This window comes from Lolium perenne, chromosome 2 (assembly GCF_019359855.2).
Source record: "Lolium perenne isolate Kyuss_39 chromosome 2, Kyuss_2.0, whole genome shotgun sequence".
NCBI classification, from domain to species: domain Eukaryota; kingdom Viridiplantae; phylum Streptophyta; class Magnoliopsida; order Poales; family Poaceae; genus Lolium; species Lolium perenne.
The window spans coordinates 28,171,185-28,243,273 of NC_067245.2; the positions used below are offsets into that span (position 1 = coordinate 28,171,185).

The 72,089-nt window shown below is 42.6% G+C and overlaps 1 protein-coding gene and 1 pseudogene across 1 annotated transcript; both read right to left on the reverse strand.

Annotated features, from left to right (window-relative positions):
• Positions 1-6,807: 6,807 nt before the first annotated feature.
• On the reverse strand, positions 6,808-8,088 carry LOC127329844 (uncharacterized; annotated as a pseudogene).
• A 3,942-nt stretch (positions 8,089-12,030) lies between these two features.
• On the reverse strand, positions 12,031-26,009 carry LOC127331627 (probable histone-arginine methyltransferase CARM1). The gene is made up of 15 exons (XM_051357798.2): positions 25,701-26,009; positions 25,508-25,579; positions 24,769-24,877; positions 24,096-24,239; positions 23,818-23,921; positions 23,639-23,737; positions 23,477-23,546; positions 22,388-22,484; positions 20,806-20,860; positions 18,580-18,663; positions 13,677-13,754; positions 13,476-13,579; positions 13,193-13,365; positions 12,944-13,095; positions 12,031-12,492 (listed from the first exon to the last, which is right to left on the reverse strand). Exons 1-15 carry the CDS (start codon positions 25,896-25,898, stop codon positions 12,409-12,411), a joined length of 1,623 nt encoding a protein of 540 aa, XP_051213758.1. The 5' UTR covers positions 25,899-26,009; the 3' UTR covers positions 12,031-12,408.
• Between the last annotated feature and the right edge of the window lie 46,080 nt (positions 26,010-72,089).

Below are 72,089 nucleotides of genomic sequence, written 5' to 3' on the forward strand. Positions count from 1 at the left end.
CAACACAACCAAAGTACTTTGCCCCAACGAAACAGTGAGGTTGTCAATCTCACCGGCCTGCTGTAACAAAGGATTAGATGTATAGTGTGGATGATGATTGTTTGCAGAGAACAGTAGAACAAGTATTGCAGTAGATTGTATTCGATTAAAAGAATGGACCGGGGTCCACAGTTCACTAGTGGTGTCTCTCCCATAAGATAAATAGCATGTTGGGTGAACAAATTACAGTTGGGCAATTGACAAATAGAGAGGGCATGACAATGCACATACATGATATGATGAGTATTGTGAGATTTAATTGGGCATTACGACAAAGTACATAGACCGCTATCCAGCATGCATCTATGCCTAAAAAGTCCACCTTCAGGTTATCATCCGAACCCCTTCCAGTATTAAGTTGCAAACAACAGACAATTGCATTAAGTATGGTGCGTAATGTAATCAATAACTACATCCTCGGACATAGCATCAATGTTTTATCCCTAGTGGCAACAGCACATCCACAACCTTAGGGGTTTCTGTCACTCCCCCAGATTCAATAGAGGCATGAACCCACTATCGAGCATAAATACTCCCTCTTGGAGTTACAAGCATCAACTTGGCCAAAGCATCTACTAGTAACGGAGAGCATGCAAGATCTTAAACAACACAAAGATAGATTGATAATCAACATAACATAGTATTCTCTATCCATCGGATCCCAACAAACACAACATATAGCATTACAGATAGATGATCTTGATCATGTTAGGCAGCTCACAAGACCCGACAATGAAGCATAATGAGGAGAAGACAACCATCTAGCTACTGGTATGGACCCATAGTCCATGGGTGAACTACTCACTCATCACTCCGGAGGCGACCATGGCGGTGTAGAGTCCTCCGGGAGATGAATCCCCTCTCCGACAGGGTGCCGGAGGCGATCTCCTGAATCCCCCGAGATGGGATTGGCGGCGGCGGCGTCTCTGTAAGGTTTTCCGTATCGTGGCTCTCGGTACTGGGGGTTTCGCGACGAAGACTATATGTAGGCGGAAGGGCAGGTCAGGAGGCGTCACGGGGGCCCCACACGCTAGGGCCGCGCGGGCCCCCCTTGGGCCGCGCCGCCCTAGTGTGGCGGCGCCCCGTGGCCCCACTTCGTCTTCCCTTCGGTCTTCTGGAAGCTTCGTGTGAAAATAGGCCCCCGGGCGTTGATTTCGTCCAATTCCGAGAATATTTCCTTACAGGATTTCTGAAACCAAAAATAGCAGAAAACATCAACTGGCTCTTCGGCATCTCGTTAATAGGTTAGTGCCGGAAAATGCATAAATATGACATAAAGTATGCATAAAACATGTAGATATCATCAATAATGTGGCATGGAACATAAGAAATTATCGATACGTCGGAGACGTATCACTTGGCGTAGGTTATGATTGTAATCTCTTGTAGATTATGAAGTTAATTATTGCTATGATAGTATTGATGTGATCTATGCCTCCTTCATAGTGTGATGGTGACAGTGTGCATTCTATGTTAGTACTTGGTGTAGTTGTGTTGATCTATCATGCACTCTAAGGTTATTTAAACATGAATATCGAATATTGTGGAGCTTGTTAACTCCGGCATTGAGGGTTCGTGTAATCCTACACAATTAGTGGTGTTCATCATCCAACAAGAGAGTGTAGAGTATAGCATTTATCTATTTCTGTTATGTGATCAATGTTGAGAGTGTCCACTAGCGAAAGTATAATCCCTAGGCCTTGTTCCCAAATACTGCAATCATCGCTGCTTGTTTACTGTTTTACTGTATCTGTACTACCTGCAATATTACCACCATCAACCACACGCCAGTTGTAGCATCAAGCTATTTTCTGGTGCCGTTACTACTGCTCATATACATTCATACCACCTGTATTTCACTATCTCTTCGCCGAACTAGTGCACCTATACATCTGACAAGTGTATTAGGTGTGTTGGGGACACAAGAGACTTCTTGCTTTGTGGTTGCAGGGTTGCATGAGAGGGATATCTTTGACCTCTTCCTCCCTGAGTTCGATAAACCTTGGGTGATCCACTTAAGGGAAACTTGCTGCTGTTCTACAAACCTCTTCTCTTGGAGGCCCAACACTGTCTACAAGAATAGAAGCACCCGTAGACATCATCCGTCTTCTCGGACAGGGGGTTCCTACACTTAGGCAGATTCTGGATGTATAGGGGGAACTCCCTCGAAGGTGAACCGGAGAGAAACTTGGGATCATATGGGATGATCCTTGTTACCACATGTACCTATGACCTAACCAAGCTCAAATGGAGGCATATGCCCACCGGGGGACCCCCGGTGGGATGCAGTCAAAGGGGTAGACCGCGCGGTCAACATAACTAGGGTTTCGTCAGAAATTGAGCCTCAGAGGGGGTGAATGGCCCCAAAACTTGTGTGTGTCCACATGGCATGGCATGCACAAAAGTGATACAGTTAAGAACTTAAGACCCAGACACGATACAAAACACTTAAATAACTAGACCCACACACATACCAAAGCGCTTAAAGAACTAGACCCACACACGAGCCGAAACACTTAAAGAACTACACCCACACAGGAACCAAAACACTTAAAGAACTACACCCACACAGGAACCAAAACACTTAAAGAACTAGACCCACACATAAACCAAAACATTTAAAGAACTACACCCACACACGAACAAAGCACTTAACACTGGGTCGACGCATGACCCGCTAGACACACGGACTGGACACACACACATATTAATCAGAAGTCGAAATCTTCATCCTCGCTGGGGGTGTCCTCTGAAGCGGTGGTTGTGAGGTTCCACGACCACCGTTCATCATCCTCCCCCCATGTCGATGCCTCTCCTTTGGCGTACTCTGCTTCAACCTCGGCCTTCCTCTGCCGCTTTCCCGCCCTCCTATCTCTCCTGTACGTCTGCTTGTCCTTCTAGAATGTGCGCATTGCCTCGACGTCTCCGGGATGGTCTCTGCGCCACTGTGCCATGAACTGCTCGTCCGCCTCGGTGGTATCAATCCGCCGCTGGCCAGACCTGTACCGCCGCGCTTCACCCTGTGAGCGAAGTAGCGGCTCAGTAGAGAGACTCTGAGCTTCCGTCAGAGACCTGACCTCCGGGAAGTTCATTTCGTGGCGCGGCCGGCCAAACCTCCAAGCCGCAACGTCGTATGCACGGGCAGCAGCCTCCTTCGTGTAGAAGGTGCCGAGCCACACACGCGTTCCACCGGCGGTGATTTCAGCCGCGAAATGCCCCGCAGGCCGCAGGCGAACGCCGATGAAGCCCGTGTTGCTACGGCGATGAGGAGCCATCTCAGCGGTAGCTCAGCTCAGAGGATTAGGTGGTGCTGTTGGATGAGAGAAGTGATTAGGGGAGAAATGTTGCTGGTGTTGTTAGTGGAGAAGACATGGCTATATATAGGCCGACGAGGGGCTGAAACGGCGGGAAAACTTGGCGGGAGAGAATGGGCGGGAAAGGGTGGGCGGGAAAACTTGGCGGGAGAGAATGAGCGGGAAAGGGTGGGCGGGAAAACATGGCAGGAAATCATGGCGGGAAAAAAGGGCGGGAGAGAAGCAGCGGGAAAGGGTGGGCGGGAAAAAAGGGCGGGAGAGAAGTAGCAGGGCGAGAGTGAACCGAAGAGAAACTTGAGATCATATGGGATGATCCTTGTTTCCACATGTACCTATGACCTAACCAAGCTCAAATGGAGGCATATGCCCACCGGGGGACCCCCGATGGGATGCAGTCAAAGGGGTAGACCGCGCGGTCAACAGAACTAGGGTTTCGTCAGAAATCGAGCATCGGATCGAGGGAATGGCCCCAAAACTTGTGTGTGTCCACATGGAATGCAAAAAAGTGATTTGAGATGGTTTTATATCCAAGGCTACCCCCCAGGTGTGTCCGGCTTCTCGGACAGGGGGTTCCTACACTTAGGCAGATTCTGCATGTACAAGGGGAACTCCCTCGTACGTGAACCGGAGAGAAACTTGAGATCATATGGGATGATCCTTGTTTCCACATGTACCTATGACCTAACCAAGCTCAAATGGAGGCATATGCCCACCGGGGGACCCCCGATGGGATGCAGTCAAAGGGGTAGACCGCGCGGTCAACAGAACTAGGGTTTCGTCAGAAATCAAGCATCGGATCTAGGGAATGGCCCCAAAACTTGTGTGTGTCCACATGGCATGAACAAAAGTGATTTGAGATGGTTTTATACCCTAGGCTACCCCCCCAGGTGTGTCCGGCTTCTCGGACAGGGGGTTCCTACACTTAGGCAGATTCTGCATGTATAGGGGGGAACTCCCTCGTACGTGAACCGGAGAGAAACTTGAGATCATATGGGATGATCCTTGTTTCCACATGTACCTATGACCTAACCAAGCTCAAATGGAGGCATATGCCCACCGGGGGACCCCCGATGGGATGCAGTCAAAGGGGTAGACCGCGCGGTCAACAGAACTAGGGTTTCGTCAGAAATCGAGCATCGGATCTAGGGAATGCCCCCAAAACTTGTGTGTGTCCACATGGCATGCAAAAAAGTGATTTGAGATGGTTTTATATCCTAGGCTACCCCCAGGTGTGTCCGGCTTCTCGGATAGGGGGTTCCTACACTTAGGCAGATTCTGCATGTATAGGGGGAACTCCCTCGGAGGTGAACCGGAGAGAAATTTGAGATCATATGGGATGATCCTTGTTTCCACATGTACCTATGACCTAACAAAGACCAAATGGAGGCATATGCCCACCGGGGGACCCCTGATGGGATGCAGTCAAAGGGGTAGACCGCGCGGTCAACAGAACTAGGGTTTCGTCAGAAATCGAGCATCGGATCTAGGGAATGGCCCCAAAACTTGTGTGTGTCCACATGGCATGCTCAAAAGTGATTTGAGATGGTTTTATATCCTAGGCTACCCCCCAGGTGTGTCCGGCTTCTCGGACAGGGGTTCCTGCGCTTAGGCAGATTCTGCATGTATAGGGGGAAACTCCCTCGTACGTGAACCGGAGAGAAACTTGAGATCATATGGGATGATCCTTGTTTCCACATGTATCTATGACCTAACCAAGCTCAAATGGAGGCATATGCCCACCGGGGGACCCCCGATGGGATGCAGTCAAAGGGGTAGACCGCGCGGTCAACAGAACTAGGGTTTCGTCAGAAATCGAGCATCGGATCTAGGGAATGGCCCCAAAACTTGTGTGTCCACATGGCATGCACAAAAGTGATTTGAGATGTTTTTATACCCTAGGCTACCCCCCAGGTGTGTCCGGCTTCTCGGACAGGGGGTTTCTACACTTAGGCAGATTCTGCATGTATAGCCATATGATCTCAAGTTTCTCTCAGGTTCACCTCCGAGGGAGTTCCCCCTATACATGCAGAATCTGCCTAAGTGTAGGAACCCCCTGTCTCGAGAAGCCGGACACACTGGGGTAGCCTTGGATATAAAACCATCTCAAATCACTTTTGTGCATGCCATGTGGACACACAGGGGCCATTCCTAGATCCAACATTTCTCTGACGAAACTCCTAGTTCAAGTTGATCGCACGGTCACTCCTTTGATCGCATCCCATCGGGGTCCCGAGCATATGCCTCCATTTGAGCTTGGTTAGGTCATAGGTACATGTGGAAACAAGGATCATCCCATATGATCTCAACTTTCTCTCCGGTTCACGTACGAGGGAGATGATCCTTGTTTTCACATGTACCTATGACCTAACCAAGCTCAAATGGAGGCATATGCCCACTGGGGGACCCCCGATGGGATGCAGCCAAAGGGGTAGACCGCGCGGTCAACAGAACTAGGGTTTCGTCAGAAATCGAGCCTCGGATCTAGGGAATGGCCCCAAAACTTGTGTGTGTCCACATGGCATGCACAAAAGTGATTTGAGATGGTTTTATATCCTAGGCTACCCCCCCTCAGGTGTGTCCGGCTTCTCGGACAGGGGTTTCCTACACTTAGGCAGATTCTGCATGTATAGGGGGGAACTCCCTCGTACGTGAACCGGAGTGAAACTTGAGATCATATGGGATGATCCTTGTTTCCACATGTACCTATGACCTAACCAAGCTCAAATGGAGGCATATGCCCACCCGGGTACCCCCGATGGGATGCAGTCAAAGGAGTAGATCGCGCGGTCAACAGAACTAGGGTTTCGTTAGAAATCGAGCATCGGATCTAGGGAATGGCCCCAAAACTTGTCTGTGTCCACATGGCATGCACAAAAGTGATTTGAGATGGTTTTATATCCTAGGCTACCCCCCAGGTGTGTCTGGCTTCTCGGACAGGGGGTTCCTACACTTAGGCAGATTCGGCATTTATAGGGGGGAACTCCCTCGTACGTGAACCGGAGAGAAACTTGAGATCATATGGGATGATCCTTGTTTCCACATGTACATATGACCTAACTAAGCTCAAATGGAGGCATATGCCCACCGGGGGACCCCCGATGGGATACAGTCAAAGGGGTAGACCGCGCGGTCAACAGAACTAGGGTTTCGTCAGAAATCGAGCATCGGATCTAGGGAATGGCCCCAAAACTTGTGTGTGTCCACATGGCATGCACAAAAGTTATTTGAGATGTTATACCCTAGGCTACCCCCCAGGTGTGTCCGGCTTCTCGGACAGGGGGTTCCTACACTTAGGCAGATTCTGCATGTATAGGGGGGAACTCCCTCGTACGTGAACCGGAGAGAAACTTGAGATCATATGGGATGATTCTTGTTTCCACATGTACCTATGACCTAACCAAGCTCAAATGGAGGCATAGGAATACAGGGCCTGTTAGATATGCTCTTAGCTTAATTACTCTTGACCCACCCACTATAGAACCAACCTGTTTATTTTTTACAAAGTTCGGTCTAAGGTTGTTACAGTTCTTTTAAAGTAGACCAAGTCACCTTCACTGCGATTACCACAAAGCCCGTCTTTATCTCTTGAGTAGCATGCCCATGCTTGTTCGCCTCGAATGAACAGCAATATTCAGCGGGGATGCATGAGTCTGCGGCTACCTTGAACTTTAATTCCATCTGAGCATCCTTCTGTACAGCAACCACAGACCTCTTTAAGCCACGTGACTCAACAATAGCACCATCAAAGAGCCGGATTTCTTCATGTAACCCACTGGTAAAACAACCAAGACTCATACTGAAACTGGTTTGCACTTGTGATATGACAACTTCGATAGTCGACTCAACAGCAAAGCTAAGACGTGATGCGCCTACGTCAATTGCGCCACAATCGCCTTGGATGCGTAATGTGAATGGGCTGCAATTACTTGTTTCCATGGGATCTAAATGTGATACACCATCAATCAGTTGTAGATCTTCTTTCTCGTGTTCGGCTGTCTTGATCTTCATTCATATTCAATTAGAATAGGACTAATAAACTGAATCCCCCGCTTAGGACCAGCCATGTTGATGAGAGAACCCTACAAAATTAAATAAAGTAGGAAAATCCATACTTCCGTTATGATGTTTCACTTGTAGCAATATTTAGACTTCAGCTAAAGGCATGTTTTATAACTGATAGCCAAGACTTTTTATAACATATCAAACAAACATAACAGTGTTATAGAGGGAAATCAGCCACAGCTATTTATTTGATTTCAATCCAAATACTTAACTAAATAAACCTGTAAGAAATAAAAAGAGAAAAGAATGTATTGGTGGGATCATTCATGCTATCCATGTTCATATTCCTATAAATAAATGAAATCAATTTCGTGAGGTTTACTTGGTAGCAACCAAGAGTCCAGAAATATTCTATTTGATTTTGTTTGGACTACTTGATACTTAGTATCACAATTTAGATATGTTTTTAAAAGATAATTGGAGACATGTATTGATGTGCACACCTGCTCCATGATGATGGGATTATCCCTGGTAAAGTTGACGATATAATTAAGTGATGTATCCGGATAATCCCGTACTGCTATGTATCCATACAACTCAATTGACCCGCGCTCCGCAGGAATTTTAGCCAACCTTAATGACAAAATTTGGAACATGTGACGACTTGAGTGTGACGCGCATTGTCCATTGTACATGAAGCAATCTGTGGGATCTGAAAACATCATTGCCTGCAGTCGAGCTTCATAGAAAAATACGAGTTAATTTGATCAGAATTGTAAATCGATAAAAGGCAACAATGTTTGTCATACGAAAAGTTTTTTTTTTCGCGGGCACGCGAAAGTCGTGCCATATCTTTATAGAAGGGAGCAACATAAATTACAAGAGACCAAAAGGGGGATGCGAACATCTACCCTTGGCCAACCCACGCACACCACCCCCAAAAACTAAAGGACCTACTCTCGCAACATGACTCTCCGCTCCACTCCCCTCGCAGCCCACCAGAGGCTGAACTCCTCTAGGATCCTATCGATAATCTGCTCCGTGGATCCTATCGATAATCATACGAAAAGTAAACATGAGGTTTAAGGATGCCATTGTCCTTCGGAAATTTTCCCTCTCATGTAAGTGGAAAGTGTCGATGTTCTTTTTAGTAGTAAGAATTTTGCTCCCTTGAGAAGCTGTTCTTCTAGGAAAACTCAAAAGGAGGGTAATCTCAGGAGTTCAAGTTTGCTCATGTTTGCTCTGTACAAACAAGGAATTAATCCAACATATGTTCTTCCAGTGTGTGGTCTCTGATAGAAAGTGGGCTAAAATCATAGAAAGTGGTTCGGTTTGGGATTAGTAATAAGAAAAAAAATCTATCCACCATATGTCCAGTACAACAACTGTCCGGTTTTGCTCTGGAAACATAGAAAGCATTTGTGCTTTCAGAATGGCACTTTCTGTCCCTGATTTGGTTACATGTCTCCCTACTACCAAGCTATCAAACCCCTGACTAGATTTCCTTTATATACAACAACGCACCGCCATCAATTAATGAAAGCAAACAGAGTAAAGCAAATTTAACATCAAGATTTCAGGAGAGAATATATACATCAGTTGACCCTATAGCTTGAAAAATGCTCTAATAACAAATAAAAAATAGGAAAAGAGATACTCCCTCTCTCATAGTTTATTAGACGTGCGCGTATCTCTAGGTCGCAAATTTGATCAAGTTAGCATTAGTTATATGTTATAAAAATTATTTCATTAGAAACTTTAGATGTTCTATTTCTTAATGATATAATTTATACATTATATAATTTAAATTATTTAGGTCAAATTGGCAATCTAGGAATACGAAAAGACTAGTAAACTGAGACGGGGGAGTAGATCACTTACTCTCATTACGTTCAGCAATATGATAGCTTCTTTTCCAGTTTTCTGTGCCGGTGTATATGGAACCGTCACGATGGCTGCTATTGGGTAATATATCAATTAAGGGCACGTCGTCGACGGGGTTATCAGGTGTCTCTGCAGCCCAGCTCTCTTTGCCAGCACTGCCTAGTTCGCAACCAGTAATGTCCACAGTTTCTCCTGATGTACTACCAGGTTTGAGCGACGCGTCTGGTTTATGCAAGTCCTCGCCTTTTACTCCACTGCTGCTGGCCATGTTCCGTGATCCATTAGGAAATCTACATGAGAAGGGGATTTCAGTATCCGACACAAATAAGATATGGTCGTCAGCCAGGATTGAAATCTTCTTGGTTTAATGTATGTATAAGCCTGAAACCGGATTCTATTTTTCTCTGTTCTGGGAGTCATCTGGGATCAACATAAGAATACCCACACTTCTTCACAATCCAGATCGCAGTCTACAACAGCCATCTAGAGTCGCAAACTATACCATGAGAACTCACCGGGAAACACGACGGGTAGGTGGGGGATTGGCTGCAGCAAAGCATGGAGAAACCCGTCGCGCGAGCACTGATGGGATGAAAGAGAGGAGAGGTCGAGAGGTAGAGGCGAGGCGGTGCATTGAGGGAGGGAGGCAGGAAAAAGGTTGGGGAAACGAGGAACTCGAGCGTCAGAGGATTTGCATCTACACCATCTGGTTAATTTCTCGAGGAATCGAGCATGAGAGCCTACCGAGCGGCCCAGCAATAGGCGGCCCAGAGCAGACACGTCCAGGCAGCCTGCTTCTCGTTGAGGACGGACAGAGAGGACATCGCCGGAGACCTAGCTGTGTTCATGCATCTAAATGCTGAGCCAAACTAGAATTCACTGCTAATTTTGTGCTGGCCAAGGCTGCTGAACGCTGATGTTAGCTCAAGGCTACTCAATTCCCCACATGCCTTTGCAGCTACAGGACTGCCTAAAACACAGTCGCGCACATTCAGCTACCATCGCGAGTTTCCACATATATTCAGCCGGAACCTGAAGCTATGACCCAAACCGAACGCGTTGGTCTGTTCGGATTGGACCGTTTGAGTGGCCACACGGATACACGGACATGGCCGACGGTCCGTTTGGGATGCATACTGCACCCAACGCACGAACGCAACGCAAAAGTCAAAGACAAAAAAACAAATTAAATTTAAACCAAATTTCATTTAAACTTAGCCATATTTTGGGTAATTTTTACACAAAAGAAAACTCTATATGGGCTTTAAGCTTAAAAAAGAGAGGGGGGGGGGGAGCCCTAGTCTAGGGTTTGGGACGTGGTAGCCGCCGGTGCGCTCCCAGTAGTACTCATTGTCGTCGCCGTCGATGAGAACGATGGCCCCCGGCGGCGACACGTTGTTCCGGCTGGACACGCCGGAAGGCGCCGGGGACTTCGGCCAGGGCGACCACTGTGCCCTTTCCCAGGCGGAGTGCGGGTCCGGAGGGCTCGCCGGCCTGCGCAGGCGTGCCAGCCGCGCCGCCTCCTTCTATCGTTGCTCCGTCGCTGTGGCCTGCAACTCCGCCTCTTGCCGGAGCGCGGCTAGGCGCTCCTCCTCCTCCCGGAGCACGGCCTGGTGCATGGCCTCCTCCTGCCGGCGCACCATGGCGAGGAACGCCCACGTGTCGGCGTCCTCCTTGGCCGCCTCCTCCAGCGCGGAGGCGCGCAGCACCTCGACGAGGTGCGGCCATTTGGCCAGCTCCTCGAGGCTACGAGCGCGGCGCGCAACTCAGGGATGTCGTCCTCCTCGGGCTGGGCCTGTGGTGCTGGCGTGGCCCGCGGCAGAGTAGACGCAGGCTCGTCGATGTAGAGGCCGCCAGGGCGATGGCCAGCCCTCCTAGCCGGCGTGCGCGGCTGCGCGCGAGGCCTCGTTATCGCCGAGGTGAAGCAGGTGCTCTGGCGCGCATCGTGCTCCACCTTGAACCACAAGTCCCAGTAGGGACTCGTGTCGATGTAGGCGGGGTCCTCCCGGAGGTCCGTCGGCAGCTGCGTGCTCTGCCTATGGATCTCCGCCAGGTGTGCGTGGCCGGTGGCCGAGATCGGTGGCACCGGAACCCGATCTAGGCTCAGGTGTCAGCCGTGGGGAAGGTGCACGTCGCACCACGGCATTGGGGCGCCGACCTCCCAGAAGATCTGCGCCACCACGACGGTGACGTAGATTCGGTCGCGGATGGCCGTCAGCGGCCCCGTGTCGAAAACCGCTGACGCGGCTCGCCAACTGCTGCTGGCCTCGTGGTCGTTCGCCCGATGGTGAGAACTCGCGCTTCAAGGCCATGTCAGCGCGGAAGCTCGAGCTCGAGCTCGTGCGTGTTAAGTAGAGTGGGGAGTGAAGACTGGATAGGAACAACCTCTTCGCAGTCCACATCTAATAGGACTCGAGCACCGACAGATGAGCCGGACACACGGACCAGGCCAACGCTCCCAGACACCGCGACCATCCGGAATGCGTGGCCACGTTGAGCTGCATTTTTGTCAGTTTTATCGGTCACGCGTTGTAGATGGCCTAATGTCTCACAACTTAATGGATGAATTTTACCCTAAAAACTGCCTGATAACAGGTGCTAGTAAGCGGTGCTTCATTTCATGTGTACTGCTGTTGCCAAAAATGTTTGGACATGTTCAGAAAGTTCATAATGCTAGTATATGCATGACATAGGAAAAAAAATCAGAGACATGACATGAATTTCTCAGAAGGCTCGCCTTTTAATTGTGAAGTTCAAGCGAGCGACTGCCAAGACTATCATTCTACCAATATTCAACTCAAGAGGGACATTATTTTTTCATTTTTTGATTAAGCAAAGACGTTACAACAGATTTTAAAAAAAATGCAACCAACAACTCAGAATAATAGAATTATACATAAGAACATACAACCTTCTTCCCTGTTAGATGCCTTCTACCTCCAATTTCACGTCTGATCAGATACTCTTATTGTTTTCTGACATTAAATAACCAGGCAAGCGCAAGCACAATTAGCTGCAGCGCTGCACAACTTTGACACAATGATCTAGCACCACACTGGACGCGATGTTAGCCATTGGGAGCTACACATGGGAACATCCAGCAGAAGCATATTGTTGTACGGACCTGAGCTCGTTGCAGGAAGCAAAGCATGCACCTCAGGTTTCCTCCCTATCGAGTGAAAGCCGCAGAGTCTCTCTCCTGTTCTACTGTGATGCCAGGGCTTAGCCCATCTTGCATCTGCTGTTCAGATCCCTGTTTGCAGTATAAATGTTAGATGCAGTAAAATAGAAGAAATACAACTCTCAAGGTTTACATGGAAACAGAACAAGTTTGAAGGTTTGAATAACAGATTATGTGCCTTGGCAGCAAATGTGCTAATGTTCAACCACTTGACCAATGACCATGCTCGAATCCCAAAAGGAATTAACGGGCTGGTGTCTTGGGTCATGCTGCTCATTGGCTTAGCCAAACATTATCCTATTCTAGTGGTGTCAATATTCTGCCAAAAACAGACGTATATGCCTAGTGTTGTCAATGTTATTTCAGAAAAAGAGGTACATGCCATATGGTGATATTTCTAGTGTAGTCAATGTTCTGTATGAAACAGATATTGTACAAATAATTACGGCATGCCACATAAAGCTAACTGTTCGAAACAATGAGCCCATCCAACACATAAATAGAAAAAATACGACCAACTTACTTGAGCCTGCAAAGAAGACAGTGGCTGCTGTTGGTCTTGTGGCATATATTGCTGTGGTTGAGACATCCTGTAATACGGCTCCTTAAGTTCAAGTTTTGCTGTGGATGTCTGCAGGATGCCGCCTTGCTCCGCACCCACACCCCACATTTTGGCTTCAAGAAAGAACCACAAAAGCACAAGAACCATGAGTTTCAAAAATTCAAAAGCAATAGGTAGTAGTGACATCAAAAGAAGAAAAGGTCGTCCAACCTGACAGTGTTAAGTATATTGTGTAGCTTTGTGCACTATGGGCGACAAGATGAAGTCGCCCTGTTATTTCTTGGCCAGCCATAACGTACAATGGCTGCGCAAGTACGCATCGCAACTGGTACCAGTGAGTTGTAGGGGAGCCTGGAGCAGTGGTAAGCCATCTTTGCACAGTGCTGCATTACAAATAACATACTTTTAATCCCAGAGAAATGAATAAGGATATTGAAGATGGTATAAGCTGAAGGGCTGAACAAAGCAATACTACACACAGAAATATTCTGACCTTCCATTGAACAATACATCAAACCAACAAGCTAGCCCATGCACCCTAGTGCCAACAGAGGATACAAAACTTAGAGGAATATCAATTTCGTAAAGGTCCTCTTCCTGAAAAAGAAAAATAATGATGCCACATTTTGCACAAACCAAAACAACTTCAAGAAAATTGGCATGTAACTTCAATCTCATCTCCAGGAGTGTATACCTTCATTTTAGTAAAATCAAGAGTATGATATGTGGGTGGAGAAATCAATAATCTTGGATCAAATGCATCCACCACAGGCTGCACAAGAATTGCAAAATATTTAGATTTGTCAATATGAAACAGTCACTCGCATGAGCACACATTCTTGGGTCATATATGAAGTACAAAAATAACAGTCAGATTAGCAATAACATGCTTCAACTGTATCAGAACCAAGCAAAGAAAAAGTAGCCAGATTTGTTCATCTCAGTTAGTAACTTTGTGAAATCCACAAGAAACTAAACGCAGTTAAATTTACCAATTAACTGGTTAGAAACAGGAAGAAAAACATTTCAGCACTTGTTACAATAATGCTCTATTGTTATCATACTATGTGCCCCAAAACAGAGAGTGGAGTAGTAGGTTCTTTCCAACCAAAGATGAGGCAAGGTAAGAGCATCTCCAGCCGTCTCCCCGACAAGGCCCTCGGGATGCCTTTTTTTCATCCGGATGGACGAAAACGGCCCAGTCGCGCCCCCGGTTCCTCGTTTTCGTCCGGATTAGGCCTTTCATCCGTCCGGAGAGCCCAGGCCATCCCCGGCCCCCCAGGGAGCGCTCGGGGACTCCGGACGAGAGAAAAGCGGGGACGGGCCCGCTCTGTCGACGCAAATCCCTCCTCCCCTCCCTTTGCTCTCTCGCCGCCGGCACCACCCCTCGGCAATCCGCTGGCGGGTTGCCCCAACTCCGTCGTTCCTCCACCCAGCAGCCTATATTCCGCCGTTCCTCCACCCTCTGCCTATTTCCCGCCACCGAGCAGCTCCCTCGCGTCGCTCATCATCGACACGCCCGGCAGGTGTTCGTCCAACTGCCTGGCCGGACATGGACTCCGACGAGGAGGAGGAGCAGATGTTCGCCGAGCTTCTTGAAGAAGAAACAGCGGCCACCGCCCAAGACGAGGAGCACCTGCGCATCCTCGCTTGCCTGTCCGGCTTGTACGCCGAGTCTATCATTGGTCGCCGTGGTGGGTCGGCGCCAGGTCGCCGGAAGTGCAAGCCGAGGCAGCGAATGGAGGGGTATGGAGGGGTATTGCATGCTCTACGCCGACTACTTCGCCGACGATCCATTGCACGGTGAGGCTGTTTTCAGGCGTCGTTTCAGGATGAGCCGGAAGCTCTTCCTGAAAATTGTGTATGCCCTTCGAGACTACGACTCCTATTTCAGATGCAAGTTGGATTGCACCGTCATGGCAGGGTTTTCCTCCCTTCAAAAGTGCACGGTGGCTATGCAGATGCTGGCATATGGAGCTCCAGGTGATTCTGCAGATGACTATCTTCGGATGGCAGAGTCCACCGCCCTTGATTGTTTCTACCGGTTCTGCAGGGCGGTGATAGCAGTGTTCGGGGACTTCTACTTGAGATCACCGACCGTCAAAGACACTGCTAAGATCCTCGCTGTCAATGAAGCTCGAGGATTTCCAGGGATGCTTGGAAGCATTGACTGCATGCATTGGAAATGGAAGAACCACTACTAGGAATAAGCTTATAGCCGGATTTATTACCACCGGCGAACTCGGGCCGAAGTTGTCGGCGGTAAGTTAGCGCCGGCAAGTTGAAATGGGGTCGCCAGGGGTACTGCAGTTACCGCCGGCGAAATGGAGTAGAAAATGCCAGCGGTAAGGTGGACCGAGACCACCCGAACGGGCCTCCAATTACCGCCGGCGATTGAACTCGGAAGCGCCAGGGGTAGTATAATTACCGCCGGCCAAATAGAGTTGCATACGCCAGGGGTAATTTTGGCTGTTGTGGGCCATTTTGGGCCAAAATTAATGTCGGCGTCTACCCTTTCTTTTCGCCAGGGATAGATACCAACCCTTCTCCCCGTTCCGGTCAATCCACAGTTCCCCATGTGTCCTCTCCTCTCCTTTCCCTAGCTAGCACGATCCCCTTTCTCCCTCCGTCCCCACGCCGGCGCCGCCTCCTCCCCGACGAGCTCGCCGGCCACGACGTCGTAGTCCTCTACCACACCACCTTCCTTGCTCCCCCAGACCCGCGCCGTCCCGTGCCTCGGCGATACCCTAGCGGATCTAGCGGCTGCTGGTCCGGCGTCGAAGAACACCCGCCGGATGCTGGCCCTCGCCGGACGCCGCCATCGGCCGGGGCAATGAGAGGCCTTCGTCCCAATCGGCGGAGGCGACAGCACGGCCGCGGCGCAGGAACCCAATGACAGGAAGTTGGAATAGGCGGAGCAGCTGGTGCTCGACCTCTGCGACCGCGACCTGCGCGAGAACGCCCTCGTCGAGCTATCTAAGGTCCGCCCTGCTCTTCTGGGGTTCTAGCTCTTCCTCTCGAGGAACGATTGTGTGGGTTTTTTTCAGTCAACGAGAATCTGACTTAATGTACTGTACTCATATCAGAAACGGGAGATATTTCAAGACCTGGCCCCTCTTCTGTGGCACTCCTTTGGCACAATCGCTGCCCTGCTGCTTCAGGTATGCGTAATTCATGTCCCCTATATTTAGGATGTGCATGTTTGGACATTGAAGTAGAAATACTAGGAGCTTTTGGCCCTGATTTCTTACCTTATGCTCTGTTTATGTTGTCAAACTGTTGAGATCAGTCACCGTTTGTTTTTCAAGTCGGCACTTGCTGTTCCGAATGCAATTTGTTTAGTAACATTATTAATGTTTGTCATCTTTTCATTATAAGTATGTATCTGCATATTTCAATATAAATATTTGTATCTGATTATGTGTACATTAAAGATCTGTGGAGATTCCTTTGCTACTTATTATAAGTAGGCCTCCATATTTTCATTCTAAGTTGTGTATTTACAAATCACAACAGGTAGTAGTAATGAAGGCTATCAATATGGTTCTATTTATATTGTAACAAATTCTCATTTGTCTCTCTAAAATTCCATGGAAAGCTAGGTTCTATTTATATTTTGTGGTTTGATCTAGTATAAAAAGATGCATTTTGGTCTAGTACATCTCACTAAACGGGTCCAAAGTATGATATCATTTTCTCTGAATTTAGCCATTATGCCGTAGCAAACTATGTCGATGTTTGAGGTAAAAATATAAGTGCTACAATCATTTTTAGCAATTTCTACTTTCTGATTTCTTTTTAAGAGTGCAAATAACTGGAACATGACTGCGTTATATTGATATTTACAGTGCCTTTCAAGTTTGATACCAATCTGGGTTCTCTTTGGGGCGAGATCAATGCTATCATGGCCCTGGACCTTGGGCATGAAGGGCGGGACCAAGGTGAAGGTGGACGTTCTGATGGCGTTATGATGAGTTATTTTTCCTCAGGATGTATCTGTAAAACGTGGCTTTAGCTGGCCCCACCCTTGTAATATTGCTTAATTAATGTAGTAGCAACTATATGGCAAAGGTCAGTTAAAAAAAACTATATGGCAAAGGTGGACGTTCTGGTGGCTACCTTTTTTTTTTTATCCTGTACACACATAGCGCCCGGCGTACATGACATGTGCCAGGGGTAAACCTCACTAGTGCTGGCTCCTTTGGCATGTGCCGGGGGTAAGAAATACCGCTGGCAAATATGGGAAGGCGCTGGGGGTAACGGCATGTTACCGCTGGCGAAATGGAAGGTGTCGGCGGTAAGGCATTACCACCGGCGAGGTGATCGCCGGCGAATCCGAAAGTGCCGGCGGTAAGCCTTTTCCTAGTAGTGAACTGTTCGTTTGCCTGGCAGGGAATGTACAAGCGTCACAAAAAAGGCTGCAATGTGATACTTGAGGCAGTGGCTACCCATGATCTCTGGATTTGGCACTCCTTTGGTATGCCGGGATCCAACAACGACATCAACGTCTTGCAGTGCTCGCCGGTCTTCTCCAAGCTTGTTGAGGGTCATGCTCCCCCGGTTAACTTTGTGATCAATGGCCGGCACTACAACAAGGGATACTATCTTGCAGACGGTATCTATCCAAAGTGGGCAACATTTGTGAAGACTATCTCAAACCCCGGTCTTCCGAAGGAGTAGCAGTTTGCCAAGGAACAAGAAGCTTGCCGAAAGGATGTCGAGCGTGCATTTGGTGTCCTCCAGCAAAGATTTGTTGTAGTCCGGTTCCCCGCTTTGACTTGGTCGAAAGATCAGCTGTGGGAGGTGATGAACTGTTTTGTTGTGTGTGCTTACACAACATGATTATCGAGGATGAGCGGAAGCATCCGGTCCCTCTGAGCGAGCTGCACCATATGACAGAGAGGGTCCTCTTGCACAGCCTAACCACTAGGTGCCGGCATCGTGGGCTGCTTTCATCGCTATGCGTCAGGAGATTCGAGACTCCACAATGCATCAACAGCTGCAGGATGATCTGGTGGAGCACTTATGGATGCTTCGAGGCAACACCAACTAGTTTCCGTTTGATTTCTTTGAAAACTTGTCTTGTTTTGTTAAACTGTAACGTTTATTTGTAAAAATAAGCCAAATGTTGGCAAAAGTGGTCAAATTCGCCGAATTATGCATGAAATTTGTCATCCAGGGACGTTTTTCTCTAAAAAACGGCGAACCTCGGGTGTGCCTACCAGGGAGACGGCTGGAACTTCGGCGCTCCCCGGACCAAAGTTTCGTCCAATCCGGCGCTAAATAGCGCCGGATTTCGGCCCGGGAGCCCCAACGGCTGGGGATGCTCTAAGGATCTGCTCTAAACGATCCAAAATGAAGGCAAAACTAATGATCAACTACAAACAGGACCAAATAGGACAAGTTACTAGTGACACTCTGAATGTCGCTGCAGTTCCAGGGTAAACCATAGGGCAGGATGACACATGCTACAGAGGTAGCTGAACAGAATATTACAGACAACAGAAATTAACCATTTCAATTATCAGTTTACCATAGCTAGCTGCAGACAAGTTGAGATGCAAAGCTACTAAGTGATAAGGTCAAATAGGGTTCACCTGTGAAAAATATCCATCGAACGCGGAACTATGCAAGGGTGTAAGATCAACACCAAAAAAGTTATGCTGCTGCCAAAAGAGAGCCTGCAAGTACATAAACTCAAAATAAGACCGCAGAAATGAGAGACACATGCACTATACTCTTTGAATAAAAATGGATGCAAACAGAAAGTAAGCCATGCACTCCTGCAGAGATGGTAGCTAGCACTCACTCAACACAGAAATATAAGGCACAACACCTTCTAAGATTTATCTTTGACCAGCAATTAGTTCAACCAATATTTGAATTATGTGAAACAAAATGGATACTACTGGAAAGAGCAAGATGAGAACGAATTCAGCAGCAGCATTTCATATCATGGATTACATATTGAACTAATTATTGGTCAAAGTTAAATCTTGGAAAGTGTGGCATCTCACATTTTAAATGGAGGGATTACCTATTAAAAAACCATTGCTTTATTACGTTAGTTCACATTTTAAAATTCACAGGTGTGGGCACATCCTGATCACAGTGCAGCATCATGACACAACAAATCATGGACAAGCTAAGGATTCTTGGCATTCGTACTCCCTCCATTTTGTTAGAGTAGTTTATATAACTGTGTATTTTTCTTATTGTAAGAGGGTTTTCTGTATATTCACTACACTTGAACCTGCATATATTCTGACCCTAGACCCCCAGGAAATACAATACGAGTAAAATTGTTTGACAAAAAAATAGAGTAAAAAATAGTACGGAGTACAATGTTCTCCACAAACACTGTCTCTCTCCCTCGCTCTCATATGATTTTTGATTGTGTCCGTTCTTCCAACTTTGTCTCGCACGATGCGCCTGCCAGCAGGTTCCGCAGGCGGTGTTTGCCGCTGTACGCCTGTACCTTGACTCCTACAATGGCTTCTCACATGCACCTCCTATCAATGATCGCCTACATGACAGGGTGCCATCTTCGCTGGCTTCTGCAGATAGTGGTGGCCGCTCTACATCCTCTTGTGGCATCTATATGCCACTCTACGTCGACTCCTCTAACAGCTTCCGCATGCAGTGGTGGCCCCCACTCTACATTGAATCCCTTTCGCGGCTTCCTCAGGCTGCTCAACTTTGACTACCCTCACGGCTTACACATGCCGCTCTCCGTTGACTATTCTCTCGGCTTTTACATGCCAATATATGTCGACTCGTCTAGCGGTTTATACATGTGGCAGTGGTTGCTCTACATCGACTCCTCTAGAGTTTTCCACAGGCGGAGGTGATAACTGATATTTATTTCCTGACACAGCTTATAGCTCTCCAAACTCAGTTTTTTGACCGATGGGTGGGTGGGTGTTAGAGTAGTTTATATTGATGTGTATTTTCCCCACTGTATGAGTGGTTTTCTACATATTCACCACACTTGTATGTGTATATTCTGGCCCTTGGCATCTAGGAAATACACTTGTAAGTCTGCACTTCCACCAAGGCACTGAATGAAAAAGACAATAATGCCTATTTTCCATTCATTGACTAGCCTAATAACTCTTTCTGGGTGTTAGTTGCTCATTAGTGCACCATGCACCTTACACTTGAGACATGCTAAGGATTCCATTGGGAAGGTAAATCACCTAGTGACTTGGTAGAATACTATTATCAGGAACGGGGTGTACAAAGAAAAGATAAAAACTTGGTTTGATGGCAAGTACTTTGGAAGAATATGAAAGGTAGCATAGCAAGTATTGTAGAGTACTTAAGACCCAGATGTTTTTGCATGACCATTTTTGGACACTGGATGGGGGACAAAATAAAACTTTGCATTATTTTGGCGTATAGAAACAAAAGACTAACATGCTGTTGGACATGTTTGTAATTTTAAATATAAACAACATGCTGTTGGACATGCTTGGGATTCCTGTGATTAGCTGGTTACATATAAACACACACAGACCCACACATTCCTCTCTTCTCTCGGACAGGGAATGAAGCTAAATCGAGGAACCACCCTATATTGCCTTTTGGTTTAATGAGGCCCCCCACAGGGCCACCGCACACATAGATACACAAGACTAACAACATAAGCCTCGTGATGTGTACTGTTCCATCTTATATTATCCATAACAATAACACAAAGTAAATTCCCCACCAAAAGTAGAACTCAGCAATTATGTTTTAGTTTGATAAATTAATGCAGTGAGATTAATAAAGCTTCAGAAAAAAGCACTTGACAGGATACAACTAGCAAATGACAGTACCTTGTTTGCCATTTCAACATAAAGGTATTCATCAGAAAATGGAGCCATGTGAATCCTACAAATGTTCAATAAGTCGAGCAGCAGTGAGTAACTTTTAAATAGATTAAAAACAATAATTGCAAGCTTGTCAACTTAGAAATTTCAGGCTGAGTCAAACAGCTTATAAAATGATTTAACTCCAGAACTAGATATTATTTAAATATATTCCAATCCATCCCAAAGAATGTATTAGAACTCTCAAATAAAATTAACTCGATGTGAAGTTCAACTTCCATTGGTTGTATGATGATTCCAGAATATAGATGCTGTCAAACTGAATGCATGTACAATGTGACCAACTCTTTTATTTTGCTGATAAATTATTGGTACTGCAAACTAGCATCCACAGCATTTCCAACAATGTTCTTAACTCCAACCAGCTGTTAGCCTGTATGTAATCTTGCCATGGTGTGACCTGCACCTATAGGTTGTGTGCAGGCTGTAGTGTGAATAGCACACATAAGTTGTGTGCTTGCTGTGTGTGAACAGGGCACATGAGTAGTGTCCTGTGAGTGTGAACAGTGCACATAGGTTGTGTATTGAATAGATAGGCAGGCTCTGTCGCCGCATGCAGCTGGCTGTGACAACACTTCCCCGAGGGAGATTATGTACATTGGCATTCACCCGTGGCTGGGTTCGCACTGCACCTGCACGGACCAGACCAAGCTGCAATGTGTTTGCAGCTGTCTCTAGGTTGGGCTTGTCAGGTTTGCAGGCTGTGAACTGAAAAGTAGAAGCACAGTTGATTTTGACTTGCTCCAGAATTCAGTGAACCTGCCACAGTCGGTTTGTAACAAGTAGGTTCATGGAGCAAGCTGAGCTTGTGTATAAATAGGTCCTAGCATAGGTTGCTGAGGGCAAGCATTAGTTGCTAAGTTAAGTAGGCATTTGTTACTGAGTAGTGTAGCATTCGTTGATGCAAAAGCTTATAGAAGAAGGCATCTGTTGCCTGAAACTTCTGTGTGTTCTCCACTTCTCCTCTGTAGTGCTAGTCCCTCATTTTCTGCTTTTACTCAAGAGAGAACAGGGAGAAGAGAGAACGGAGAGAGAATACTAACACCAGCCAGACACACTAGGCAAAACCTTATGAACCAATGCACCAGCCAGCCAGGCTTTGATCTTTGAGCAAGGCAGGTATCAGAGCACTATTTTGTAAGATTGCACAAGAATGCAAAATAGTGTGAACCCCCTTAACATGCTCAGAAGCTGGGCCCTTTATTTGTTACTTTTCTTATATAAATTAGTATCATATTTTGGAAATTATCTCTCGTTATTGTAATGTCTAGTTTTTTGGTTCAGGCCAGTGGGTCAAGGTTCTTGCCGAAGCCCAAACTGGGGTGTCCATGAGGCCACAAAGGATGATCAACCAATGGAAATGTCTCTTGTGCAACGAGAAATGTTAAACAACAATTAATTAAGTGCACAAGAAATAATGATACAAATCGATAGAAAAAATATATAACCAAGCAGGTGGTAACTGGAGAGTGGAGGCTGATGCCATAAATAACTATTATCCAGAGTTATGAAATCATAAGAAACATACCTTCCCGTCGTTGGAAACATTTTACCATCCGGAGCAAGGAATCTGTCCCTAGCTATAACGTAGGACTCTAGCATCCTCTCATTCACCAAAAGGGTTCCTACAAAACATTATTGTACCAAATAATAAATACAAACTTCAGAAACAAAAAATAATAATGAGTATACAAGTAATTGTTGGAGCACTAAGGACCACTTCTTTCCGGCTTCTCCGGCGGCTTCTGGGAGAGGCTTCTCCCCACCAGCTTCTCCTAGAAGCACGAATTCCTCCTAGAAGCACAGATTCCAAATTTGTTTTGGCTTATAATCTAGTTTGATCTAAAATAGAGTATAAGCCGAAACAAATTTGGAATCCGGGCTTCTAGGAGAAGCTGGTAGGAAGAAGCTTCCCCCATAAGCCACCGTAGAAGCCAAAAAGAAGTAGGCCTAAGACTTCAACAAAAACATATAGACAAACAAAAACAACTGTGCTACAAACAATGGGGGGCTATGTTGGAATAATCTTGACTATGGGCTTGTTTGATTGCTATACTAAGGTTGCCAACATTTGCCACAATTTTTTCATGGCTAAGGTTAAGTGACCAAATTGAGCACCACACCTTGCCACACTTTTCTGAGTCTGTGGGTTCATGGTTGCATGAAAAGAATCTTGCCACAAGTGTGACTACAAACCAAACGGGTGTCTAACTCGGTCTGTGGTGTGGCAAAGTGTGGAACCCTAGTATACCAACCAAACATACCCTACGTGTGTGTGCTAGTAGGACTTCCTGTGTTGTTCATGTCCTAGTATGTGTTTTGAGTCTAATTAGGTTAGGTTGGTTAACCTTCAACCAGATTAAAATAAACTGATGAATCAAACATATGGTAGGAAATTGTCTTCAAAATAGTCTGCAATTCAAAACCAGTACATTTAGTATTAGTTTAAATTTTGAAACTATAATGTATTCTAGTACATTTAGTAATCTAGACTGGAGTTCCCGATGTAACAATGGTATACAGATTAGTCTTGAACATCACTACAAGCTAGAACATGGTAGGCATACAGATCAACAAAAGTATAGAACAGTCCAGAAAACTTAAAAAAGAACCATACCCATAGGCTCGGAAATCAGTATATCAGCTTTCTCTGGAAGTTCGACATCCTCAACTTTGCCTTTGATGATCTAATTAGGAGGGAGCAGGGCACAGTTTCATTCCAGTGAAAAGGGGGAATCTGAAAAGAGACGTATCCAAGTCCAACCGATATGAAACAAACCGTGATTCGTTGTCCGAGCGATGGGTTCCCTGAAATAAGCCGCTGGGCATGTTCAACCATTTCAGATGCCTCAACTGCATACACGTGTTTGGCACCAGCCTGACAATAATGTGAAAAACAGCACATATTAAGTTATCAGACAATGAAGTGAAAGAACCAGTAAGAAGTTTAGAGCGCACCTGTGCCGCAAATAACGAAAGAATACCGCTACCAGCTCCAACATCAACCACAACCCGACCCTCAAAGTCGGATCGGTTTTCCATTACAGCGGCATAGTATGTCCCTGGAACGAAAGAATGTTGTTATATTTGTGCAGAAGGCAAGTTTCACGCCATGTTGATAACAGAATCAAATAAGCGAGAACTTCAATTCAAAATGTAGGTTAGCATTTCTTAAAGTTCATATACGATGGAATTTCATTTAAGGGAGTAATTCAACAACAGGAAGAGATATTTACCTGTCCTCACAAAATCTTGCAACATATTTTGTTGATGTAATAGTTGGCCATAGTAGTGGAAATACATCTGTGCTGAAGATGCCTCAATTTTTGTATCAAATTTGCTTTTAGAAACCATTATTGATCCATTTTCCAAGGGTTCACCTGAAAGATAGGAAGCAATATAATACACATAAGGGACTTCAGTTGTGTTTCCACCAAAGAAAAAAGAAGCATTGAATTCCGCGGCATGATTTCTGGCACAAGTTATTAGATGGACAAGTCATTGCTATTTCTCAGGTTCCACACCGAACTAAAATCTACCACAGGTATACGTACTTTTAGTGCATCTACCCGCAAAAGAAAACATGAGTAGAATTCATCATGCACAGTTAGATTCATTCACTAAATTACAGTTATCCTCCAATGGTAAAGCAATATAAGGTGCAAGTTCCACGAGTAAAAAAAACGGTAAGCTGCTATTCATCGGATAATAATACATTTATATAGGATATAATATATCAAACCACTGTGTTGGTAATTATGTAGAATATAAAAGGCACTTGTATTTGAGGGAAGCTACTGCGACTGTTATTTACTGGAGATTGAGAGATATAACTAATGTCATGTATGATGAGACTCTAAAGCTAACACTGAGAATTATCAGAAACAAACAAGAAATGAAAGAACAAACCAGGTTTTCCACTAGTCATTTGTTGTTTCCATCGTTGAAAAGCTAGAGAGAAGGCTTTGCTCTCAGCTTCTGACCTAAGAACAACCTTAATTGCTCTTGAAAATAATTTCTGCCTCAAAGAATTGAGAGTTAACATGAAGCCATTCAGTATGTAATACAAGAAGGTTCTAATGTATAGCCCACATTAATTAAGAAAAACGAAAAGGGTGGCAACAAGGAAGTGTTACACAGCAGGGATCCATCTTTACACCATGTCAAGGTAAAAATATAAAAAACTTTTCAGAATTTTATTAGGCTCTATTTCAGGGTAGGAAGCAACAGTCCTTTGCAAACAGGAAAAAGGTGTCGAGAGTTGTTGGTTTTCTTATACAAATGTGAAGCTACATTAAATAGGTACATTGCATGCTTAGATCACAGTACATTTTCATCTAGAACTGATTAAGTCACTACTGGAATAAAAATGTGCCAGGAAATAGTGTTTTTCAAAATACAAAATGCAACACAAACTGCAATGTTCATGCCATTATACAGAACTAGTATAGTACTATTTCCATCAAATTCACCAACCTCCACTGAAGCATATTTACACGGAATTAACTGTTTCTCTACATCAGTAAGTCTGCAACAACTAATCCTCAGAAGAGAAAATTGGGCGAACTGAGCCGACACATTTTCAAAAGGGGAATATCCAGCAGAAGCACGAAACTAACATAAACCGAACAGAGCAACTGAAGAGTACCTCCTCCACGCCAGGCTTAGCCTCCGTCTGGCCGCTCACGCACAGCCACTCCGTCCGCCCCAGCTTAAATATCTGCGAAACCCAAAACATTACTCTCCAAACGCGTAGCAATGGCACACACGCCTCCCCAAAACACACGAATTCGGTTCACGCAGCTCCACTCTCCCCAAATCACAGAGATCGCGGCGAGCACCTGCGCGTCGGAGAGGGAGATGCCGATCTCCATCGCCTGGTCCGCTCCGGTCCGGACGAGGCTGAGGCGCGCCGCCCCGGAGGCGGCGTCCAAGCCGAACACGGCCTTCCCGCTGCCGGCGCCGCCAGCCTCCTCCGAGGCGGCGGCGGCGTTGACGTCGGAGAAGGATACGTTGGGGAACATGTCCGCCGAAGCCATTGCGCCGGAGAGCTCGGGATCCCGGGGCGGCCGCGGCGGAGGGAAGGGCCTAGCTAGGGTTTTGGGGTGGGCGCTGGGGGCGGGAGGATTGGTGCGTGCTGTTTTTTACACCTCGTGCCCTTTTTTCCTCTGCGGGTTTTAATTCTGGCGGAGACGACGCGCACGCGCCGCCAGAGCCACGGCGACGCGGTGAATTCGACCTTATTCTTTTAACTTCGCTGACTAGTGGGGCCCTGTTTGGGTCACAAATTTGGGGCCCGCGTGTCAGTGAAGTGCATTTGTACTCCTTGCGTACGCCGAGCAGCTCTCCTCGCCGTGTACGGTCGTGACACGAGGCGACTGGTGGGCCCACGGGTTTTTTGAGGTGCATGATGAGTGTGTCATTGCTCAGGCAGATCTGGTACTAACAACAAAATCAGTGCGAGTGAGGTTGGGTGGTTAGGAGGGTGGTTGTCACTCACCGTAGCTTCAAACCCTGCGCTTGACATCCGTGCTGTCTCATAAAGGCGGAATATTCATTCAGTGGGAGGCGACGTTCCCGTCGACAGCGAGGCGCCTGTGGTGACTTCGTCAATTTCAAGATCCAATCCGCCGGCTCAGTCTTCCAAAGGTGCTCATAGGGGTAGGGTGTGCGTGTGTGCGTTCATAGGGGTGAGTGTATACGCGTGTATGCGAGCGTCTGCGTTTGTACTGTGTTTCTCAAAAAAAAAAGTGCGAGTGGGCTTTCCGGGCCACCTGGATTGCCCTTCCTAAGCCCAATATATTTGGGCTACTGGGGGCATTTCCTATGAGCTGAGGCCCGTTTACATGGCACCACATCGGTTTTTGAAAGCCTCTACAACTTTTTGTCCGGTTTTTTGCGCTGTTTCTCACCTGTTTTCCGAGATTTTCTGTGGGTTTTTTGTTTTTCCTTCTAATTTTTTTCTTGTATTTCCTTTTTCGCTTTGTTATGTTTTTTCCTTTCTGATTTTTTATGTCTTTTTTACTTTACTTTTATGATTTTTTTAAAAAAATCATATTTAATAATTGTTTGGATTTGAAAAACAACGGATTTAAAAAATGTAAGATTCTGTTTTTTTTGAAAATCGTTATAAATTGAAAAAAGTTTGAATTTGAAAGTATTCAAAATTAAAAGTTGTTCAATTTTCTAAAAGATGAAAAAGGAAAAACTAGAAAATGAAAACATGAAGTAAAAAAGAAGAAGAAACGGGAAAATAAAACAATGCATGTTAATTGGGATGGATTTGGAGCGGCTCATGTAAAACTATTGCAAGCGGGAGCAAACCGTTCGACAATAAGCCACAAATATAGGCTCCGGTAGAAGTACTCCTTTTATACACTACTCACTGCGGCATATCACTCGTCAATCGCCTCAAGCAAACTATGGATGCATTGGCCTCTAAACCTGTCAATAGTTGCTTCTCATGAGGGGTTGTTGTTTTCGGCAATCCCCATATATCGCCAACAACATGCACCAATAGTGCACACTCATGCCATTGCTCCACGTGGGCTAGCCCATTTAGCAGGAGTTTCTTTCGGTCTTCTTTAGTTTTTTCGGTTTTCATCGGTTCTACTGGTTTTTAGCATACGGTTTTCTGTGCGGTTGGGTTTTCTGAACTTTTTGAGTTTGAACTTTCTTAGATCTGAATATTTTTCAAATGTGAACATTTTTTAAATATGAAGAATTTTTATGTATAAATGTTTTTCAAGTGTGAACTTTTTACATATTTGAATTTCTTATATATTTAAATATTTTTTAACTTGAACTTTAAATACGAACATTTTTCAAATCTTTGAAAACCAGAAGAAAAAAACCCAAATAGAAACGACGCACATAATAAAGAGACCGTAAAAATGGACTGCCCAAGAGAAGCTCCCTTTAGGCAGTGCGCCGCAACCTACATTGTTGGCACTATATAGCCGCTACCCTTGTTTTCTGGTTTTCTTTGTTGTTTCATTCGATGTCTTGTTTATTGGTATATGTTCTTTTCATATTTCAGTTTTCCTTTTTATTTTTTAGATTTTGGTTTCCACTTTTATGTGCATTTTTTGGTTGTCTTTTTATATTCTCATTTTGCAGAACATTTTTCTATGAACGTGAAAAACGTTATACACTTTTATGTGAATAATTTTCATGAACCAGAAAATATAGGAACCAAATATTTTCAGAGCACATGAACATATTTTTAAAAACTATGAATACTAGTTGAATGTCCATGCGTTGCTATGGCTCATTAACGTTTATAAAAATAAATTCTACATAAATAATTAAATATATATATATAATGTGCACATTGTATTGAAAAATAAATATGTTTACAACCATTACACTTTGAATTTAAAAATAGTAATAATGATCATCATGGAAACTACTCAATTTTTGTGTAAAACATAAAATACACGTTATATCTATGTAAATATCTTTTGTTGGTGTATGTCCCAAGAAGTATTTGGTCTCTTCCAAAAACGCCGCCTTAGGGCATGTGGTGTGTGATCTACAAACTTGAATATTTATCACAAGAAAATGAAATATGGTAATGAGTTTTTTTTTTTTAACAAAGGACGGGTCCGAAGGACCCAAGCTGCTTAAATATCAGCGGTGGGATTACAAATTACAAGAAGGTCCACAAAGGATAAGATAACACAACCAGGACCTGCACTTTTACAGAAAGGACCCCTAAAAGAAAATATAAAAAGCAATCGGATCCTTGGAGCCCTTCTCCACCGCAGCATCACGACGAGCTCGACGCCAAGAGCAGCGACACCATCGCCGGGGACGAACCACTTGGGATGGCAGCACCGATGAATCTCCAGCTGGAGCTCAAGAGCCTCCGAGATGGCATGAGGCCAGGAGGTTGAGATGCCACTAAAACGTGGCCTTGGAGAGCCGCCAATCGGCCATGAAAAGCAGAGGCAAGACGGACCTCGCCGCCGCACGTCCTCTGCTGGTGAACTCCAGATTGAAGCAGCGAAAGATCTGGGCTTATTGAAGGAGATGTCGACGACGCCTTGCTTCTCCGCGTCCGACTCCAACCATGGGAGCAGCACGAGGAAGAAGACAGCCACCGAACGCCGGACGCAGCCCGCAAGCACCAGCGAAGCACTCCAGACTGGCATAGAGCCAAACTCAGGCATAAAGCCAAACTCGAAACCAAACACAAGGAGTAGACCTAATCTACAGCTGTACAAGGGAGGGTCCCTCGCCCATCTCAGCGCCGGCCATAGCCGGAGAAGAGCGGGGAGGGGCCTGGCGGCCCAAGATCTGGTGGAGATCAAGGAGAGCAGGAGGGGTCGGGAGAGAAGAGAGAAAGAAGAAGTCCGCCTGGTAATGAGTCAACTGTCCAGAAAAACTCTCTCTATATGTACTCAATTGGTCATGCATACACGTTGGGTCTTTGTAGAATTTGGATGGAATACATTTGTATGCCGTTCATAATGTGCAAAATGAGACGTAATACGAAAGTGAAGTTTATGTATGGCCATGGACAACATGCATGGTAAATAAAGGAAAACATAATTCTAGGTGTGCATCTCCTTTGGTTTGGTAGTAGGTGAAGAATTTGCGGTTACTTCGATATTATTCTTCCATCAAGGCTTACGTGTGTTGATTATTTTGGATAGTTGACATATATAGTCTACTAGTTCAATGCCCGTCCATTGCTACGTGCTCCTAACTTTTTTTAAATCTCATTATACATGTAAACACAATACAGTAGGCATGAAAATTCATGCATATAGAAGTAGATATCCATATAGTTTTTAAAAAATGATGCTAGTTTTTTTTTAAATGTAGTTTCAAAATTTTGTATCCAAATAATTATTTATTTTCATCTAGTATTAATTTTTAATTAGTTAACCTATCATAAATCATTGTACTTACCATTTAGTGCTAGATCTTATGTGCATCCATTTTGCGGTGCCCACTAATTTATCACAAAGAATCATGAAACCATTTATCATTTTGCATAAACAATTGAGTTCTTTTTTACAATAAGTTATTCACAATTCCATTGTGTAAACCTGAAAGTTTATATAAACATAATTTCAATCCTATAGAACCATGGATCATTCTATATTTGAAAATACCTCTTTGAAAGATGAGGTCCCGTCTTACTCCATGTACAAATAACAAAATACATTGATAAAAAAGTAGGATGTTTTTTCAGGCTTGCAATTCTTAAATCACATGAGGAGGAAACATAAGATGGGTCCATTTAGAGGTAGAACAATAGATGTCTTACATTTGCTTCTATTTTCTGGGCATATGAAATGATCCAGCTTATTGAATTATCAAGAACAAGGTTTGTGGCCAAAACCAACATAACCATTTCTCATCACAACATCCGGGTAATAAACACATGATATAATTAAAGGCCAGCTCTTGGCTTGAATTGAGTCTTCCAAAACTCTTCAATTCTTCACACTGATGACGCCTAAAACAAATGTGGATCACCTCTTTTAATAGGTCAGTTTATCTTAATTTTTGTTTGCTGAATTTTTTTAAGGTATCTAAATTTCCGAACACTGCTACTCTTTAAATATAAACACACATTTTAGAATTTGGACCAATATCTCCTTTAATCCCATTAAAAAAATAACAGGATATCCAATGGATATATCTGCAACCTTCCGGTGAGAGTAGGCCTCCAACTGAGCACTATATGAAGCTATATCTAAGACTCTTCGATCTGCCAAGTAGTGAATATGTTATCAATTTCAACTCTACATAATTTGCAAATTAAATATGCACAAATTTTGCATGCTACCTGTAATATCCCAGGTTTAGAGGCTATAAAATGAGAGAACACCAAAGTGTGCATTGCATTCATGCATAGAAAATCCGAGGAATTTTCGCGCCTCAAATAAAACTTACCACAGTGACTGAAGTTTCACTTGACTTGCTGGAACTGAAGTAGATCATCAAGTCGAGCGCTATAAACTTCTCTGTGATCTTTGTTAAAACCTTGTTTTGGGTAGAGATGATTTGATCTATGGATTAGATCAAATGGAATTATATTTACAACAACACATTCTTTAAGAATCGAAGCCTAACTTATTAACACTTAAAAGTTAGCAACTACCTTCGTGTGTAAATTAATTCACTTCTAAACTTATTACCAAATATGGTAAACCACAGGGTCTAAAGTGCATAAAAGCCACACATTCTTATTTAAATCATAACTTATTAAATATATGGAATATCATAAAACTAAATCCATTTACATTACAAATTATAGTTCAAATTATTTGAATAAAACTAACTATGGGTATTTTGAAACTCATATGATCATGCCTTGGTGAAATCAAACACCAACTATCCAAATTTGAGGAATAACCTTCAACCTTGATCTTTTTATCAATATTATAATGAAATCCAATCCAATATGATATAGTGACTCATCCACAATAATAAAACCATCCACAAGATATTTAGTAACAAATGCCACTTGGCTATCCAAAAATAAATCATATGAGAGGATAATGATCTTGCCACATAGGATGAAAATATCTACATGACTTGCTTTCCAAGCTATGCCACCTAATGCTCAAAGGATTGCTATGGATGAGGGCATGACACCCAAGCACCTTACTCATCAAACCAACACAAGAGTCACCACCTATGTGTCATGATACTAGAGCTTGCCCAAGCCTATAAATAGGTGGAGATCATCACCGTATAGTCCTTGTTCTTCGCCGCCCTTCAATTCTCTCTCTATCCCTCTCAATCTTCCACAATCATCCGCAGCACCTCGTCGGAGTTCATGACGTTGCCGTCGATTGAGGTCATCCTGGAGGCCATGGCGCAGCTCATTCAACGCGCCTGATCTCGTAGAGCATCCTGGAGGAGAAGAGCGTCAAGGGGAGCTCGGGATCAATCCAATTTCGCCGTTCCCTTTCTCAGTACATCGCCGGCAATGGTCAAATCAAGCTCAACTCCGGCAGTCATCGTCGTCGCCGACCACACCTTGAGCTTCACGGTGAGATTCCGCATCTTTCGAGCCCACTTTCGTTTCCCGGTATCATCTGTAGCTCGCGTTCGATTCCTCGCCGGAGAGCACCGCCGCAGGTCATCGTTTCCGACGAAGCTCCGGTGAGTCCCCGCACAAACCATCACCACCGTCGTGCTCAGTAGATCAAGGGGAGTCGATTAGTACTAGCCGCGCATCTCGGGGAGCCTAGAATCGTCGTCGCCGTCGCGCTCTGACTCGCCGGCGTCAAGCCACCGGTGATGCCAACGTGGCAGTGGGGTCACACATGCGTGTTGACTGGTCGTTGCCCGCGTGGCAACTGACCCAGTCAATGGTCCCACTAGTCAGTGTCTTAGGTTAGGGTATGAACCGGTATGATTAGCATTTTCGTATATTTCAAATTCCAGAAAAATGCTGAAACTTTGTAAAATCATACAAAATTCATTTCAACTCAGAAAAAGATAAATAATATATCAAAATGCTCACAAAAATAAACTCTATTCAAATAAAATATAAAACAAAACTGTGTGACAAAATAAAAATCCATTTATTTTTAACTTCATTAATTATGCCTTTTCATTTATTTAAAATGCAAATTGAATTCAATAAATAATTAAGTTACAAAATTAAATTTTAACTATTCAGTAACTAAGTAAAATGTTAGGATTAATCTTATTTATCATATTTGCATTAACTTAATTATTAGTGGTAATTCATAAACCCTAAATTTGCAATTTACCATTTACCATTTTCTTTAAATAGCAATAAAGCTAGAAAATATTAAAAGACAATATCATTTTGGTAGATCAACAATTATTTACTTAAACATTCTTAAGTTAACAAGTTAAATACTTTAAACCTAATAACAATTGTTAAACCCTGATTCTTAATTAAACCTAAATAAGAATTACTCTAATTATTAAAACTTGTAAAAATTAATAAAATGTTAAACCATTACTAATTTTGATTCAAAGTAATTAGTAACCACAACTCTATTTATCAATTATCATTTTAGGAGTTATACCATAATTTAGAAACCCTGGTTTCAATTGAGTAAGACTTTGATTCCATTATTTTATGTGATCATTTGAAAATAGTGAAACCCTAAAACCCTAGGGGTTTAGCCCATGTGATCATAGCCACTTCACCTTTACATGTAAGACCTTAATAAACAACCAATGAATGCATACTCATGATCCACTAGCATAAACCAAGTCACATGAGGTTATCATTTCATGTCCATATTCTTAGTTAAAACCTATATGATTCATTAGTGCCATCTAGGTATAAACCCTAACTTGTTAATATGTAGCACCATTAATACTCATACTTAGTATCACACCATTAGAACCAACCTCAACTATCAAACCCTAGTAGAACTATAATAATAAACCCTAGTACCAACCTTGTGTAGCAATTCACAACACATGCTCCTATTCAACTAAACCCTACTTAGGAAATGATAAACCCACTTAGCTGGGCAACCATTAGAGATTACTTAGTTAAGTAGTTGTGAAGTCATAGTAAACCCTAACTCATAGCAACACCTTGACCATCATTCTTTAATATGATACCCATAATCAACCATCATAATAAACCTGTTAATACTTGCTATATAGAAACCCATTCAACTTAAGAACCCAACTAGTTCCTATTAGTATAACTAAATGAACTCAATAGTAAACCCTAGAGTTACATAGCTCCTATATATAGTAGTTCATATTCTTATTTTAACATGTTCTTCAAAAGTTATTCTTTTGAAGTACAAATGTCAATCAAACCTTAGAAGCCCTATCCTTCTTTGAAATACTAAATATTTCTTAAACAACATGTTCTTCAAAAGTTATTCTTTTGAAGTATCGTATAAGTAATCATCAACCATGATCTGTAGCACTTAAAATTGACAACTGTTCTTTACATACTATTCCATCACTATTCTTATGTGTATGATTGTTATGATGCCTTACATCACTTGGTTATGATGCTAATATAACCAAACCCTAATAAGAACCTTGTTTGAGAACCATTCTAAAAGTGCAACCAACCCTAAAGAAATCTTTACAACTCATACATCCTAAATCATCGAGGTTAGGTTCCGCTTGGGACGATTGCATCTCATATTATGCATTATAGCATCCTTGCCAGTTCTTTAAACATTGTCCTTACCGGACGATGATGGTATTTCAGAATTTGGAGTTATCACGTATCGAAGCTTTTGCCTGCATAATCTTGCAGTCAATAAAGGCAAGTTCATCGCTTGCTCATGTCATTTGATTATTTGTATCAAACTATATGCAAAGTACTATACTTATCACTCATGCATTGAAAAGCAAAGTATTATTTTACAATTATGAATATGACTATGTGGTGGGCAATGGAACCATGGTATGTGTTGATATGGTGGAGGTTCCATTGCATGGGTACTACTCATCTAGGACTAAGTACCAATGCCGTCCAGTGATTCTAGCGCCGTACATATCGCGTTATCCATAAGATCTACAATGGCTCTGGGGAAGTCAGCTGTATCTTTTCCCTTCTGCACGCCAACGGATTGGTAGAGCCGGTGGGGTGTTGGAGGCACTGCCGCAATAGGTTGGGAAATCCTTTTAAATCCCCATCCATTAGTGATGATAAGCTCTACCATCTATGATGGATTGTCCGGAGTACACCGTGAGTAAAGCCGTATTATCGGGAGAAGTCTACTGGGGGTGTACGGTTGGACAAAAGGGTGGGTTTGCAGGGTCGCGGAGAAGGCAGTGATTGGCTTGGATCTTATACTGGGCCTCACACCAAAGGAAGTGTGGACGAGGACATACTCTCGGCCGGCAACATGGTTAAGATCTCTTGTGGGGTAAAGTAACGCACCTCTGCAGAGGGTATCAAGAATTGTGACTGTAACTCCCTGTTCCGGGAAGGGAACTGCGAACGCGGCAGGAAAGGAACTCCACGAAGTTCTAGTCAACCTGTGAAGACTAACGGGCATAGTTTTCAGAATAAAATAAACCTTTTGAAGAAATGATTACAAAAACTTGCATTGGCCTATGACTTTCTGGTCTATGGCTGTAGCTAGTGCATGATACACTTATTTCCTAATATGAACTTGCTGAGTACGCTCGTACTCATTCTATCTCATTTGAACCCCCTTCTTAGATCAAGGCACCGAAGGAGAAACTACCGTGGAACTCGAAGACAAAGGAGTCAACTGCAACAAGATGAAGAATCCAATCAAAGGAGTCAATGGAGTCAACTTCTGCATCAGCTATAATGGAAACCTAGACTAGTAATAGAAGGGAACCTTTCCCTAATCCTAGCACCTAAGTAGCTAGATTTCTATAGCAAGCCAATTAGCTCCTAAGCTTGAATTAGCAATAAGATAGACTACGAGTCGTTCTTTTGGAGCTTTATTTGAAGTTTTACCTCACTGTAATGTAGGAGGCTGTGTGGGTCTTATGTAAATAGTTCGTGTGTACTTCTATAGACATACCTTGGACTCGCATATGTTTCTGTTGTACCACTCTGAGAGATGTAATATGAGTGGAACGGTGTTTCACTTGTGTTATGTCAACGACTTGTGTACTACACCATGAAGTGGTACGCTGGGTCACCGCACTACCTATATATTTTCATAAAAATGAGTAGAAGAATTATTCTAGTAATTACTAATTATCATTTATTTAACTAATTGGAATGAAAAAGTTAAAATGTGGCTTCTGTAAATCTGTGCATTTCACACATCACAAGTTATTCATTAGTAGACCCAAGGAATTGAAGTTCAGCACGAAACAACAACGTCTAATACATGAATATAATAAGGGACAAAACACAATGTGGTGTCATACATCACCATAACTAAAAAGTATCGGTACCAACAACTTATTTTGTTATGGATCTAGTTGGGATGATAATTTACCCTATGCGGAATTTTCTTACAACAATAGTTACCAAGCTAGCATTGAAATGTCACCATTTGAAGCTCCGTATGGGAGAAAGTGTACCACACTACTGCTGTGGAGTGGAGTAGGAGAAATAAGTTTCTTTGGACCGGATATTATCCAAGAAGCAGAAGAAAAGGTTAGACTGATCAAGGATAGATTGAAGATAGCACAGTCTAGACAGAAGAGCTATGTTGATAACAAGCGTAGGGATGTTTCGTATGAAATAGGCGATAGAGTTTATCTCAGAGTATCACCTCTTCGAGGTCTCAAGAGATTTGGAATCAAGGGAATGTTAGCCCCTAGATTTATTGGACCTTTCAAGATCTTATCTCGTAACGAAGAAGTGGATTATGAGATTGAACTGCCAGAGATTCTTTCAGTAGTACATAATGTGTTACATGTCAGTCAGCTGAAGAAATGTCACCCTGAGATATTAGAAACCCCATTAAAGGATACAGTACCTCACGAGGAAGTTCAACTGGAGAGTGACCTGAAGATCTTATTTTGTTAACAAAACTCTACACCAAAAATAGGAAGTAGACCATATGCCACACCTTTGGAAAACTTGAGCAAACAAAAGAACTGAGTTTAAGAGGCAGATGTTTTGTTTACCAAGAACAAAACATAGGTTAACCATTTTTACTAAAAAAGAGTTGGTCAAATATTTTAAATAAACAAAAGTTTTGGTACAACATTTCATGTGATACACACATATTACTAACAGAAACAAATATGCATGAACATATACCAGTAATATTTTTCCTAGATGGCTAGGAACAAAACAAGGTCAACACAATTGGATTCATCCAAAAATATTAAACCTACAATTTTTAAAATTACAAACACTAAACAGAATGCAGTGATTATGTTTAATGCACTAAAATTCTTACAAAAATCCTAAAAATATGAGGTTAGTGGCATTAGAAAGCTAATGAAATTTCTGACCTAACGCAACTTGTTTCACTCGATTTGGATTCATAGAACTTGAGTTATTGACGTTTGAAGTTCTCTGGTTTTTATCACTTTTTAACAGAATTTCAAACTAATACAAAATGGGCGGGAAACTGTGGGCCTCGCGGAATTTGAAACGTGGGCCGGCCCGGTAGAGAATTCCAGGTGGAGGAAGGAAAAGAAAACAAAAGGAAAACAAAAAGGGAGAGGGGCCCCGGGGTGGGCCAGGCCGTTGCATGGCCAACGTGGCCTTTAGGCCATGCAGCCTGTGGGCACGGAATAGATGGCCTCTCGGCGCGTCTTCGTCCTCATCTCGCCATGCGGGCTCGCGGCAGACGAAGGAAAAACGAGCGGGTGGCAGAGGGCTTACCGAGGGAGGCGGCGGTTGATGGCGGAGCTCCGGCGGGCGGTGGTGGGCCGAGGGCTTCCAGGCGCGGGCTCGGCGGCGTCCTCCTCGGCTGCAGCTACTCCTCCCGGCGTTCTATGCTTGCAGCACCTCCCGGATAACGGCGATGGCGGCGGCTCCGGCGGTCCTAGGCGGTCCAAGGTAAGTGTACGCTTTCGTTCCCGTCCGTCTGATCTTGATCTAAGGGTGTAGATTAGGTCATAATAACAAATCAGTACGGGCCAATCAGATAGCGCCGCGTATCAGCACTGTCAACATCCCATCCAGTCAGTGTACCCAGACAAATCTAGTCAAACTCGTTTTTAAATTTGAATTTAAATGTCAGATTGCATGTCCAACTTGTAAAATCGATATAAAATCATACAGAAGTCCAAATTTTGTAAAATTTATATCGGTGGAAATATTATAACATGTATAACACTTTTATGCAATAATAATGTATAGGTTATGTGGTAAATTTCGTCTCATAAATCAAATAGGGAAATGAACTCTTTTACACTATAAAATTTGTATAAAATAATCCACTGGTCCTAATTTTATGATTTTATAGACTCTGGAGTCCTTAGAACATGTAGATCACCATGGAACCAGGGAGTTTAAATTTTGATACGTGCACAAACTTGCTATTGTAAATCTTATTCAAATCAATATTTTTACTATAATTCAAATTCTATAAACTATTTTTGAATAATTCCAATTGTGCTCTACTCTCGTATTACTGTACCCTATTCAGGGGTGTCAAGTTTATGTTTTTACTAAACATAAATCTTGAATTAGCTAATTAATGTGGTTGTATATGTTAAGTAAACCTTTAACAAATTTAATTTTTAATCAAGCTAAAATTCCAGAAAACTTTAATAACATGGTACATATCAGAGAGCACTTAATACAACATTTTCACACTACCTCTATGTGTGAAATTAAGTGGTGCATATCATGCATGCATATATGTCTATGATTGTTCATCTGTAATGCTTGTTTATTTTTGCTTTGTTTACTTGTTAGATTGTGAAGGAGATCAGGGTTACGCTTGTGATTGCTGTGCGTGTGCCGGTTGCTTTGATCAAGGCAAGTGCCATTCAAATCATATCTATTTTATTTATGCATTAGTGTTTTAAACTAGTATGCATGGTAGGATTTTGATTTCAAAAGTAAAAGTATTATGATGTGCTTATCAATCTCAGTATTGTGTAGCCACTCCTGAACCCTTGCTGGGATACTTAGTTTGCCTAGCAACATCAAAATGCCAATGTTGTTTCAATTATTCTGGATTGTCAGTATTGGGAATTAAAATTAATAACCTTAATGAAACACCTAGGTAGTATGGTTGAAACCTTCTTCTGAAAGATCTTGTCTCATTCTTCTCTTGGGAAGGGTGGGTCGTAAGGTGAAAGTGCACAACCTCTCAAGAGTTAAACCTAAGATCTTAGTCGTGTCTCCGGTTATGGACAATTTGAGCTCCTAGGCAAGGAATGTATGGAAGAATCTCATCATCTTTTCTGAATGTGTTAAAACTTGAATAGCAACTATATAGAAGTACATGGGAGATGTAACCATGATACTTTTTATGACATCTTTACAAGATTTATAAAAGGTTTTGTTTAAAATTAAAACTATAGGATAAAATTGGTTTTATGCAAATTAGCCTAAGACTCCACTAGCCATCATGTAGTTAGCCTTTTCACAATTGCCACCAAATAAGTGTCATTTGCCAGTACATCATTGTATTGACCTCCATTCGTGGGGCTGCATATTCAAACATGCAAGTTCATTTGAAGAAGAATACTAGGTAGGATCTCGAGTCTACATTTCAACATGTTTGCCTGTGGTGCATGAAGATGATGGAGGCTCATTGAAGTTTTACTTTTCCGTTGTGTTTGCTTTGAACAATTTTATTTAAGCTAGTCCAAGTGACTATGCAGTTTGTAAGACTTTATTTTATCTTCTGAGGATCTACGAGGTAGTAATTTTGATACTATTGCTATGATTACTACATTTGAAATGTGTGTGCTATCAGTGATCCTATGAATAGCACTATACACAAGTATCTTACCTTTATTAAAAGGTAGGATGCTACACCTCCCTCGTGTAGAACCAGAACTTTTGCCAATCCACCCACGCCTTCTTCGGCATATCACACTACAAGAAATCTGCCATAATATGACGTTTTTTTATGACTGGAAATCAAAATGTCATAGCTTTATGACGTTCCTAGCTTTGACCATCGTTGGCCACTCGGGGGGGTGATGTCTACGGGTGCTTCTATTCTTGTAGACAGTGTTGGGCCTCCAAGAGCAGAGGTTTGTAGAACAGCAGCAAGTTTCCCTTAAGTGGATCACCCAAGGTTTATCGAACTCAGGGAGGAAGAGGTCAAAGATATCCCTCTCATGCAACCCTGCAACCACAAAGCAAGAAGTCTCTTGTGTCCCCAACACACCTAATAGGTGCACTAGTTCGGCGAAGAGATAGTGAAATACAGGTGGTATGAATAAGTATGAGCAGTAGTAACAGCGCCAGAAAAGTGCTTTGCTGCCCAGGACTGGCGTGTGGTTGATGGTGGTAATATTGCGGACAGTACAGATGCAGTAAAACAGTAAACAAGCAGCGATTTCAGTATTTGGAAACAAGGCCTAGGGATCATACTTTCACTAGTCGACACTCTCAACATTGCAATCATAAAGGAATATAAATATAAGCACTTCACTATGCTATTCCGAATTACTCTCTGGCAAGATAACGAACTCTAATTCATCATGTAGGCAAACCTTAAAGATGTATTCCCAAGTACTAATGAACACCCCACGCTGTCACTTTGAGCATTCACAGGAGGTACTAACACACCACAATTTCATAGAGACATCCAACTCAAATCATAACTCAGTGAATAAGTATTCTGTGAAATATAGCCTAAGAGACCCACACGGTGCACACACTGTCACCTTTACACTGAAGGAGATATGCCCTAGAGGCAATAATAAAGTGGTTATTATTTATATCTTTATGTTTATGATAAATGTTTATATATCATGCTATAATTGTATTAACCGAAACATTAGTACATGTGTGATATGTAGACAACAAAGAAGTCCCTAGTATGCCTCTTAAACTAGCTTGTTGATTAATGGATGATTAGTTTCATAATCATGAACATTGGATGTTATTAATAACAAGGTTATATCATTATATGAATGATGTAATGGACACACCCAATTAAGCGTAGCATAAGATCTCGTCATTAAGTTATTTGCTATAAGCTTTCGATACATAGTTACCTAGTCCTTATGACCATGAGATCATGTAAATCACTTATACCGGAAAGGTACTTTGATTACACCAAACACCACTGCGTAAATGGGTGGCTATAAAGGTGGGATTAAGTATCCGGAAAGTATGAGTTGAGGCATATGGATCAACAGTGGGATTTGTCCATCCCGATGACGGATAGATATACTCTGGGCCCTCTCGGTGGAATGTCGTCTAATGTCTTGCAAGCATATGAATGAGTTCATAAACGACCACATACCACGGTACGAGTAAAGAGTACTTGTCAGGAGACGAGGTTGAACAAGGTATAGAATGATACCGAAGATCAAACCTCGGACAAGTAAAATATCGCGTGACAAAGGAAATTGGTATTGTATGTGAATGGTTCATTCGATCACTAAAAGTCATCGTTGAATATGTGGGAGCCATTATGGATCTCCAGATCCCGCTATTGGTTATTGGTTGGAGTGAGTACTCAACCATGTCCGCATAGTTCACGAACCGCAGGGTGACACACTTAAAGTTGGATGTTGAAATGGTAGAACTTGAATATGGAATGGAGTTCGAATATTTGTTCGGAGTCCCGGATAAGATCCCGGACATCACGAGGAGTTCTGGAATGGTCCGGAGAATAAGATTCATATATAGGATGTCATTTTATGTGAATTAAAATGTCGCGGAAGGTTCTATGGAAGGTTCTAGAAGGTTCTAGAAAAGTCCGGAAGAAACCACCAAGGAAGGTGGAGTCCACATGGGACTCCACCTCCATGGCTGGCCAACCCTAGTGGGGGAGGAGTCCCAAGTGGACTCCCCCTTAGGGGGCCGGCCACCCCCCCATATGGGAGGTGGAACTCCCACCTCAAGTGGGAGTCCTAGCTTAGCTAGGTTTCCCCTCCATATGGAAGGTTTTTGGTTCGGGTCTTATTCGAAGACTTGGATACCAACACTTGGGGTTCCACCTATATAATGAGGGGCATAGGGGAGGGGGCCGGCCACACCAAAGCCACAAGTTGGCCGCACCCCCTTGAGGCCGGCCACCCCCTCCCAAACCCTAGCCGCCCCCCTCTCCTCCATATCTTCCGCGTAGCTTTAGCGAAGCTCCGCCGGAGTTCTCCACCGCCACCGACACCACGCCGTCATGCTGTCGGATTCAAGAGGAGCTACTACTTCCGCTGCCCGCTGGAACGGGGAGGTGGATGTCGTCTTCATCAACAACCGAACGTGCGACCGAGTACGGAGGTGCTGCCCGTTCGTGGCGCCGGAAGCTATCGTGATCAAGATCTTCTACGCGCTTTTGCAAGCGGCAAGTGAACGTCTACCGCAGCAACAAGAGCCTACTCTTGTAGGCTTTGGAATCTCTTCAAGGGTGAGACTCGATAAACCCCTCGTTGCTACCGTCTTCTAGATTGCATCTTGGCTTGGATTGCGTGTTCGCGGTAGGAAAATTTTTGTTTTCTATGCAACGTTATCCTACAGTGGTATCAGAGCCGTGTCTATTGATACGTCTCCGACGTATCGATAATTTCTTATGTTCCATGCCACATTATTGATGTTATCTACATGTTTTATGCACACTTTATGTCATATTCGTGCATTTTCTGGAACTAACCTATTAACAAGATGCCGAAGTGCCGATTCTTTGTTTCTGCTTGTTTTGGTTTCGTAAATCCTAGTAAGGAAATATTCTCGGAATTGGACGAAATCAAAGCCCAGGGGCCTATTTTCTCACGAAGCTTCCAGAAGTCCGAAGGAGAGACGAAGAGGGGCCACGGAGGGGCCACACCATAGGGCGGCGCGGCCCCCCCTTGGCCGCGCCGGCCTGTAGTGTGGGGCCCCCGTGCCGCCTCTTGACCTGCCCTTCCGCCTACAAATAGCCTCCGTGACTAAACCCCCAGTACCGAGAACCACGATACGGAAAACCTTCCAGAGACGCCGCCAACGCCGATCCCATCTCGGGGGATCCAGGAGATCGCCTCCGGCACCCTGCCGGAGAGGGGAATCATCTCCCGGAGGACTCTACGCCGCCATGGTCGCCTCCGGTGTGATGTGTGAGTAGTCTACCCCTGGACTATGGGTCCATAGCAGTAGCTAGATGGTTGTCTTCTCCCCATTGTGCTATCATTGTCGGATCTTGTGAGCTGCCTAACATGATCAAGATCATCTATCTGTAATTCTATATGTTGCGTTTGTTGGGATCCGATGAATAGAGAATACTTGTTATGTTGATTATCAAAGTTATGCTTATGTGTTGTTTATGATCTTGCATGCTCTCCGTTACTAGTAGATGCTCTGGCCAAGTAGATGCTTGTAACTCCAAGAGGGAGTACTTATGCTCGATAGTGGGTTCATGCCTGCATTGACACCTGGGACAGTGACAGAAAGTTCTAAGGTTGTGTTGTCTTTGTTGCCAGTAGGGATAAAACATTAGTGCTAGGTTCAAGGATGTAGTCACTAGTTACATTACGCACCATAATTAATGCACTTGTCTGTTGTTCGCACCTTACTACTGGAGGGGGTTCGGATGATAACCTGAAGGTGGACTTTTTAGGCATAGATGCAGTTGGATGACGGTCTATGTACTTTGTCGTAATGCCCAATTAAATCTCACTATACTCATCATGATATGTATGTGCATGGTCATGCTCTCTTTATTTGTCAATTGCCCAACTGTAATTTGTTCACCCAACATGCTGTTCGTCTTATGGGAGAGACACCTCTAGTGAACTGTGGACCCCGGTCCAATTCTCTTACTGAAATACAATCTACTGCAATACTTGTTCTACTGTTTTCTGCAGACAATCATCTTCCACACAATACGGTTAATCCTTTGTTACAGCAAGCCGGTGAGATTGACAACCTCACTGTTTCGTTGGGGCAAAGTACTTTGGTTGTGTTGTGCAGGTTCCACGTTGGCGCCGGAATCCCTGGTGTTGCGCCGCACTACATCTCGCCGCCATCAACCTTCAACGTGCTTCTTGGCTCCTCCTGGTTCGATAAACCTTGGTTTCTTTCTCGAGGGAAAACTGGCTGCAGGGCGCATCATACCATCCACTGGGGGTTGCCCACCGAACGTGGGAAATACACGCCATCAAGCACTTTTTCTCGGCGCCGTTGCCGGGAACCGAAGAAAAGCTACACCACAGAGAATTGCCTCCCACGGCAATGCCTCTTTTCTCGCGCCGTTGTCGGGAGATCAAGACACGCTGCAAGGGGAGTCTCCACTTCTCAATCTCTTTACTTTGTTTTTGTCTTGCTTAGTTTTATTTACTACTTTGTTTGCTGCACTAAATCAAAATACAAAAAAAAAATAGTTGCTAGTTTTACTTTATTTGCTATCTTGTTTGCTATATCAAAAATACAAAAAAATTAGTTTACTTGCATTTACTTTATCTAGTTTGTTTTATTTACTGTTGCTAAAATGGCCAACGCTGAAAATACTAAGTTGTGTGACTTCACAACCACAAATAATAATGATTTCTTATGCACACCTATTGCTCCACCTGCTACTACAGCAGAATTCTTTGAAATTAAACTCGCTTTATCGAATCTTGTTATGCGAGAGCAATTTTCTGGTGTTAGTTCTGATGATGCTGCTGCCCATCTTAATAATTTTGTTGAATTATGTGAAATGCAAAAATATAAAGATGTAGATGGTGATATTATTAAACTAAAATTGTTCCCTTTCTCATTAAGAGGAAGAGCTAAAGATTGGTTGCTATCTCTGCCTAAGAATAATATTGATTCATGGACTAAATGCAAGGATGCTTTTATTGGTAGATATTATCCCCCTGCTAAAATTATATCTTTGAGGAGTAGCATAATGAATTTTAAACAATTAGATACTGAACATGTTGCTCAAGCTTGGGAAAGAATGAAATCTTTGGTTAAAAATTGCCCAACCCATGGATCGACTACTTGGATGATCATCCAAACCTTCTATGCAGGACTAAATTTTTCTTCGCGGAATTTATTGGATTCAGCTGCTGGAGGTACCTTTATGTCCATCACTCTTGGTGAAGCAACAAAGCTTCTTGATAATATGATGATCAACTACTCTGAATGGCACACGGAAAGAGCTCCACAAGGTAAGAAGGTAAATTCTGTCGAAGAAACCTCTTCCTTGAGTGATAAGATTGATGCTATTATGTCTATGCTTGTGAATGATAGGACTAATATTGATCCTAATAATGTTCCGTTAGCTTCATTGGTTGCACAAGAAGAACATGTTGATGTAAACTTCATTAAAAATAATAATTTCAACAACAATGCTTACCGAACAATTCTAGTAACAACTATAGGCCATATCCTTATAATAATGGCAACGGCTATGGTAATTCTTATGGGAATTCTTACAAAAATAATAGGAGTTCACCCCTGGACTTGAAGCCATGCTTAAAGAATTTATTAGTACACAAACCGCTTTTAACAAATCTGTTGAAGAAAAGCTTGGGAAAATTGATATACTTGCTTCTAAAGTCGATAGTCTTGTCGTCGATGTTGATCTTTTGAAATCAAAAGTTTTGCCTAATGAGAATCATCATAATAAAATTACTACTACAGCAAATGCCATTCAAGTTAGAATTAATGAGAATATAAGATTAATGGCTGAACTGCGTGCTAGGTGGGATAGAGAAGAAAATGAAAAACTAGCTAAAGAAAAGAATATAGCTAAAGTTTGGACTATTACCACCACTAGTAATGCTAATGCTACACATGTTGCTGCACCTCCCACTAATACTAATAAAAGAATTGGTGTTAGCAATGTTTCCACTTCTAATGCAAAGCGCGAAAAACCGCCCGAAACTGCTAAAACTGCTGAAACTCCATGTGATAAAGCTGCTGAAATTTTTTCCAACATTGGGGATGATGATCCCATTGCTTTAGATTATAATGGTTTGAATTTTGATGATTGCCACATCTCTGAAGTTATAAAGTTCTTGCAAAAACTTGCTAAAAGTCCTAATGCTAGTGCTATAAATTTGGCTTTTACACATCATATTACAAATGCTCTTATAAAAGCTAGAGAAGAGAAACTAGAGCGCGAAGCCTCTATTCCTAAAAAGCTAGAGGATGGTTGGGAGCCCATCATTAAGATGAAGATTAAAGATTTTGATTGTAATGCTTTATATGATCTTGGTGCAAGTATTTCTGTTATGCCTAAGAAAATTTATAATATGCTTGACTTGCCACCGCTGAAAAATTGTTATTTGGATGTTAATCTTGCTGATCATTCTACAAAGAAACCTTTGGGGAAAGTTGATAATGTTCGCATTACCGTTAACAATAACCTTGTTCCCGTTGATTTTGTTATCTTGGATATTGAATGCAATGCATCTTGTCCCATTATATTGGGAAGACCTTTTCTTCGAACTGTTGGTGCTATTATTGATATGAAGGAAGGTAATATAAAATATCAATTTCCTCTCAAGAAAGGTATGGAACACTCCCCTAGAAAGAGAATGAAGGTACCTTTTGATTCTATTATGAGAACAAATTATGATGTTGACACTTCGTCTCTTGATAATACTTGATACACACTTTCTGCGCCTAGCTGAAAGGCGTTAAAGAAAAGCGCTTATGGGAGACAACCCATGTTTTTACCTACAGTACTTTGTTTTTATTTTGTGTCTTGGAAGTTGTTTACTACTGTAGCAACCTATCCTTATCTTAGTTTTGTGTTTTGTTGTGCCAAGTTAAGCCGTTGATAGAAAAGTAAGTACTAGATTTGGATTACTGCACAGTTCCAGATTTCTTTGCTGTCACGAATCTGGGTCCACCTCCCTGTAGGTAGCTCAGAAAATTAAGCCAATTTACGTGCATGATCCTCAGATATGTACGCAACTTTCATTCAATTTGAGCATTTTCATTTGAGCAAGTCTGGTGCCATTTTAAAATTCTTCAATACGAACTGTTCTGTTTTGACAGATTCTGCCTTTTATTTCGCATTGCCTCTTTCGCTATGTTGGATGAATTTCTTTGATCCATTAATGTCCAGTAGCATTATGCAATGTCCAGAAGTGTTAAGAATGATTGTGTCACCTCTGAATATGTCAATTTATATTGTGCACTAACCCTCTAATGAGTTGTTTCGAGTTTGGTGTGGAGGAAGTTTTCAAGGATCAAGAGAGGAGTATGATGCAACATGATCAAGGAGAGTGAAAGCTCTAAGCTTGGGGATGCCCCGGTGGTTCACCCCTGCATATATCAAGAAGACTCAAGCGTCTAAGCTTGGGGATGCCCAAGGCATCCCCTTCTTCATCGACAACATTATCAGTGTTCCTCCCCGAAACTATATTTTTATTCCATCACATCTTATGTGCTTTTTCTTGGAGCGTCGGTTTGTTTTTGTTTTTGTTTTGTTTGAATAAAATGGATCCTAGCATTCACTTTATGGGAGAGAGACACGCTCCGCTGTAGCATATGGACAAGTATGTCCTTGGTTTCTACTCATAGTATTCATGGCGAAGTTTCTCCTTCGTTAAATTGTTATATGGTTGGAATTGGAGAATGATACATGTAGTAATTGCTATAAATGTCTTGGGTAATGTGATACTTGGCAATTGTTGTGCTCATGATTAAGCTCTTGCATCATATGCTTTGCACCCATTAATGAAGAAATACATAGAGCATGCTAAAATTTGGTTTGCATATTTGGTTTCTCTAAGGTCTAGATAATTTCTAGTTTTGAGTTTGAACAACAAGGAAGACGGTGTAGAGTCTTATAATGTTTTCAATATGTCTTTTATGTGAGTTTTGCTGCACCGGTTCATCCTTGTGTTTGTTTCAAATAAGCCTTGCTAGCCTAAACCTTGTATCGAGAGGGAATACTTCTCATGCATCCAAAATACTTGAGCCAACCATTATGCCATTTGTGTCCACCATACCTACCTATACTACATGGTATTTTCCCGCCATTCCAAAGTAAATTGCTTGAGTGCTACCTTTAAAATTCCATCATTCACCTTTGCAATATATAGCTCATGGGACAAATAGCTTAAAAACTATTGTGGTATTGAATATGTAATTATGCACTTTATCTCTTATTAAGTTGCTTGTTGTGCGATAACCATGTTCACTGGGGACGCCATCAACTATTCATTGTTGAATTTCATGTGAGTTGCTATGCATGTCCATCTTGTCTGAAGTAAGAGAGATCTACCACCATATGGTTAAGCATGCATATGTTAGAGAAGAACATTGGGCCGCTAACTAAAGCCATGCTCCATGGTGGAAGTTTCAGTTTTGGACAACAATCCTCAAATCTCAAATGAGAAAATTATTAATTGTTGGTATATGCTTATGCATAAAAGAGGAGTCCATTATTTGTTGTCTATGTTGTCCCGGTATGGATGTCTAAGTTGAAGAATAATCAATAGCGAGAAATCCAATGCGAGCTTTCTCCTTAGACCTTTGTACAGGCGGCATAGAGGTACCCCTTTGTGACACTTGGTAAAAACAATGCATTGTGATGACCCGGTAGTCCAAGCTAATTAGGACAAGGTGCGGGCACTATTAGTACACTATGCATGAGGCTTGCAACTTATAAGATATAATTTACATGATGCATATGCTTTATTACTACCGTTGACAAAATTGTTTCATGTTTTCAAAATCAAAGCTCTAGCACAAATATAGCAATCGATGCTTTTCCTCTATGGAGGACTATTCTTTTACTTTCAATGTTGAGTCAGTTCACCTATCTCTCTCCACCTCAAGAAGCAAACACTTGTGTGAACTGTGCATTGATTCCTACATACTTGCTTATTGCATTTATTATATTACTCTATGTTGACAATATCCATGAGATATACATGTTACAAGTTGAAAGCAACCGCTGAAACTTAATCTTCTTTTGTGTTGCTTCAATGCCTTTACTTTGAATTATTGCTTTATGAGTTAACTCTTATGCAAGACTTATTGATGCTTGTCTTGAAGTGCTATTCATGAAAAGTCTTTGCTATATGATTCACTTGTTTACTCATGTCATATACATTGTTTCGATCGCTGCATTCACTACATATGCTTTACAAATAGTATGATCAAGATTATGATGGCATGTCACTCCGTAAATTATCCGTGTTATCGTTTTACTCGCTCGGGACGAGCAGAACTAAGCTTGGGGATGCTGATACGTCTCCGACGTATCGATAATTTCTTATGTTCCATGCCACATTATTGATGTTATCTACATGTTTTATGCACACTTTATGTCATATTCGTGCATTTTCTCGGAACTAACCTATTAACAAGATGCCGAAGTGCCGATTCTGTTTTCTGCTGTTTTTGGTTTCAGAAATCCTAGTAAGGAAATATTCTCGGAATTGGACGAAATCAAAGCCCAGGGGCCTATTTTCTCACGAAGCTTCCGTAAGTCCGAAGGAGAGACGAAGAGGGGCCACGGAGGGGCCACACCATAGGCGGCGCGGCCCCCCTTGGCCGCGCCGGCACGTAGTGTGGGGCCCCGTGCCGCCTCTTGACCTGCCCTTCCGCCTACAAATAGCCTCCGTGACGAAACCCCAGCATCGAGAACCACGATACGGAAAACCTTCCAGAGACGCCGCCAACGCCGATCCCATCTCGGGGGATCCAGAGATCGCCTCCGCACCCTGCCGGAGAGGGGAATCATCTCCCGGAGGACTCTACGCCGCCATGGTCGCCTCCGGTGTGATGTGTGAGTAGTCTACCCCTGGACTATGGGTCCATAGCAGTAGCTAGATGGTTGTCTTCTCCCCATTGTGCTATCATTGTCGGATCTTGTGAGCTGCCTAACATGATCAAGATCATCTATCTCGTAATTCTATATGTTGCGTTTGTTGGGATCCGATGAATAGAGAATACTTGTTATGTTGATTATCAAAGTTATGCTTATGTGTTGTTTATGATCTTGCATGCTCTCCGTTACTAGTAGATGCTCTGGCCAAGTAGATGCTTGTAACTCCAAGAGGGAGTACTTATGCTCGATAGTGGGTTCATGCCTCGCATTGACACCGGGACAAAGGATGAAAGTTCTAAGGTTGTGTTGTGCTGTTGCCACTAGGGATAAAACATTAGTGCTATGTTCAAGGATGTAGTCACTAGTTACATTACGCACCATACTTAATGCAATTGTCTATTGTTAGCAACTTAATACTGGAGGGGGTTCGGATGATAACCTGAAGGTGGACTTTTTAGGCATAGATGCAGTTGGATGACGGTCTATGTACTTTGTCGTAATGCCCAATTAAATCTCACTATACTCATCATGATATGTATGTGCATGGTCATGCTCTCTTTATTTGTCAATTGCCCAACTGTAATTTGTTCACCCAACATGCTGTTCGTCTTATGGGAGAGACACCTCTAGTGAACTGTGGACCCCGGTCCAATTCTCTTACTGAAATACAATCTACTGCAATACTTGTTCTACTGTTTTCTGCAGACAATCATCTTCCACACAATACGGTTAATCCTTTGTTACAGCAAGCCGGTGAGATTGACAACCTCACTGTTTCGTTGGGGCAAAGTACTTTGGTTGTGTTGTGCAGGTTCCACGTTGGCGCCGGAATCCCTGGTGTTGCGCCGCACTACATCTCGCCGCCATCAACCTTCAACGTGCTTCTTGGCTCCTCCTGGTTCGATAAACCTTGGTTTCTTTCTGAGGGAAAACTTGCTGCTGTGCGCATCATACCTTCCTCTTGGGGTTGCCCAACGAACGTGTGAAATACACGCCATCATCTATGCATAGATGGTTGCACGAGTAGAACACAATGGTTTTGTGGGCGTTGATGCTCCTGTTATCTTTAGTTTGAGTACTTTGCATCTTTGTGGCATAGTGGGATGAAGCGGCCCGGACTAACTTTACATGACCGCGTTCATGAGACTTGTTCCTCGTTCGACATGCAACTTGTATTGCATAAGAGGCTTTGCGGGTGTCTGTCTCTCCTACTATAGTGAAGATTCAATTTACTCTTCTATTGACAACATTAGTATCACCGTTGTGGTTCATGTTCGTAGGTAGATTAGATCTCTCTCGAAAACCCTAAACCACGTAAAATATGCAAACCAAATTAGAGACGTCTAACTTGTTTTTGCAGGGTTTGGTGATGTGATATGGCCATAATGTGATGATGAATATGTATGAGATGATCATTATTGTATTGTGGCAACCGGCAGGAGCCTTATGGTTGTTTTTAAATTTCATGTTGAGTAGTATTTCAAAGTAGTTGTAATAGTTGCTACATGAGGTGAACAACCATGAAGACGGCGCCATGGACCTTGATGCTACGCCGACGATGATGGAGATCATGCCCGAAGATGATGGAGATCATGTCCGTGCTTTGGAGATGAAGATCAAAAGCGCAAAGACAAAAGGGCCATATCATATCACATATGAACTGCATGTGATGTTAATCCTTTTTTCATCTTATTTTGCTTAGATCGCGACGGTAGCATTATAAGATGATCCCTCACATTAATATCAAGATAATAAAGTGTTCTCCCCTCGTATGCACCGTTGTAATAGTTCGTCGTTTCGAAGCATCTCGTGATGATCGGATGTGATAGATTCAACGATTCACATACAACGGGTGTAAGCCATGTTGCACACGCGGAATACTTGGGTTTGCTTGACGAGCCTAGCATGTACAGACATGGCCTCGGGACAACGGAAACCGAAAGGTTGAACACGAGTCATATGGATGATATGATCAACATGTTGATGTTCACCATTGAAGCTACATCATCTCACGTGATGATCGGTTTTTGGTGTAGTGAATTTGGATCGTGTACCACTTAACAACTATGAGGGATGTTGTATTAAGTGGGAGTTCATTAGTAATTAGATTAAAACATTAACTAATTATCATAAACATAGTTTGAGTAGTATTTTGAATTAATTTTGTAGTATTGGCATCTGTTTACTACTATGCGCTAGTCTTGTAATTGAGATAGAAATACTGTTAAAATCTGACTAGAAACTTTACGGTTTGGTACCGTATTGTTAAAGAATCAAGAATGATTAAGTCCTATTGCAAACTTTTAGTAAACCTCACATTGTTGATTCAAAGAGTTATGGTTTCAATTAGTACCTAAAAGTTATCTTGTCTCCGTGAAACTTGAAGTTCAAATCTGTTTGAAAAGTAAGGAGCTGAAAATTTAGTTTTCAGAAATAATCAAGGTATGAGATATATGTGATATCTAAGACCTTATTGCAAGATGATAGAATATAAATTTGGTGAGACTACATAAACTCATAAGTTTTATGGGAATGTATGAAGGTTGAAGACGCCAGGCGTCACAATCCTCCAACTATTGGGGCACTAATAATATTCACATATCCATGAAGTTATCATCCTTAGTATGCACCGTTGCTAAGACTCGTCGTATCGAAGCATCACGTGATGATCGGGTGTTATAGATTCTACCTGTGCTTACAACGGGTGCAAGCCAGATTTGCACATGCAAATACTAAGGTTAAACTTTATGAGCCTAGCATGTACAGACATGGTCTCAGAAAGTTGTCATGAATTGATGGATAAAATTATGAGTGAAGTTGTTCATCATAGTACAAAGTTACTAATAGTGAAATCTGAAACACTTGTCATATGATGATCAACTTCAAAGTAAGAACCTCAAGGTTATTGGTATTTGACCAACAAACCTAGAAGTTATTGATGTTGAAGTGTTTTTCTGAATAATGAGGAAAGCTAAAAGAGAAACTGCAAAAGATATTTTGGCAAAAAGAAAAGAAAAGACTAGAAAGTCTAGCTCAGGTGTATATAAATGATATACATGTTATGGTTGTATTCCTAGTTAAGTCACACTATGAAATTCTTGGGTATTAGTACTATATTGGTTGGTATGAAGTGTCATACAAAACAACGCAATACAAGAATACAATGGCCTAAGTGACTGACAAGGAATATGATAAGGATGCACGTCTGGAACAAAATAAAGTGTTATTATGTTCGTCGTTAGCATTCTATCTAGCCCTTAGAATTTATAATAAAGAACTTAATAATTGTTATTTTGCTCTGGTCAAATGAAAACAATGGGTTGTTCAAATTATGACATTACTCTATGTACGATGGATAAGTTATTATAAATCTTAATGGTGAAACACACATACATAACACTGACGCTAAAATGCCATAAGGCAAATGATTTGAATTCCACTTATTTGTGGAACCGCCATTTAGGTCATGTTAGAAAGGAACGCATGAAGGAACTCCATGAAAATGGATTTTGGAGTCATTTGATTTTTGAATCATTTGGCGCTTGCAAATCTTTTCTAAAGAGAATGATTAAAATACCGTTCATAGGCCAAGAGTTGAACGGGCAACTAACTTAGTGAAAAATACATGATGATGTATGTGTTTCACTGGGCATAGTTGTGTGCGGGAGATTATTCTACTTCATGAAAACTTTCAACAATGAATTGAGTATATATATGTGGATATATTCAATAAGGAAGAAGTTTGAAACATTTGAATAGATTCAAATAAATTCAGCATGAAGTGGAAATCATAGTAATAGAAAAGTCAAATATCTATGATTGGATCATGGTGGAAATATTTGAATTACGAGTTTTAGCGAATATCTAAAAGAGTTATGAAGTTGTTCTACAACTCACGTTTCTTGGAGTATCATAGTGATGATGAAGTATCCAAGAGATGTATCCAAACTTTGTTGGATTAATGATAAGATAAAATAAAATAAAGCCATTATATTTTTTGTGGATTATGCTTTAGAGACTACCGCTTTTACACTGAATAGAGCATCATCATGATCCGTAGAAATGACACCATACGAGTTATGGCATGGGTATAAACCCTAATAGTCCTTTCTTTAAATTTTGGTTTAAAAGTTAACAACCAAAATCGGATGAATGTCTTTGTTGGTTATCCCAGAGAATTGATTGGGAATTCTTCCCACTATGGAGACAAAGACAAAAGTGTTTGTCAATGTTTCTTATTTCCAAGAAACTATTTCTAGTGAAGTATTTGAGTGGGAGGACAATATAATTTGATAAGGTTTATGAACCTGAGCATAATGATCAGAATAGCGCAGCATCGGAATTGGTTTCGGAAGCGGCCACGACGATCATGGCTCCCATGACTACAAAGTGTTTTAGCCATGGAGATCAAAGTACATATTGAACCTTGTAGGTATGGTTTACTTTGTGATCAAATAAATGATTTGTGGACAAAGGATTGATTTTGAACAATGATAAACCAACTACAAACAAAGAAGTTATGATGGGCCCTGACTCCGTTAAAATGGCCATACGCCATGAAATCCATAATAGATGAATACTTTTTGAAAGTAAATGGATCTATAGACTTGGATGAAATATCCTTAAAGAAGCTCGACTTGTCGAAAAATTATTTACGACAAAGTTCAAAGAGTTGACTACGGTAAGATTAGATCTTCCGTAGCAATGCTTATAGTCTATGTGGATTATTCTAGTAATCACTACATATTTCTTTTATGAGATATGCTAGTAGGATAGCAAAATACACTACTTAACAGAAGTATGTATACAAGATACAACCAATTGTTTTGCTAGTCCGTAGAATACTAGATAGGTATACGAACTTCAATTGGATGAAATGAGTATTACGGAGTTGGAATCTTCACCAGATGAAATAGTCAAAGAGTTTTTGATTTCATCAGAAATGATGAAGAGGCTTGCATTTTCAAGAAATTAAGTGGGAGCGCTAAGACATATTTATAATACTTTATGTAGATGACATATAGTTGGTTATAAATGATGTAATTATATACTTGATTAAAAAAGGTTTCATTGAGAAATTAACTTCAATGAAAAGATATGGACTGAAACAAATTTAGTGTCAAGATCTATGAAGATAGATTGAAACACAAAATAAGTTTAAGTCAAAGTACGTAGAATGGATATTGAAATAGTTCAATATAGAAATAATAAGAAGATGTTCTTGTCATGTGAAGTTTTTAACAAGACTTGAGTGTATTTGACACTCAATGAGTAAAAACACATGAGTGATTATAGATCACGAATAATATGTACACAATCAGATATCATGTGCTATAAAGTGTTATGAGCATATACCAGAATGATTCATATGATGATCATTGGACGACAGTAAGAATATCATTGAGTACTTTAGAAGAACTAAGGATATATATATTTTTTTGTATGAAGAAATGACAAACAAATCGCTGTAAGGTGTTACACCGATATTGGTTTTGTCACATATAAAATATAATTTCAATCTCAAATTAGACTAAGTGTTGTTTAAAAGGTAGCACAATGAGCTAGAAGTTGTCTATGCTAGATTTAGAAGAGTTCTAAATATTGTGATGGATTCTACAAAAGAAGGCAGAGTATATCATTGTTTTGACAATGACAAAGGATGTTGAGTCAAGAGGTTCTTTGAGAACTTGGTGTAGTTCCGACAGAGTCAGAACTTTGAAACTATATTGTGTGTGACAATATTAGTGACATATTTCAGACCGTGGAATTAAGGTTCCACCAGAAGACCAAACATATTTAATGCCGACTCATTTGGAAATGAGTGATGCGTTGAGACGCAAATGAATTACAAAATACATACGTTTACGAGCGTGTCGATCCGTTGACTAAAACCTCTCCCGTGAGCAATACATGATAAAGCACCAGAAGGCCAAGGTGTTATATCTTTACAAATGTAAACTAGATTATTGACTCTAGTGCAAGTGGGAGACTGAAGGAGATATGCCCTAGAGGCAATAATAAAGTGGTTATTATTTATATCTTTATGTTTATGATAAATGTTTATATATCATGCTATAATTGTATTAACCGAAACATTAGTACATGTGTGATATGTAGACAACAAAGAAGTCCCTAGTATGCCTCTTAAACTAGCTTGTTGATTAATGGATGATTAGTTTCATAATCATGAACATTGGATGTTATTAATAACAAGGTTATATCATTATATGAATGATGTAATGGACACACCCAATTAAGCGTAGCATAAGATCTCGTCATTAAGTTATTTGCTATAAGCTTTCGATACATAGTTACCTAGTCCTTATGACCATGAGATCATGTAAATCACTTATACCGGAAAGGTACTTTGATTACACCAAACACCACTGCGTAAATGGGTGGCTATAAAGGTGGGATTAAGTATCCGGAAAGTATGAGTTGAGGCATATGGATCAACAGTGGGATTTGTCCATCCCGATGACGGATAGATATACTCTGGGCCCTCTCGGTGGAATGTCGTCTAATGTCTTGCAAGCATATGAATGAGTTCATAAGAGACCACATACCACGGTACGAGTAAAGAGTACTTGTCAGGAGACGAGGTTGAACAAGGTATAGAATGATACCGAAGATCAAACCTCGGACAAGTAAAATATCGCGTGACAAAGGGAATTGGTATTATATGTGAATGGTTCATTCGATCACTAAAAGTCATCGTTGAATATGTGGGAGCCATTATGGATCTCCAGATCCCGCTATTGGTTATTGGTCGGAGTGAGTACTCAACCATGTCCGCATAGTTCACGAACCGTAGGGTGACACACTTAAAGTTGGATGTTGAAATGGTAGAACTTGAATATGGAATGGAGTTCGAATATTTGTTCGGAGTCCCGGATAAGATCCCGGACATCACGAGGAGTTCCGGAATGGTCCGGAGAATAAGATTCATATATAGGATGTCATTTTATGCGAATTAAAATGTCGCGGAAGGTTCTATGGAAGGTTCTAGAAGGTTCTAGAAAAGTCCGGAAGAAACCACCAAGGAAGGTGGAGTCCACATGGGACTCCACCTCCATGGCCGGCCAACCCTAGTGGGGGAGGAGTCCCAAGTGGACTCCCCCTTAGGGGGCCGGCCACCCCCCCATATGGGAGGTGGAACTCCCACCTCAAGTGGGAGTCCTAGCTTAGCTAGGTTTCCCCTCCATATGGAAGGTTTTTGGTTCAGGTCTTATTCGAAGACTTGGATACCAACACTTGGGGTTCCACCTATATAATGAGGGGCATAGGGGAGGGGGCCGGCCACACCAAAGCCACAAGTTGGCCGCACCCCCTTGAGGCCGGCCACCCCCTCCCAAACCCTAGCCGCCCCCCTCTCCTCCATATCTTCCGCGTAGCTTTAGCGAAGCTCCGCCGGAGTTCTCCACCGCCACCGACACCACGCCGTCGTGCTGTCGGATTCAAGAGGAGCTACTACTTCCGCTGCCCGCTGGAACGGGGAGGTGGACGTCGTCTTCATCAACAACCGAACGTGTGACCGAGTACGGAGGTGCTGCCCGTTCGTGGTGCCGGAAGCGATCGTGATCAAGATCTTCTACGCGCTTTTGCAAGCGGCAAGTGAACGTCTACCGCAGCAACAAGAGCCTACTCTTGTAGGCTTTGGAATCTCTTCAAGGGTGAGACTCGATAAACCCCTCGTTGCTACCGTCTTCTAGATTGCATCTTGGCTTGGATTGCGTGTTCGCGGTAGGAAATTTTTTGTTTTCTATGCAACGTTATCCTACATACACACGTGGGACAAGGAGTCTCCGGAGATCACATAAGTAAAATTCAGTTGACTAGCATAACGACATCTAGATTACAAGCATCATCATATGAATCTCAATCATGTAAGGCAGCTCATGAGATTATTGTATTGAAGTACATAGGGAGAGAGATGAACCACATAGCTACCGGTACAGCCCTTAGCCTCGATGGAGAACTACTCCCTCCTCATGGGAGACAGCAGCGTTGATGAAGATGGCGGTGGAGATGGCAGCGGTGTTGATGGAGAAGCCTTCCGGGGGCACTTCCCCGTCCCGGCGGCGTGCCGGAACAGAGACTCCTGTCCCCCAGATCTTGGCTTCGCGATGGCGGCTGCTCTGGAAGGTTTCTCGTACCGTGGCTTTTTCGTATCGATGTTTTAGGTCAGGGACCTTTATATAGGCGAAGAGGCGGAGTCGGAAGGTCAACGAGGCGACGACACAACAGGGGGGGGCGACCCACCCCCTGGCCGCGCCAGCCTATCATCTGGGGCCCACAGGGCCCTCCTCTGGCGGCTCTCGGGTGTTCTGGAAGCTTCATGCAATTCTAAGATGCTGGGCGTTGATTTCGTCCAATTCCGAGAATATTTCCTTACTAGGATTTCTGAAACCAAAAACAGCAGAAAACAGGAACTAGCACTTCGGCATCTCGTCAATAGGTTAGTTCCGGAAAACGCATAAAAATGATATAAAGTGTGAACAAAACATGTAGGTAATGTCATAAAACAAGCATGGAACATAAGAAATTATCGATACGTCGGAGACGTATCAGCATCCCCAAGCTTAGTTTATGCTCGTCCCGAGCAGGTAAACGATAACAAAGATAATTTCTGGAGTGACATGCCATCATAATCTTGATCATACTATTATAAGCACATGTAATGAATGCAGCGATCAAAACAATGGTAATGCAATGAGTAAACAATTGAATCATATAGCAAAGACTTTTCATGAATAGTACTTTCAAGACAAGCATCAATAAGTCTTGCATAAGAGTTAACTCGTAAAGCAATAATTCAAAGTAAAGGTATTGAAGCAACACAAAGGAAGATTAAGTTTCAGCGGTTGCTTTCAACTTGTAACATGTATATCTCATGGATAGTTGTCAATGTAAAGTAATATAACAAGTGCAATATGCAAGAAAGTAGGAATCAATGCACAGTTCACACAAGTGTTTGCTTCTTGAGATGGAGAGAAATAGGTGAACTGACTCAACATAAAAGTAAAAGAATGGCCCTTCGCAGAGGGAAGCATTGATTGCTATATTTGTGCTAGAGCTTTGGTTTTGAAAACATATAGAGAGCATAAAAGTAAAATTTTGAGAGGTGTTTGTTGTTGTCAACGAATGGTAGTGGGCACTCTAACCCCCTTGCCAGACAAACCTTCAAAGAGCGGCTCCCATTTTATTTTATTTTTGTGTGGCACTCCTTCCAACCTTTCTTTCACAAACCATGGCTAACCGAATCCTCGGGTGCCTGCCAACAATCTCATACCATGAAGGAGTGCCTTTTTATTTTAGTTTTATTATGATGACACTCCTCCCCACCTTTGCTTTCTCAAGCCATGGCTAACCGAATCCTCGGGTGCCGTCCAATCAATCACATACCATGGAGGAGTGTCTATTTAGGTTAATTAATTTGGGACTGGGAATCCCGTTGCCAGCTCTTTTTGCAAAATTATTGGATAAGGGGATGAAGCCACTAGTCCATTGGTGAAAGTTGCCCAACAAGATTGAAAGATAAACACCACATACTTCCTCATGAGCTATAAAACATTGACACAAATCAGAGGTGATAAATTTTGAATTGTTTAAAGGTAGCACTCAAGCAATTTACTTTGGAATGGCGGAGAAATACCATGTAGTAGGTAGGTATGGTGGACACAAGTGGCATAGTGGTTGGCTCAAGAATTTTGGATGCATGAGAAGTATTCCCTCTCGATACAAGGTTTAGGCTAGCAAGGCTATTTGAAACAAACACAAGTATGAAGCGGTGCAGCAAAACTCACATAAAAGACATATTGTAAACATTATAAGACTTTACACCGTCTTCCTTGTTGTTCAAACTCTCACTAGAAATTATCTAGACCTTAGAGAGACCAATTATGCAAACCAAATTTTAGCAAGCTCTATGTATTTCTTCATTAATAGGTGCAAAGTATATGATGCAAGAGCTTAAACATGAGCACAACAATTGCCAAGTATCAAGTTATTCAAGACATCATACCAATTACTACATGTAGCATTTCCCGTTTCCAACCATATAACAATTAACGAAACAGTTTCAACCTTTGCCATGAAAATTAAAAGCTAAGAACACATGTGTTCATACGAACCAGCGGAGCGTGTCTCTCTCCCACACAAGCATTTATTCAAACAAAAACAAAAACAAAAGCACACAGACGCTCCAAGTAAAGTACATAAGATGTGACCGAATAAAAATATAGTTTCAAGGGAGGAACCTGATAATTTGTCGATGAAGAAGGGGATGCCTTGGGCATCCCCAAGCTTAGATGCTTGAGTCTTCTTGAAATATGCAGGGATGAACCACTGGGGCATCCCCAAGCTTAGACTTTTCACTCTTCTTGATCGTAGTATATCATCCTCCTTTCTTGACCCTTGAAAACTTCCTTCACACCAAACTCGAAACAAACTCATTAGAGGGTTAGTGCATAATCAAAAACTTACATGTTCAGAGGTGACACAATCATTCTTAACACTTCTGGACATTGCTCAAAGCTACTGGAAGTTAATGGAACAAATAAATCAATCCCACATAGCAAAAGAGGCAATGCGAAATAAAAGGCAGAATCTGTCAAAACAGAACAGTCCATAAAGACGAATTTTATTGAGGCACCAGACTTGCTCAAATGAAAATGCTCAAATTGAATGAAAGTTGAGTACATATCTGAGGATCACTCACGTAAATTGGAATAATTTTCTGAGTTACCTACAGAGAATTAGGCCCAGATTCGTGACAGCAAGAAATCTGTTTCTGCGCAGTAATCCAAATCTAGTATGAACCTTACTATCAAAGACTTTACTTGGCACAAAAATGCAATAAAATAAAGATAAGGAGAGGTTGCTACAGTAGTAACAACTTCCAAGACTCAAATATAAAACAAAGTTACTGTAGCAAAATAAACATATGGGTTATCTCCCAAGAAGTTCTTTCTTTATAGCCATTAAGATGGGCTCAATAATTTCAATGATGCACTCCCAAGAAATAAGAGTTGAGGCAAAAGAGAGCATCAAGAAGCAAATTCAAAACACATTTAAGTCTAACTCACTTCCTATGCAAAGGAATCCTGTACACAAATGAATTCATGAAGAACAAAGTGACAAGCATAAGAGGATAAAACATGAGTAACTTCAAGATTCTCAACATAAAGAGGGGAAACTTAATATTATTAAGATGCCTATAACCATGTTTCCCTCTCTCATAATAACTTTCAGTAGCATCATTGATGAAATCCACAATATACCCATCAGTTAAAACATTCTTATCATGGTTCATATGCATAGAAGTATCATTAATTTTGGCATAAGAAGAGTTCTTCTCATTAATAGTAATTGGAGCAAGATTATTATCAAGAATCTGAACATGGTAAACAAGTTGCATATTAAGGGAATTGTTTTTGGCAATCCAATCATGACTATGACAAGTTTCATAAGGATAGTTATAACCTATATCATAGCATTCTTTATAATAATCATCAAAGGTCGGAGGCACAGTGTCATCATAAGAAATAGAATAGTTATCTTTCACAGTCGGTTTATCTGTGACCATACCATCATTGTTATTAGAAGGAGATGTATCAAACACATAATGATCAGTAGCAAAAGGATTTTCAAACACCTCTTCCCCAAGCTTAGAGCTTTCTATATCATTATGGGAGGAAGCATGGATAGCACTGATACTATGGCAATTATTATCATCATCATTTTCGGAATTAGTTTCCCAGAGATTTGCAATATCAAAAGTAGTGTGCTCTTTCAAATCATGATCACTAATGTATGTAAATGGCATAGGAAGATCATTGTACTCGGATTCATTATCATAATAATCATTAGGAGCAACATACTTACGGTTACCTAGCGTTATCTCATTCACGCGGGGATATGTTGTTACCTCTTTCTCTTTATTCTCCTTCTTCTTCTTCGTTCCCTTCTTCTTCTTCTTCTTCTTCTTCTTCTTCTTCTTCTTCTTCGTCTTCTTCTTCTCTTCCTTCTCCTCGTTCCCTTCTTTAGGAGGAAGAGGCTTGAAGGGTGGCTTGTCCGCATAACCTGATTTACTTTCAGAAACAATAGAAGAAACTTGGGAGGATTCCTCCTTTTCATTAATTAGTTCAAAACACACAGCGGTCCTATCATATTTTGGCAAGGTGTCATCTTCTAAAATATTTTGTATGTAAGTATTTGTATGGCTATTATCAATGCAATAAGAAAAACACCCATGCAGGACATCATCAATATCAAGATCACTCATATGTAACAAAGAGATTTTTCTTGATAGCTCTTCACACCACAAAAATAAAGTAAGTTCATCATGCTGATTTGGAGTAATTTCATCATCACAATACAAATTTGCAGCACTCATGGGGTTCAAATTATCATTGGAGGAGCATTGAAAATTAAAATGACCCACTCTATGGCAAAGTTCACAAATAAAAGGATAGAGGGCACACACTTTTTTACCAAGATCATCTAGAGCCCTAAACCACTTTCTAGTTTTTTCATTAATATGATGGATACAATATTCATCTTTGATTTGATTAATTCCACAAGGTTTATGCATTCCACAAAAATTAACATGCTTATAGGAAATAGCATTCTTGGGAGTTTGAGCATGCTTATTGCAATCATTAACAACAATTTCATTCTTCACGCAAGCCTCTTTAAAAGGTTCATGATACTTATCAAAATTCTTCTTAGGCAATTCAAAATGAGAAGCAAAGGCTTTATAAAGATTTGCAGCAACTTGAGAGTCAAGACCATAAGTAGCACTCATATCTCGAAATTTATCAGTATCCATAAAAGCTTCAATGCATTCATAATCATAATTTATACCTGACTCTTCACCTTTGTTGTTCTCCCATCCTTCAGCGTTCTCCTCAATCCGATCAAGAAGATCCCACCTAGCTTCAACCTCCTTGCTTGTGAAAGATCCCTCCGAACAGGCATCCAGATAGTCCTTGCGTTGTCCTGAAAGCCTCGCATAAAAATTGTTAACAATAACATTACGGGGGAGCTCATGAATGGGACATTTGAGCATCAGTGACTTCAATCTCCCCCACGCTTGAGAAATACTCTCTCCATCACGAGGATAAAAGTTATAAATATAATTCCTATCAATATGCACTTCATGAGGAGGATAAAATTTAGAATAAAAGAGTGATACAATTTCCTCCCAACCAAGAGAATGACTATTCTCCAACAATTTATACCAATGCGCCGCTTTACCAGACAGCGAAACAGAGAATAGCTTCTTCCTCACTTCATCCATAGAGATACCTGCACACTTGAATAACCCGCATAATTCATGCAAAAACAGTAAATGATCGCCAGGATGGACAGTTCCATCCCCTTCATAACGGTTATCAATAACACGTCCAATAATTTTCATGGGTATCTTGAAAGCAGTACTTGCAGTAGGTGGATTTAAAATATCACAAGCATCATTAGAGTTGTCGCATATGGGAGATAAATCATTATCAGAACAAATTTTCTCCCCTAAAGATGGGAAGCTAAAAAGATCATAAAAACTAGCTTCCCCAAGCTTAGACTTCTCCATAGTATTAGTAACAATAGTGTTCAAAGCATTCATATTAATAACATTCCCATTAGCATGCATATAAAGTTCCATGGGTTTTTTAATTCTCTCTTCAAACACATCATGTCCTAATTCAAGATGAAGTTCATAAAGATCTCTCATATTTTTGTTGTTTTCCATTATGCCTAACTAGTGTAAACAAGAAACAAAAAGATGCAATTGCAGGATCTAAAGGAAATAGCTTCGAGTACTTACAACGGCGAAAATAGCTTAGTAGCCGAGATCCGGAGTGTGAGTACCTTTTACCTTTCCTCACCGGCAACGGCGCCAGAAAAGTGCTTGATGTCTACGGGTGCTTCTATTCTTGTAGACAGTGTTGGGCCTCCAAGAGCAGAGGTTTGTAGAACAGCAACAAGTTTCCCTTAAGTGGATCACCCAAGGTTTATCGAACTCAGGGAGGAAGAGGTCAAAGATATCCCTCTCATGCAACCCTGCAACCACAAAGCAAGAAGTCTCTTGTGTCCCCAACACACCTAATAGGTGTACTAGTTCGGCGAAGAGATAGTGAAATACATGTGGTATGAATAAGTATGAGCAGTAGTAACAGCGCCAGAAAAGTGCTTTGCTGCCCAGGACTGGCGTGTGGTTGATGGTGGTAATATTGCGGACAGTACAGATGCAGTAAAACAGTAAACAAGCAGCGATTTCAGTATTTGGAAACAAGGCCTAGGGATCATACTTTCACTAGTGGACACTCTCAACATTGCAATCATAAAGGAATATAAATATAAGCACTTCACTATGCTATTCCGAATTACTCTCTGGCAAGATAACGAACTCTAATTCATCATGTAGGCAAACCTTAAAGATGTATTCCCAAGTACTAATAAACACCCCACGCTGTCACTTTGAGCATTCACAGGAGGTACTAACACACCACAATTTCATAGAGACATCCAACTCAAATCATAACTCAGTGAATAAGTATTCTGTGAAATATAGCCTAAGAGACCCACACGGTGCACACACTGTCACCTTTACACACGTGGGACAAGGAGTCTCCGGAGATCACATAAGTAAAATTCACTTGACTAGCATAACGACATCTAGATTACAAGCATCATCATATGAATCTCAATCATGTAAGGCAGCTCATGAGATTATTATATTGAAGTACATAGGGAGAGAGATGGACCACATAGCTACCGGTACAGCCCTTAGCCTCGATGGAGAACTACTCCCTCCTCATGGGAGACAGCAGCGTTGATGAAGATGGCGGTGGAGATGACAGCGGTGTTGATGGAGAAGCCTTCCGGGGGCACTTCCCCGTCCCGGTGGCGTGCCGGAACAGAGACTCCTGTCCCCCAGATCTTGGCTTCGCGATGGCGGCGGCTCTGGAAGGTTTCTCGTACCGTGGCTTTTCCGTATCGATGTTTTAGGTCAGGGACCTTTATATAGGCGAAGAGGCGGAGTCGGAAGGTCAACAAGGCGACGACACAACAGGGGGGCGTGACCCACCCCCTGGCCGCGCCAGCCTATCATCTGGGGCCCACAGGGCCCTCCTCTGGCGGCTCTCGGGTGTTCTGGAAGCTTCATGCAATTCTAAGATGCTGGGCGTTGATTTCGTCCAATTCCGAGAATATTTCCTTACTAGGATTTCTGAAACCAAAAACAGCAGAAAACAGGAACTGGCACTTCGGCATCTCGTCAATAGGTTAGTTCCGGAAAACGCATAAAAATGATATAAAGTGTGAACAAAACATGTAGGTAATGTCATAAAACAAGCATGGAACATAATAAATTATCGATACGTCGGAGACGTATCAGGGGGGCAAAACCCTAAAAAATCGTGTCGTTATTGGGCAAAAACGTCATTGGCAATTTAGGTCAAAACGTCATTAGCAAAATTAAGTGGCCTACGACGTTTTTCCACTGCCGATTGCGACAAATAAATAACGTCATTGTCATTTGGCTCAATACAATGGTATGTGTTTGGCTGCCATGTCATCCATTTTGCCTATGTGTCCCTTTTCGGGTCCCACGCGCCTCACACGTGTCACTAGAAGCAAATGGCTTGAACTAACTGACATGTAGGACCAACTGATACTTGTGGGATCAAGGATTCTTGTTATTTTTTTCTCTGTGCCGTCCACCATTTTGTTGGGCTGTCCTCTACTAGGCTGCTGGCTGCTGGTGATATTCTCTTCTTTTGGGCTCTCCTCTGCTGGGCTAGCCTACCCTAATGTATATGGTGACGGCCCATCCGGTGGTTGAATTGTTGGCCCGACGGCCCATCCTCTGCTGGGTTGGAGTGGCTCCCGATGGAAATAACTGGCAAAAAATTGCTCTTGCGGGGACTCGAACCCTCGACCTGGCGCTACCGCACTACCACTCCCTACCGCTTTGCGCGCTACAATAGTGTTGTTGACACAAGTATGGTTGTCCATGTATATAGACATGATAGACTAATCAGTTTTCCTCAAAACAGGTGCGGTCGAACCGCTCCACCTCGACCAAAATCCCTCCGACCAGGTGCATCTAGGGTTCCTCCTCCGACAGCTCGCATGGCGGCGCAGTTCCCAGCCTGCTCGGGTAGTTCTTCTAGGTCAGGAGCGTCGTCACGTCGCCGCCGGCAACCGGGCACGCCCATCCCGTATCGGCAGCAGCCATTCAATTATGAGCCCGCCGACGTCTGTGACTGTGGCGAGAAGATGCCGCAATGGTTGGAGTGATCCAAACCCTGGGAGAAGATACCGGAACTGCAAAATTCGCTCGGTTAGTCTTCGAGCACGCCCCCCATTCTGAATTTCCTGGAGCCCGCCGTCTTCTGAATTTTCTTTTCTACTGTGGCTTATTTATCCTCTTTTGTTCTTCATCTGTCAGATTGCTGGTGGAATAGGGTGTAGAGTGTTTAAGTGGATTGATGATCCGCTGGATGCACATCACAATTAGTTCTGCGTGATGCTGTTTGGGATCGAGATGAAGAAATTGAGAGGCTCCAGGTAGAAATTGAGAAAAGTTTCTGCTTGCTGCAAGGAAACAGAGCAACCCTGAACCAAAGAAAATGAGAGGCTTCGTGGTTTGGGTGTTATCTGTAGCTTTTGTCATCTGTTGTACCTGGGTGATGTGTAGGAACTTAAATTAGGGTGAATTCAGTGATCTGTTGGTCAGGAGGAGAAGAAGCTAGAGTATATTCTAGAGTTATTGTGTTGTAATTCCAACCATTTGTCTGTTCGTGCCACAATGTTTAGTTCCTGAATTTGAACCATGTCTATGTATGTGTGCAATTCTGTTCAGTTGAAAATATGTTCTGTTGAAAATGTGTAGCAACTCCTTTTGCACAGTGGCGCCGCCCATATATGGTCGCCGGCGTCAGCCATGCACGGCGGCGCCTCCGATATATGGTCGCCGGCGTTAGCCATGTATTGAAAAAATTGGGCATGGATTCCCCTAAAAACTGGGCATGGATTCCCCAAAAAATTGGGCACAAATTCTGGGAACAAAAAGCTGACATATTCAACATAAATTCTGGGAAAACAAGCTGGCATGTTCAACATAAATTCTGGGCCAAACAACCTGACACATAATCTGAAATAAACTGACATTACACAAACTACAGATTCAAACCGCTATTCATCCATTACACAAACTACAGATTCAAACTGGTATTCATCTTCTTCGGAAACTGGACGATTCCTAGTCCTATTTCCTCCATCATCATCATCATCATCATCACTGCAATATTGGTACATTGTCTGATCAACCTCCTCGATTTCTTAAGGAACAACCTCCTTGCTCCGTTTTTTAGTTTTTCCACAATGAGTTTTTCAAGTAGCACATGTTCCTGGTCACTTCTCGTCCTACTCCGTGCAGTGCCTTCTTTTTCTCGCACAGGAACTTGACTGGAATCTTCATCTTGATATGATAGTCCAGCAACACCGGGTCCCTGTTCATTTTCTTTTACACTCCATAGATGTCCATGGTGAAATTTCTGCACAACTTGCCATTTTCCTTTTAACTTGGTGTCTGGCACATAAAAGACCTTGGTTGCTTGTGATGTCAGAATGAAAGGATCATTCTTGTACCAAAACTTTTCTGTGTTAACACTTTTGAAGTGTCCATCATCGTCGAATCCGGGTTTCCTACCACCAAGGTCAAACCAGTCACACCGGAAGAGGACAACTGACCGATGGACGCCACCGCTGGAGTTGTATTGCAATCTGATGATGGATTTGAGCTGACCAAAGAAGTCAATGTTGTTGCCATCATGATCTCCCTCAGAAACGATTCCACTATTTTGTGTCTTTCTGTTCTTCTCGTGGTCAACAGTATGGTACCGAACACTGTCAACAACACATGCCGAATATAGTCTCACTCTAAAATCTGGTTTGCACGCCAAAGCATAGAGATCAGGACAGACATCATTTCGCATTTTTCCAATCTGCAAAAAATCAACCAGGGGGTGGGTAACACACACAAAAAAAATTATATCATGAACTTTTCCAATCTTCAGAAATAAACCAGCTAAAGATCTCACATGAGTCTGAAACCATCTGGCAAAGTTCTTGGCAAGCCATCTATCAACATTGATCTGACCACCTCGTTGGTTCAACTCTTGTTTGCACAGGCTGGAATGGCAACAGAAAATAGATCCTAATTATTATTTGGACAGGCTGCAATAACCTATCTATATATGGGGATGAAGAGAAACGTACTCGATGTATGGATCAACCTCAGGGCAACTTCGGAGCACATACCACACCATGTTGTCATAGTCCTCACCTGCATACACATATTGAGAGGCTCCAATAAATGTCACACCGTGTTTGAAAACAGGCACATCACCAATATGTCAATCATCCCGCTCCGGATTTCTGCTTGGACGGTTGAATCTTGTTTCAACATCGTCGAAGTATCTCGAGCAAAATGTCAGGCACTCATCAACAATATATGCTTCGGCAATCGATCCCTCCGGCCTGGCATTGTTCCGGACATAACGCTTCAATGTTAGCAACCTTCTTTCGACTGGGTACATCCCGTAATGCACTGGGCCTCTAAGCGTTGCCTCTTTTGGTAAATGGATGGCCAAATGCACCATCACGTCGAAGAAAGATGGGGGGGGAGATCTTCTCAAGTTTGCAAAGAATAACTACGATTTCCTTTTCAAGTCTGTCCAGAACGTCTCTCTTCAGTGTTTTGCAGCACATCTCTCTGAAGAAATTTCCAAGCTCAACAACCACTTCATATATGTCTTCATGGATTGTTCCTCGCAGGCCAGCCGGTAAGATCCTTTGAAGCAATATATGACAGTCATGGGTCTTCAGCCCTTGAAGCTTGCACTTATCAGCAGCCACACACTTGGATATGTTAGACGCGTACCCATCTGGAAACCTCACAACTTTTATGAATTCACAAAATGCAATTTTTTCTTGTTTACTCATTGTATACCACGCCTGTGGCATCTCAAAAGAGTCAGCTGAAATAGGCTGCAAATGCAAGTCACCTCTTATGCCCATGTCTTCCAAATCAAGCCTTGAATTCACAGTGTCCTTTGTCTTGCCTTGTATGTTCATGAAAGTACCAATCAGATTGTCACAGATGTTTTTCTCGATGTGCATTACATCGAGATTATGCCTCAGCTTTAGATCTTCCCAGTATGGCAAGTCCCACAAACATGACCTACGGCTCCAACACTGACCGTTCTCATGTTTCCTTTTCTTCTGAAGCTTGCATGGTATCACATCTCTAACCCTATCAAGCTGTTCTTTCAGCTCTTCTGGAGTGAATTCTGCTCGCTTCTCACGCCTTTCAGTAGCACCATTGTATTCTTTGCTACTTCTCCAAGGATGGTACCGAGGTAGCCAACAGCGGTGCCCAATAAAGCAGATTTTGTTCCTTAATTTCTTGGAGCAATTCTCTTTGTCACAACGCACACATGCCTGGTAACCAGTTGTGGCCCTCCCTGACAATGTGTGCAGTGCCGGATAATCATGAATGCACCATAAGATTGCAGCACGGAGATCAAACTTGTCTGGACTATGGGCATCATATGATTTTACACCTTTCCAGAGCTCCTGCAGCTCTTCCATCAAAGGGTCCATGAAGACATCGAAATCTTTTCCTGGAGAGGATGGACCAGGGATTAGCAATGTCAGCATGAAGTTGGACTGATCCATACATGCCCACGGTGGAAGGTTGTATGGCACCACGAATACAGGCCACATGCTGTAGGAGTTGCTCATATTCCCGTATGGATTAAAACCATCTGTGGCAAGTCCAAGCCTTATGTTCCTGGCATCAGCGGCAAAGTCTTTATGAATATTGTCAAAATCCTTCCATGCATCCCCATCTGCTGGATGACTGAGATCATTCTCCACGTCTTGCCGCTTCAGTTTGTGCCATTGTACTTCCTTTGATTGCTCCTTTGAAAGAAACATTCTTTGCAGCCTTGGAATCAATGGGAAGTGCCTCAACACCTTCTTTGGGATCTGTCTCCTACCATCAGCATCTTTCCATCTGGAGGCTTTGCACTTGGGGCAATTATTCTCCTTGGCATAATCCTTCCGGAACAATACACAGTTATTCGGGCACACATGGATACTCTCCTAACCAAGGCCCAACCTGCCGATTATGCTAAGTGCCTCCTCGTATGACTTTGGTATTGAGCTAGTAGGGTATTGCAAGGCCAAAATCAGGAGTATCGCGTTGAATGCAACATTGCTAATCCGGTAGTACGACTTGGCCTGAAGTAACTTGACTGTGAGTGAAAACCTTGACATTGTACCCACATCGCTGGCTGCGCGCTTGGCTTCCTCTATCAGCTCAGCAAATATAGTGTCCTTTCCAGGACCTTGCGGTTCTGACTTGTACAAATCGGCAAGCAGATCGGGAATTCTATCATCTTCGTAACCATCTGATGACCCACAAGTATAGGGGGTGTATCGTAGTACTTTAGATAAATAAGAGTGTCGAACCCAACGAGGAGCAGAAGGTGTTGACAAGCAGCTTCGATGAAGGATTCACTGTAAATGCTCACAGACAAGTATTCAGGGGGTTTTGATATAGCAGATAAATAAAATACAAGTAACTAAAATGCGAGAGTAATAATTGCAGCGAGTGGCCCAATCCTTGGCTTTGCTTCTGTTAGCGCTCAGGCTGCTAGAGTACCGGAAAACCTGCTTAGAGCTCGCAATCTAGATCAGGATCTACGTAAGGAGATTCTTGCCGGAAAAAAGTACCTCTGTATCTCTGAGCATCGTAGAGAAACCAAAGTACAATAGCCCGGATAAAACCATAAAAGCTGCTAGGGCTGCAGTAGAGCTGTGTGACTCGCTTACCGGAGATGCTTTAGCTAAACAACAAGATCGTGTTAGAGAGTTGCTTGACATGATACAGGAAAAAAATGCTGAGCTAGCTAGAGTAAACAAAGCAGCTGCAGCATCGAAATCTGTGCGTTCGGCAAAAAATGCCGGAAGCAAGTCCCATGGGCAGGCATTGTCCCCCCATCCGGACAGGAGAAAAGAAAAAGAAGTGAATGCGCAGCAAATGACTGTGTATGATCCGGTACTTTCCGAAAAACAACAAGCCGGGCGACATGAGGCCAGAAGAAAAAGCCAGGGGGTGATGTCTACTTCCCCCTCCTTTTCCTGTAGACAGTGTTGGGCCTCCAAGAGCAGAGGTTTGTAGAACAGCAGCAAGTTTCCCTTAAGTGGATCACCCAAGGTTTATCGAACTCAGGGAGGAAGAGGTCAAAGATATCCCTCTCATGCAACCCTGCAACCACAAAGCAAGAAGTCTCTTGTGTCCCCAACACACCAAATAGGTGCACTAGTTCAGCGAAGAGATAGTGAAATACAGGTGGTATGAATATATATGAGCAGTAGCAACGGTGCCAGAAAATAGCTTGCTGGTGTGTAGTTGATGGTGGTAGTATTGCAGCAGTAGTAACGCAGTAAAACAGTAAACAAGCAGCGATAGCAGTATTTAGGAACAAGGCCTAGGGATCAGACTTTCACTAGTGGACACTCTCAACATTGATCACATAACAGAATAGATAAATGCATACTCTACACTCTTTTGTTGGATGATGAACACCATTGCGTAGGATTACACGAACCCTCAATGCCGGAGTTAACAAGCTCCACAATTAAATGTTCATATTTAAGTAACCTTATAGTGTAAGATAGATCAAAAGACTAAACCAAGTACTAACATAGCATGCACACTGTCACCTTCATGCATATGTAGGAGGAATAGATCACATCAATACTATCATAGCAATAATTAACTTCATAATCTACAAGAGATCATGATCATAGCATAAACCAAGTACTAACACGGATGCACACACTGTCACCATTACATCGTGCAGGAGGAATAGAACTACTTTAATAACATTGCTAGAGTAGCACATAGATAAATTGTGATACAAACACATTGCAATCATAAAGAGATATAAATAAGCACCTCACTATGCCATTCATCAGTGAATAAGTATTCTGTGAAATATAGCCTAAGAGACCCACACGGTGCACACACTGTCACCTTTACACACGTGGGACAAGGAGTCTCCGGAGATCACATAAGTAAAACTCACTTGACTAGCATAATGACATCTAGATTACAAGCATCATCATATGAATCTCAATCATGTAAGGCAGCTCATGAGATTATTGTATTGAAGTACATAGGAGAGAGATGAACCACATAGCTACCGGTACAGCCCCGAGCCTCGATGGAGAACTACTCCCTCCTCATGGGAGCAGCAGCGGTGATGAAGATGGCGGTGGAGATGGCAGCGGTGTTGATGGAGAAGCCTTCCGGGGGCACTTCCCCGCTCGTCCCGGCGTGGAACAGAGACTCCTGTCCCCCAGATCTTGGCCTCGCGATGGCGGCGGCTCTGGAAGGTTTCTGTGGTTTTCGTCGTACGCCTCAGGGTTTTCGATCCAGGGGCTTTATATAGGCGAAGAGGCGGCGCAGGAGGGTCGAAGGGGCAACGACACCATAGGGCGGCGCGGCCAGGGCCTGGGCCGCGCCGGCCTATGGTATGGGGGCCCAGTGCCCCCCCTCTGGTCCTTCCCGGGTTTTCTGGATGCTTCCGGTGAAAATAGGAACTTGGGCGTTGATTTCATCCGATTCCGAGAATATTTCGTTACTAGGATTTCTGAAACCAAAAATAGTAGAAAACAGGAACTGGCACTTCGGCATCTTGTTAATAGGTTAGTTCCAGAAAATGCACGAATATGACATAAAGTGTGCATAAAACATGTAGATAACATCAATAATGTGGCATGGAACATAAGCAATTATCGATACGTTGGAGACGTATCAGCATCCCCAAGCTTAGTTCTGCTTTCGTCAGCGGTAAAACGATAACAAAGATA

Excerpts from the sequence above, each read along its gene's own strand:
- LOC127331627 (XM_051357798.2), bottom strand. The coding sequence starts at position 25,898 with ATGGCTTCGGCGGACATGTTCCCCAACGTATCCTTCTCCGACGTCAAC. Across the intron at positions 20,861-22,387 it reads ATGTTTCCAACGACGGGAAG|GATTCACATGGCTCCATTTT; the intron begins GTATGTTTCTTA and ends GAACATTTGTAG. Across the intron at positions 18,664-20,805 it reads ATGTTGAAATGGCAAACAAG|GCTCTCTTTTGGCAGCAGCA; the intron begins GTACTGTCATTT and ends ATGTACTTGCAG.